Source organism: Zootoca vivipara, chromosome 8 (assembly GCF_963506605.1).
Source record: "Zootoca vivipara chromosome 8, rZooViv1.1, whole genome shotgun sequence".
NCBI lineage: Eukaryota > Metazoa > Chordata > Lepidosauria > Squamata > Lacertidae > Zootoca > Zootoca vivipara.
This window is the reverse complement of record NC_083283.1, coordinates 31,661,653-31,732,937: the sequence shown is the minus strand read 5'-3', so window position 1 is coordinate 31,732,937 and position 71,285 is coordinate 31,661,653. Positions and strand designations below refer to the sequence as shown.

The window sequence follows — 71,285 nt, the reverse complement described above, 5'->3', positions numbered from 1 at the left end:
GTGGAGTTTTGAACATGGAAGGTGCCCCAACTAATTTTTGCAGTGCCCCCTTCAGAACCCTTACATTATAGCTTATCCTATTCCTCAACCAACACATCAATCGCGATCTACTGGTCGATCCCTGCAAGGTTTTTGTAGATTGCGGTCGATCGCTGGCCCCCTTCCGCCCCCACCCCCTCTCCCTGTGCCGGCCTCTATTGTTGCAGAAGGGAAGCCAGAGCTTAGAAACTGTCATATGGCCAGCGATCATAAGGTTAGTGGCTGCTTCTGTTCCTCCCCCAAATAGGGGGCTTTCCCCCTCATAAGAGCTGCAAAAAAGTCACTGAACCCCCCCCCCAAAAAAAACAGGGCATCTTCCCTCCCTAAAACAAGGTCAACAACTGTAGCTTGAAACCCTAAAAAACGGGGGTAGATCACTGCCAGATTTTAATTTTGAAAGTAGATCACAGTCTCTTGGGAGTTGGCCACTCCTGTTCTACATGAATGTTCAATATTTTCTATCCTGTGAACTGAATCACCTAGGTGCATATTACAAGACTGGCCTACAGCTCAAGCCTGTGTGTCTCTATACTCAGAGTAAGTACTGTGGAGTTCAACGGGGCTTGCAAGTATGGAATTGCAGCCTTAATTACCTAGAATTCTCTGTTTCTGAAGACCACCTTGGATTTGCAGCTCTCTTTTTTCTCTCTTTGCTATATTCAGAAGTAGTTATAAAAGCAGGAACTAGGAAGAGAAAGGTTTATCATTACAAAAACAAGCTTCTTCAAGAAGGATGAAAGACACTGACATTACTGTTTAACTGAAGTGATGCAGAAAACACAGTTCTCTATCATAAGATAGTCATCAAATAATTAAACTGGCAAACAAGGCCATTCTAGTAGGATAGGGTATTTTCATGAGGGACTACTGTGTTATTGGTTATAGGCCTATAAATTGTGAAGGCTCAATACTTCCAAAGTCCTGCAAATACCCCTGTCATTTTGAAATATGATTCTCAACACAGGGTTGAATGAGCAAACATTCGCAGTTGAGTAGATTATAGGTTTCCCCCACATTCCAATGAATATTTTCATGTAAATTACCTTTTCTCCCTGCTGGCTGCTTTTTATTTGCTACTATGCAGTCCCTTCTACCCCAAGTTAAATATGTTTGCAGTATGTTAACAGTTACAGCCATGTCTCAAAATAAACAAACTTGACTGCTTTCCAGGAGAAATACAAGAAATTTAATAAAAGAAAAAAAAGCTACACAAGCACTTATAGAAAAAACAACAACTCAGTTCACTGGGACTTGAACATAAGAATTGCATTTCTGCAGAATTATCACTGGTGCTGCTGCTATGTAACAAACATCTCCAGGTGCAGTGAGGAAGCAGAATGCAAAGCCATTTACATACCACAAAATGCATAGCTGTCAAGTTCTCCCTTTTTTAAGGGAAATTCCCATATGCTGAATAGGCTTCCTCGCAAGAAAAGGGAAAACTTGACAGCTATGAAAATGTGGCAGGTACAGAACCAGACCACTCACATGTGTCCTGTAAAGTCTTGGGCCCGCTACAAAACCAACTGCTGGCACAACTCTGACCTAGTGGAGATATGACACTTGCTCCCTATAAATCATAGTTTGCAAGGTGGGAGTCAGCCTACTGAACATGTTCCATTCCTGTTCCAGGCTCTGAAGCAATTCCACCCTTTTTGCACCACTGGCTGTTGTTGTGTATTATACATGCACCGACACAAACTATGGTTTACACAGACTTCACAGAGACTCTAACTGTAGTGCCTTTGAAAACTCTGATTATAAAAACATTTGTTTTGGCTTCAAGCACATATTATAGTAGTTGAAACCATGGCTAATGTTAGGAAGGAGGAAGAGGAGGGGGAAGCTCTGGCAAGCAGGAGGAAATATGAGTGCTCTCAGTTTGCAAAAATTAAGCACAATATATTGAAGGAAGCCATTTTAATGAAATTGCAATGGAAAGACAATACAGTAAGGCAGATTGCTTTATTTGCTTCCTGCAAGATGCTACTTATCAATTGACAGTTAACCCTATGGAAATGCATTTTTTTGAATAAATAGTACCCAGTGTTTTTACTGCAGCCAGTCATAATGAATTATTAAAAAGCAATTAAATTTTTATGGATGTGAGTCACATAATGGAAGATTTGGAGCAAAATAGTATGTTACGTTTACCGTGCTCATCTCCACAATTCTGCCCCTCATAGGTAGTATATTCCAGGCATCCAGCTCTCTCTTCTAATGGAGGGCACGGCTCCCCACCATTTTTGGGTTCCTGCTGTATGATCCGTGTACGCATACGGAAGTTAGGCTTACACTGTGCTGCGCAGCCACTCCAGTGACTCCACTCCCCAACGATGCATGGAAGAGCTACAAAGATATTTAAGATTATCATCAATAATAATACCTGAAGAAGTTATGAAGACATACATCAAATTATTAACCTTTTCTCTGTAATACTTAGTGAGAAATAGTGAGTGGACTTGGGGTGGGGGGTGGGGCTTGTTATGCCCCCACACTCTATATCATAGGCTGCCTCTAGCAGGAAAACACAGGGAGGCCACATGGGTAATTCTGACTAAACACTATGAAGTCAACACTGGGTGCCATTTTCAAAACTTTTGTGCCTTGCACAACCCTAGGTCTTTATAATGAAGTATAATTATATAAATGCATTTCCTCACATTCGCCCCTTGCTTCTTTCTCTCCCTTCAAGTATGATTCAGCCGAATGCACTTTACAGTCCCACTGATCCCTATGGAAAACTCTACTTATGACCAATCAACAGCACTAAAAAATAAGCTCACTTTCATGAATTGTTCCCATTTGTTACTTTTTACCTCTTCATCTTTTCTATTGTCAAAATGTGATACAGCAGCTAGTCTTGTTTTTGTAAGCCACCACACAGGGTTCTCAGCTGAACCCCACACACAATGGAAGAATGCACGAGGGGCATGCACTGTATAACCCTGCCCTAGATGGGAGCACCAGCCATGTCGCCTGCCAGCCACACATTCAGCAGCCAAGTGAAAGGAGCCTTTCAATGCTATTTATTTTCAATCCCCTCACATGAACCTCCCCTCCTGAATGTAATCTGATGGAAGTTTTAACACTTTTCTCTCCCTTTTTTCAACTTCCAAAGAGAGAAGCATTCTTTATGAACTAAGATTCCTAGTCTAGCTTGGGTATTGGCACTCTTATTTCTCTTATTTGCTACCCTGGCCTCTGTTGGGAGGAAGGGCAGGATATATATTTAAATATATGCTGCTAAGGGATTAGTTCAATTTAGCAGCTACAAAATTACAGTGCCTCATAGGAATATGGTACCAATGTGTGAAAAAAGTGTTACACACTTTGCTATGTTTGAAATCTGGGATAAACAGAAATGGAAGTTGCTTTCCAAGCCATCTTTTATTTTCTTTGAACCCAGCTTGCATGTCCCTCAAGGCCCCACTTCCTACTTGGAAGGCTACCCCTTCCTTCTCTCATTCCAAACATAACATCCTCCCCCCAAAAAAATAACTAAATCCTCAGGAAATTTTTATTTTAAAGCACTTTAACAATGACTGATATCACATTTTCCTATCTAAATTTCAGTTTAGAAGGTCAAGTGCTTGAGTATAGCATACCAGTAGCCTTTCGGACCACCCAAATGGATCTTTTCATTCCTTTGGCCTCCCAGCTTGATGGGAGTGGAAGTCACTAAGAAACAGATTTGTACTGGCAATCTTTACCCTCTAAGAATCAAGATGGAAGAACTAAAAGTCATGCTCAAGTGAGATTTCACTATTTTTGCTCATTTCAAAGACAATAATTATTTTTTGTTTATTTAATAAAATTTATATAACACTTGATTGTAAGGGGGGAAATGCCACTGGCCATTGCATTCCTTTCTTACATGGATGTGCCAGAGGATTTGAATGAAAATCATAGAATCACAGAGAATCCACTGGAGAGTCCACAGAGTTCCTCGGGAGTCCATTCCACTGTCGAATAGCTCTTACTGTCAGAAAGTTCTTCCAGATGTTAAGTTGGAATCTCCTAACTAGAAGCCATTGGTTCCTGTCTCCAGAGTAGGAGAAAAGAAGCTTGCTCCATCTTCCATGTTACAACCCTTTAGATATCTTCTCTCAATCTCTTTTCTAGGTTAAACATACCCTTCAACCATTCCTCATAAAGCAGGGGTGTCCAAACTTTTTTCAAAGAGGGCCAGATTTGATGGAGTGAACATGAGCGAGGGCCGACCAAAGTTGTTGAGCTTTTTGGAGGATTGAAGTGGTTCAGCTTTTTTTTTTTTAATACCAATTTTACCCCAATATATAAATCTACCACAGGGGCAGGATTAAATCTTCCGGTGGGCCAGATTAGGCCCCTGGGCAAGACTTTCGACATACCTGTCATAAAGCTTGGTTTGCAGGCCCTTGGTCAGCTTGGTTGCCCTCCTCTGCACACGTACAGGGCGAGGCAGGGCAGTGGCCTGAGGTAGGGACACTCCTCCAACCTTGCACACTCCCCCAACCTTGCTTCCATGCTGCTCCACCTATGTCAGTGGCTTTGTGGCACCCACCCACCACCTGCCCCTGACTTTCATGCAGTTCAAGCAATGACTAGGCAGGAGGGGGGGGGGAGAGAAGCAACAATCAGTGCTCAGTAGGTCAGATAGTAGATTGGACCACCACTTGCCAACCACTGCTATGATGATGAAACAAACACAAGATAGCCTAAAATGTTCAACGGCAGGTAATTATAATGCATGGCATATGGGGGCATTTGCAGAAGAGGAGTGATGGGCTGGACGGGATATTTAAAACTTCCTGTCTGCTGTTCCTCCGCCACAACTGCTCCCTGGCCAGGGCTTTCTCCACCATCAAAGATTATTTCCATCCTGAGAACTGGAAGGCAGGAAAGCATTTAAAAGGGTCTGGAGGAGCACTGCAAGGTAGAATTGATGAAAGCTAAGCATCCTCTCCCACTAATTTCCCTCTGCAACTGCCCCATTGTTAGCATCATGAGGCAAAATTGAGGTTCAGAAACGCCAGTTTCCCTTATAAACTATAGTACCACGATCAGCCTGAGGTACAAGTCTGAGCAAATGGACTGAAAGAGGACAGGTGATCATCCAATTCAACTCCCCACTCTGAGGCAGGATCCTTTTCACTGCAACCTCCCTCCCTGCTTCACACATTAATCCGTATAATCCATTCCACAATGCACCAAACAGAGCAGAAACAAACCTAGCACACCAGTCCAAGATGCCTGCAGACCAGACAGCTCCAAAAGCTATCAAGCAAATAAGCAACGCTTGCACACTGCAAGAGGGAAGTTGTGAATATTGTCTGGAATAAAAAAGTTATTTTTTGGGTTGCAGGCCTTTCAGGTTCACATTTGACAGACGTCTCCCTGCACCTGCTCCTGAGTCAGCTGTGTAAAAAGAATTCAAAAGAAGAATAAATCCTTATGCAACCTTTTTAAAAAAAACAAAATTTCCAAAGGGAGGGTCTTCTCACCAGGAGGGCTTGGTCCTTTCGCTTTCAGGTCCTGACTCCAGCTGCTACACTGAAAGCTTTGTATATGTCTGGCAGGATTCTTGCATTCACTGAATCTATACCAGCATTGCTTGAATTACAGGGTGACTTGCTCCCTCAGCCCTTACCTTTTGTGTACAGTTCTGGTGCTCCTAGTTAATGGTTTAGAAAGATTTCAAAAAACCATTTTAAGCCATGATTCGTAGCTATGACACTTTGATTTCATTGAAGCCTCCTGTCTTGTCTGCGACTGGACTTAACTGTCAATGATCCTTTACCTTTACCCCAACAAAGCACTGTATATCAAACACTACTACTTTACTCCATGGCAATGACACATATAAAGGAAGAGAAAAGAAGCCTCCACACATGATATTTTGTATAACTATTCCAACATTGCTTGTTGCACCACTCATGCTCTCAATACATTAGATTTGCAAAGGAATTTAATATCTCCATCTCAAGCAGGAATCTACTTCACAAACAAATACCCAGTGAAGTCTCCCTGAGTCACTTCCTTGCATTTTTTGGTTCCTCAATTGGATTTCCCGTGTAAAATAAAAACAATGAAATCCGTGCTCCCTCCCCTCCTTGTTTAAAGCCTTTGCTTATGAAGCCTGCATTTCCTTGGGATCAAGAGCAAAAAGTGGCCGATGCCAGGGCTGGAAAGGGAAGTAAAGTCCTGGGTGGAGATCTGGCAACTGAGCAGGTGGCTGTTTAGCGTCTCATTATTTGGGGTTTTAGCTGAAACAATTATTAACATTATTTTTATTTATATCCCGCTTTCCCCCCCAACTCTGGGACGCAAGACGACTTGCGCAAATTAAAACAACACACATAAAATACTAACAGCTACAGCCATATATAAAAGATAATCGTTTTTATAGAATTTCTCCAGCCCACGGCAAGGCTTAGCCCTGGTTTGTAAGAGGGTCCGAGTAAAGACAGCGGCAACTCTCTGAGCATGTGCAGAGTGGGCTCGACTCTCATCTCCGCCGGGAAAAGCCGCTCACGGTTAACCCTTCGGACACCTGTTCGCAGTAGGCAAAAAAAAGAAACCCACCCCCCTCCAGTCTCTCCCTCCGCTGTGTTGAGAGCCGTCTCCTTCCGCGGTAAGTACCTGGGCACGCCTGGGCGTAGTCATAGCAGCAGTCGCCCGTCAGCTTGCACGCCTCGTCGCAGAAGCACGTCCCGTAGGCTCTGTCGACGCGCCAGCCGCTGCTGGCACAGCTCGGGTCCCGGCCCGGGCAGCAGCGCGCCTCTTCCGCGCAGCCCGCCTCGGCGCGGCGCCAAAACGCCAAGAGAGCCGTGGCCAGGGCTAGGATGCCCGGCGCGGCCCGGCCGGCGCCCATCTCGCAGGCGAAGAGGTTTCCCCGACTGAGGCGAGGGAAGGCAGCTCCACACGGCGGGGCGCGCGGAGAGAGGGGGGCCGGGCGCGCTGCTGCCTTGCCACGCCTCGGCCCCTCCCAGCCCCTCGCGAGGCGCCCGCGGCTCTCGCTCTTCCAGAGCTAAGGTAAAAAGGGTCGCCGCCACGCGCTCCCAGGAAAAGGCGGCAAGGGCGCGAGGGGGGTTCCGCGCGCTTCCCTGCCCGACCCTGTTGCTGCTGCTGCGTACTTGGGCGGGCAGGGGGGCAAGGGATGCTCTGGCCCGCTTATCCTCTCCGGGCAGGGTCACGGGAATGCCCGGGATTGGCAGCGGACCAGCGAAAGGGAAAGGCAGCCGAAGGCCCCGGGCAGCTGCCCTCGCTCCGCCTCTCTCCGGCCACAGCCTGCGCCGCTAGACGGGGCGGAGGGAGCGGGGCAGCTCTCGGCTGTGGCACCTGCTGGCTGATTTGACTTTTATTGTACGGGTTCGTGTATAATTGTTGTAGGCCGTTCTTGGTTTGTTTGTTTGTTTGTTTTTATGAATAGCGGTATAGAAGTATGTTAATAAATCAGCTTTAAACTCACGAACTGAGAGCCAGTGTGGTGCAGTGGTTGGGCTGAGACTTGGGAGGTGCGGGTTCAAATCCCCACACAGCGACGAAGCTCCCTGGGCGGCCTTAGGCCTGCTGCCACTGCCTCTCAACCTAACCTACCTCACAGGCTTGTTGTGAGGATTAAGAGCTCCTTGGAGAAAAAGGCGGGATATAAACGCAGCAACAACAACAACAAATTATGAAATAATATTTGAGGAAGCTGTGACTGAACAGCAATAGGTATGGGTAACAGAACTTCTCCAGGTCAGCATAAGCAAAAATATATATCTGACAGTCTTAGATTGGTACCTTCTGTGTTTGAAAGAGCTGTTAGCCTGTTGATATGGGGGAAGTGACGCTTAATGAAAGCTTACCCTTTCCTCCCACATTTGCCGGAAGAAAACTGATACTCCTTTAAACAGCTTGGATGCTCAGTGTGTGGGATCCAGTAGTGAGGACATAGCAGAATGCATAGGCCACTTTAGGGCAGGAACCAGTGGGAGACTAGATCCAGGCCTCATCTCCCCCCTCCTAAGTCGTTGTCAGGCACAGTGTTCAAAACTCCCATTGTTCTAGGCACATTTTGCAACTGGGAATTTCATTAGCGTGAACAATTTCTGAGCTCTGGTTGCAGTACTGCACCTAAGATTTCAGATTAAAACTGCCATTGCTGGCGTTGAGGGCTTGGAAGGAGAAATTCCTGCCTGCTGGACTTCCAAGAAATCACTGCAGCGTCAGGCAAGCTGATAGGTTCTGCCTCTCAGCTGGCCTTAAAGAAAGGCAGCGTTTTGAGGGACCCTCATAAGACTATTAAGGGGGCAGGCAGGGGAAGCATGGCTTCTTCTTTTTTTGCAGTCTTTTGATGAGGACTAGACAATGTGAAAAACGAACATAAGATTTTAGCTGCAGTTCATTCATTTTCAGCTTTGTATTCTTATTTTAAAAAGTGTGCCTAGACATTCTGTTGTGGTGCCCATAACCTAGGTTTAAGTTGCCATTTAGCTCCTAGCTTTCATACCTCAGTTTTTAACACTGGTCAGGCATTGTTGCTGGCATAGAGTTGTTAGGTGTGCAGCCCTGGATTGGGTCAGGAACTATGCTCCCTGTACTCATTTGCATGTTCAGCTGCTGCTCATCCAGCAAGGGTAGGCACTGGGTGAAGTTGGGCCAGTCACTGGCCTTTCAGCATAACCTACCTCACAGGGTTGTGAGGAGGATGGGAAGAACTGTGTACAGTGGTACCTGGTTACAGACACTTCAGGTAACAGACGCTTCAGCTTACAGACTCCGCTAACCCAGAAATAGTAACTCAGGTTAAGAACTTTGCTTCAGGATGAGAACAGAAATCGTGGCGCGGTGGCAGCGGGAGGTTAAGAACAGTTTCAGGTTAAGAATGGACCTCCAGAACAAATTAAGTTCTTAATCCGAGGTACCACTGTACATCGCCTTGAGCTCTTTGGATAAAAGGTAGGATATAAATGCAATACATAAACAAAAATATGCCTTCTCCCACATGTACAGTATATGCCTCTGGCTGTGTCTAGGCAACTTGGCGGTGGAATCCATTTAGATCTGTATAGTTCCTGTGTCCATCTGCTCATCACTGTTCCCTAGACACTTTTTGGAAAACAGCTGTGGTTGGCCTCCACATCTGCAGCATTTCACATGTGACATGGTGATTTCAAAGATCACCAGGCTCTAGGAACACTGGTCATTTAAGTGGCAAATGTAAATGATATGAATTAAATGAATCCATTTAAGGATAATAGTCCATTGGGAGGTTACTTTTATTTAAACATCTTAGAGCTTGCTTTGCCTCTTCTTTCCACTTCCAGTCATTGGTGCTTGTTTGTTTTTAATGCCTCAAAGGCTGGAATATCCAGGACTTCCCACACAGCCTGCCTTATGTGGATGTGAAGTGGGGCTCTTTTTCCTTCTGAGATGAGTAAACTTCTGTAGTTCATCTAATTTAGCTGAATGCAGTAAAGGTAAAGGTAAAGGGACCCCTGACCATTAGGTCCAGTCGTGACCGACTCTGGGGTTGCGCGCTCATCTCGCATTATTGGCCGAGGGAGCCAGCGTACAGCTTCCAGGTCATGTGGCCAGCATGATAAAGCCGCTTCTGGCAAACCAGAGCAGCACATGGAAACGCCGTTTACCTTCCCGCTGTAGCGGTTCCTATTTATCTACTTGCATTTTGACATGCTTTCGAACTGCTAGGTTGGCAGGAGCTGGGACCAAGCAACGGGAGCTCACCCCGTCACAGGGATTCGAACCGCCGACCTTCTGATCAGCAAGCCCTAGGCTCAGTGGTTTAACCACAGCGCCACTTGTTAAGCCACTTTGATTTGGCATTTCAGATTTAAAATGCTCAACCAGATCCATCCTGTATCATTTCCGTCTTCTACCTCCACCAAATTTCAAAATTACTTTTCTGGGTTTGCTATGAAGCTTGGTACTGTATACACAAAACATTTGCTGCACTGCTGCTTCATGCATGACGTGTCCGTGTTCTCCAGGATCCCATGACCAAATTTGGTCAAGGACAAAACAATGCACTGCATGACTGAGGTTTGGATATTGAGATTGCCCATGGTGCACTTGCATCACTGAAATTCTGGAGCATTAGTTCCCCCTTTCTCTTCATTTAAGACGCAAACTCCACAGTGGATCTCTGAAATGTTTTAAGAACTAAAATGCTGCTGTGGAGGGCTATAAATTTATTCACAGCAGCAGCAAGTGGGAGAGTGTTGTTTAACCTTTCTCCTACCTAGAGTGTTCATAGCAATCAGGTCTTCTTCTTCTTCGGCGATCACTAGTATCCGAGTAAGATTGTCTTCCATAAACACGGTTTTAATGGGTCCGTAAGTGACTGTGGAGGGACCCAGGTGGCGCTGTGGTTAAACCACTGAGCCTAGGGCTTGCTGATCAGAAGGTCAGCGGTTCGAATCCCTGTGACGGGGTGAGCTCCCGTTGCTTGGTCCCAGCTCCTGCCAACCTAGCAGTTCGAAAGCACGTCAAAATGCAAGTAGATAAATAGGAACCGCTACAGCGGGAAGGTAAACGGCGTTTCCATGTGCTGCTCTGGTTTGCCAGAAGCGGCTTTGTCATGCTGGCCACATGACCTGGAAGCTATACGCCGGCTCCTTCGGCCAATAATGCGAGATGAGCGCGCAACCCCAGAGTCGGTCACGACTGGACCTAATGGTCAGGGGTCCCTTTACCTTTACCTTTAAGTGACTGTGGAGTCCAATTCTGGATCCGCACGTCCTTCCACAGTGGGGACATTGGTTTCCGGGTGGGAATGGATCACGGTGTGGATTTGCCAAGCGTGCCTTCCTCTTAGCACTTTTCTCCCTTGCGTCCTGAGATCGAGTGTCTTCAAAGCCCATGACACCTTTGATAAAGGCTGTTCTCCAACTGAAGCGCTTGCAGGCCAGGGTTTCCCAGTTGTCAGTGTTTATACTACATTTTTTTAGATTTGCCTTGATGCAGTCTTTAAGCCTCTTTTCTTGACCACCTGCATTATGCTTTTCATTTTTAAGTTCAGAATAGAGTACTGTAGTTGCTTTGGAAGACGATCATCAGGCATCCACACAACATAACCAGTCCAACGAAGTTGATGTTGAAGAATCATTGCTTCAACACTGGTGATCTTTGCTTCTTCCAGTACACTGATATTAGTTCACCTGTCTTCCCAAGTGATGTGTAAAATTTTTTGGAGACACCGTTGATGGAATCTTTCGAGGAGTTGGAGATGGCGTTTATAAGTGGTCCATGTTTCACAAGCATATATAATGTTGGTAGTACAATAGCTTTGTAAACAAGCATTTTGGTTTCCCTGCGTATGTCCCAGTCCTCAAACACTCTGCACTTCAATCGGGAGAAAGCCGCACTCGTAGAGCTCAGGCGATGCTGGAAAGGTACCTTGTGGAAAGGTAACTGCCTAGGTAGGAGAAGTGATCAACATTTTCCAACGTTACACCACTGAGTTGGATTTCATAGCAATCAGGTCATCTTTTAAGGTGTTGTTATTAGTATATAAAGCCCTTATCATTTTGGGACCAGGTTATACACATATGCGCCCACTCAACCATTTTTATCTGCAGAATGGCACTTTTACAAGTGCCATATAATGTTCATTCTGCACTTCAGGACCTGATCTTTTAGCTCCCACACTCTGGGACTCCTTTCCCATTGATATCAGGCAGCCATCTTTCCTGTAATCTTTTTGGCACCTTCTAAAAACTTTTCTGTTTAGGCGGGCCTACCCAGACATGTAAAATTTGCATGTATTTTAACCTGTAATTTTAGCTTATAATGTATACTTCTAACCGTTGACGTTGTTCATTTTGCTTTTAACATTGATTTTTATTGGCAGCTTTAATGTACATTTTATATTCTTTGTAAACGTCGGTTTTATTTACAGTTCTCTGCAGTATTAAAAAAAACATGCAGATATACTTTTTTTGTAAATATATTTAACTGATTTTGTTAAAGAAACCAAACGAATGGCAACAAACATAATAGTCACACGTCTTGTGTCTGAGGATTTGCAAAAATAACAGCTTAGTCTCTTAGCTACTAAAAAGGTAAAAAAAAGTTAAAGGACCCCTGGACGGTTAAGTCCAATCAAAGGTGACTATGGGGTTGCAGTGCTGATTTCGCTTCAGGCTGAGAGAACTGGCATTTGTCCACAGACAGGTTTCCGGGTCATGTGGCCAGCATGCCTAAACTCCTTCTGGCGCAACGGAACACTGTGACGGAAGCCAGAGCGCATGGAAACACTGTTTACCTTCCTGTTGCAGTAGTACCTATTTATCTACTTGTACTTGTGTGTTTTCGAACTGCTAGGTTGGCAGGACCTGGGACAGAGCAACGGGAGCTCACCCTGTCGTGCAGATTCGAACTGCCGACCTTCCGATCAGCAAGCCCAAGAGGCTCAGTGGTTTAGACCACTGCACCACCCGCTCCCCCTAACTTGGCCACTATGCCGCATCAGCTATTCATAATAAGCTGGCCCTAAGTAAACCTTGGTCTTGGTCTCAGTCCCCCATCCCTGCATTCCCAATTACAATCTCTACTTCACACAATTGAGGAGGAGGGAATAATAAATGTGTAATAGTAATGCTATTTGAGAAGGGTTACAGCAGTGGAGAGAATTCCTCGCTAGGAATGACCATTCAATCATAGAGCAGGAAATGGAAATTGCATGTTTGGGTACCATTCCCTCATGGGCAAACCTTCCAAGCATTGTATGCCAGGGGCTAGGAAAGAGCCAGGTAGAGGCAAGGTGGGCAGGATAATGGCTTTGACACTTAACTTTGTACAGAAGGCTGGATTCCACCAGCCACACAAAAGCCAGAAGTTTCTAAACATACCTACTTCTCTGTTCAGTGCAAGCAAGAGGCACTATCATGTACCTGTCAAGCAAAAGTATTCACAGGAAAGAGGAGTATGCCCCTAGGGTTGGGTCATGGCCTAGGTTGGGTCCTAAGGCTGGAACGTGGCCTGGAAGGCTGCATTCAGCTTTCGAACCTGAAGCTCCTCACCCCAATCAATCAGAAAGGTAGCGTGATAAGTCATAAATACTCAAGGAAATCAAGTAGTAATTCCATGAATTTAGAAAGTACTGAAAGTGCTCTGAAAGAAAACACGCTGAACGGAGAAAACATGAGAAAGCATGTTTGTTCACCATGACATGCAGATGCTGTTGGAAAGTGAGTAAACCAAGCATACCCATTGCACAGTCAAATACCCAGTGTAGAATCTTTATGTTAATGATAACAGCTGAGCAGCTGTCGAAGGTACTGAGAAGGTTTAGGCCTTTTTTTAAAAAAATAATGAAAATGTTATACTAAGTCAGGGGTAGGCAACCTAAGGCTCATGGGAATCAGCATGTTTTTACATAAGTAGAATGTGTCCTTTTATTTAAATGCATCTCTGGGTTATTTGTGGGGCCCGCCTGGTGTATTTACATGAGTAGAATGTGTGCTTTTATTTAAAATGCATCTCTGGGTTATTTGTAGGGCATAGGAATTCGTTCATTTATTTTTTTCCAAAATATAGTCCGGCCCCCCACATGGTCTGAGGGACGGTGGACCGGCCCACGGCTGAAAAAGGTTGCTGACCCCTGTTACTAGGTAATAGAATTGGTGAACATAAGTTAGCTAGTAATAGGGCACTAAACTACTACTTCGTTTTAAAATATTATGCACAGGATTAATTTCCCCTTTACATAGTTTCCTCCTTTAAATCCCTGTGATATAGCCTGCCTTAGGTGAAAACACTAACAAAGTTTATAAATACACAATAGAATTAATTGAATCTCTAGAAGTTTTAAAGCCACCTGGAAGAGCTTCATATCTTGTGCCTAAGGTAATATTTAAGTAAATTTTGAATGACATGATATAATGCAAAAGACCCCTGAAAGAAAGGGGGGGGATGCTAAGGAATTTTTTAAAATCTATATGAGTCTATTAGAAACAAAAGAACCAGCCTAAAATGTGAATTAACTTACTTAAAAGCTTTATCTTTCTTTAACTTGTAGAGCAAGCTATTGAGGGAGAAACATCTAGGGCAAAAGTTCAGTTAAACATATAAGAGCAGGTGGTGTCTTGAAAAAATCAAATAATATGGCAATTTTTTCAGTGGAAATATAACAGCATTAACAGCCATTTACTGGCTGCCATTTTGTTACCAAGCCAGGTTTAAGGTTTTTGGGACCAGTTTACAGTGTCTTGTTCCACACAGCCTTGTCTGCTCACTGAGATCAGCAGGTGAAGCCTTCTACAGATAACGGTGTTCCAAATTCTGTCCACCCAAAAGAGCTCCTTCACATTAAAACTACCTGCCTTTTGAAATAGCCAAATCTTGATTAAATGTCGGCCAGTAAATGGATGTCCATGCTGTTCTATTTCCACTGAAAAAAATGCCAGTTCAGATGCCACACTTTAGCCAAGCATTGACTAAGCACAGCAGTAGTGAGCATAGCTGCCAAGTACCCCGCGGACAAATCCAGGATCAGCAGCCGCGCGACACTGGAAGTTGCATAGACGCAACTTCCGGTGTCGCTTTGCCCATCTATGGGCACCGAAAAGTTGCGTCTACGCATGTCCAGAAGTGCGTAGACGCAACTTCCTGTGTCTGCGCCGCCCATTTTTGGTGCCCATAGATGGGCAAAGTGACACCGGAAGTTGCGTCTACGCACTTCCGGACATGCGTAGACGTGACTTCCGGCGCCGGCCATTTTCTGGTGCCCATAGATGGGCAAAGCGTCACAAGAAAAATGGCCACCGACAGGAACAAAAATAAGGGAAATTAACGGGAGAGGAGCTGGAACGTGAGACCTCCGGGAAACGGTAAGGAAAAACGGGGGTTTCCCGGGAAATATGGGGTACTTGGCAGCTATGGTAGTGAGGTGAGGTGAGAATATTCTCTGCTAGAAAATTCTCTGGAGAATATTCTCAACCAACTGTAAATTCTAATGTAAGAAAAAGTTTTACAACTCACATTTTAAAAATATAGTAAATGATAAGTCAAGCTGTGATATTGCCTGTGTAAGTAATGAATAGAGCAGGAAATGGTTATTGCATGTTTGAGTACCATTCCCTCATGGGCAAACCTTCCAAGCATTGTATGCCAGGAGCTAGGAAAGAGCAAGGTAGAAGCAAGGTGGGCAGGATAATGGCTTTGACACTTAACTTTGTACAGAAGGCTGGATTCCACCAGCCGCACAAAAGCCAGTGGTCAGGGATAATGGGAACTGTAGCCCGAAAACAGCTGGAGACCCAAGGTAGGGAAACACTGGTCTAAACACTCCAAAATGCTTGGGGATTGTTTAAAAACTCAACATTACAAGCTCAACTAGAGAGTATACCACAGATCAGGAAAGGTACCATGAGTGCCATGGAGAAAGCAAATGGAGAAAAGTTATTTTCTCTCTCTAACACTAAAACTCATAGACATCCAATGAAGCTGAATGTTGTATGATACAGAACAAATAAAAGAAAGTACTTATTCATGCAGTACATAGCTGAACTATGGAACTTGCTCCCACCGGAAGCAGTGATGCCCACCAACCTGGAAGCCTTTAAAAGAAGATTAGGAAAATTCATGGAAGACTAGGCTATCAGCAGCTACTAGCTAGGACTGCTGAACGCGGGTGGCGCTGTGGTCTAAACCATCGAGCCTCTTGCGTTTGCTCTGTCCCAGCTCCTGCCAACCTAGCAATTCGAAAGCATACCAGTGCAAGTATAAATAGGTACCGCTGCGGCAGGAAGGTAAACAGCATTGCCTTGCGCTCTGGCACTCATCACAGTGTCCTGTTGCGCCAGAAGCGGTTTAGTCAAGCTGGCCACATTACCCGGAAAGCTATCTGTGGACAAACGCCGGCTCCCTTGGCCTGAAAAGCGAGATGAGAGCTGCACCTCATAGTCGCCTTGGACTGGCCTTAACCATCCAGGGGTCCTTTACCTTTTTACCTTTACAGTGGTACCTCGGGTTACAAACGCTTCAGGTTACAGACGCTTCAGGTTACAAACTCCGCTAACCCAGAAATAGTACCTCAGGTTAAGAACTTTGCTTCAGGATGAGAACAGAAATCATGCTCTGGCGGCGGCGCAGCAGCAGGAGGCCCCATTAGCTAAAGTGGTGCTTCAGGTTAAGAACAGTTTCAGGTTAAGAACGGACCTCCGGAACAAATTAAGTTCTTAACCAGAGGTACCACTGTACTGCTGGAGGAAGTGTGCTTATGAATACCAGTTTCTGGCGTGCTCTTGCATATCCTGCTTGCTGGCTTCCCACAGGTATCTGTCCACAATGAGAACAGAACCATTGGGTTGATCCAGCAGACTCTTGTGTTTTAATGGAAAACATAATTTGAACACAGACGTATTGAATAACTGAAGTGCAAGATAGCCATGTGATCTAGCATACTGAAGAAATGGTCTTCATGCAATAACTGACTTCCATTCAGATTTACAAGGAACTACATATGCTCATCAGTTTAAAAGCTACGGTAGTTAGGCCTCCAGCCTGATCTATAAATACATTTTAATTGTAATAGTTAACGAGACACACAGGAAAACCAAGTTAGCTGTGACTTGTTGTTCATATTGGCCTTAGCTGAATGATTAATAGTCAAATCAACTTTGGTCTTGTCAAGTCTAAAACGTAGCCGCAGTAATATTGAATACTGAATATAAGGATCAGTAAGGTCAACTTCAAAGTATATTTCCCATATATTAGCTGTCAGTCCATAGCATTCCATGAGTGTGCACTCCCTCCACATGAGCAAACTTCCTGGAAGGCCTTCCCTTACACAAATACAGATAGTTCGTTCCTGTTTGCTTTTAAAGGATTTAACTGATGGCATCTAGATGAGAAGGTTTCAGAGATTCTACATTTCACTTTTCTCTCTGTTTCAGGCTTGTTTGCACATGCCCACCTATTTACTTTCCCAAAGTCTCTTTCCAATAAAAGAAACATGGGCCTTCTCGGGTTTTGAAGTGAGACAACATCATGAACTGTGTTGATACAAATGTTCACTTTGCAGAAGGTTCCCCTCACTTTCAGGATATGCAAATAAACGGTGTGTGTCCACAGGAGATCACCACCATAAATGCCATTCATCTTTCTTTCTTTCTTTCTTTCTTTCTTTCTTTCTTTCTTTCTTTCTTTCTTTCTTTCTTTCTTTCTTTCTTTCTTTCTTTCCTGGTTTTTACCAACCCTAAACCTGGCAAATGTTAATCCAAATATATCAAACTGAAGGCTTTTAAACATATCTTCCAAATGAACAAATGCATTCTGTATTCTAAAAAACATACAAATCACTCTGTCAATAAGCATACCGGTAACTTTAAAGAGGTGTGGGGGAGCGGGTTGAGGACCAAAACACGGAGCAATTCTTAATTGTGGTTTAAACTAGGAGCTCCCAAAAATGTCTGGCCCAACTGTTATGCAACAACATCTCATCTGATTCAACATTTTTCCTTTTGTCCCAAAGGCAGTCATATACATACTGGACTATGCCTAAAAGATTTCCTAAGGTGTATCTATTCCAACATGGTGTAATGGCAGCATATTGGACTATAATCTGAAATATCTGGGTTCAAATCCCCACTCTGGCCGGGTGGCCATGTGTCCTACTTTACAGTGAACATTCATCTATTTGAAGGTGTCCTCTACTTGAGGGCTGTCCAGTCCAAGCCTGCTTTAAAGAAAAGGAACTATTAAAAGAGAGAGCATATGCGTTGAAGTTGCCCATCAGTAGTTAGCAGCATCTGGTCAATGGAATTAGCAGCATATGGTCCACTACGGCAAGACGTCTTGCTTTACTATTTAAACCAAGATTGTTTATAAATTTGCACCTATACATATAACTACCATGTGTAAATTTTATGCACATGGACATAATCTTTTTTCTTTTCTTTTTGGTGATGCAAATCTTATTTTTGGCAATGCATAACTTGCAACTCTAATTCAGCCGTGAAGCTCATTGGTGACCTTGCACTAATTATTCTCTTCTTTACATTTTAAATGGTCTTTAATGTTATATTTTGAATTGTTGTAACCTGGCCTGGGACAGTAGGGTGAAGGGTGAGTAACTAATTAAATTATTTTTGTTATTAATAACAACATTGACACCTGCCGCTTGAGTAGCTGCCACATTTGTATCTCCATAGATGGATCACGGCCATTTTGAAAACAGAGTATTCTATAATCTAAATATGGAATTATACAATCCAGCATAACTACTTCCATATAATGGGTTGTATTCAATGTAGCATTAAGCCAAATGTCCCGTCATTGTAAGGATTTCTCCTTGCACAACAGAATGCTTTCTCCCTCTCGTCCACCCTGCACACTTCCTAAATTCTGGGGGTTCCCCCATATTTTGGGAGCAGATTTGGGGGGGGTGTTTTGGAAAGGAGGGGGAGGAAATCCCCTTGAGAGCCAGTGTGGTGTAGTGGTTAAGAGCGGTAGACTCGTAATCCGGGGAACCGGGTTCGCGTCTCCGCTCCTCTACAATGATGCAGCTGCTGGGTGACCTTGGGCTAGTCACACTTTTCTGAAGTCTCTCAGCCTCACTCACCTCACAGAGTGTTTGTTGTGGGAGAGGAAGGGAAAGGAGAATGTTAGCCGCTTTGAGACTCCTTAGGGTAGTGATAAAGCGGGATGTCAAATCCAAACTCCTCCTCCTCCTCCTCCTCCTCCTCTTCTTCTTCTTCCTCTTCTTCTTCTTCCTCTTCTTCTTCTTCTTCTTCTTCTTCTTCTTCTTCCCTTGTGCTAGCACAACTACTTAGTTGAATGCTGCCCAATGGGATGGATTCAACAAATCCACTGTGCTAGCAGAAGCCAGCGCAAGGATTCCTGCTAGTGCAATAGGACTTCCCACACTGCACCCCATGTACTCCCTGCACTTTCCCCAAATCCATTCTGGAGGGCCAGAGAAAACCCCAAAAGAGCACAAGGGTGTGGGGAGAAGAGGAGATATTATTACATGTGGCAAGCAGAAATTACTTGCGCCAATGAAATGATTGTATTAGCATGATGCTGAATTCTATTCAATGTATTTAGGGTCAGTAAGGGAGAACTGTAGTGTTATTTGCCCTGTTCAGGGAAGTTTTTAATGTGTGACATGTTAATGTATTTTAAATCTTTGTTGGAAGCTGCCCAGAGTGGCTGGGCAAACCCAGCCAGATGGGTGGGGTACAAACAAATTATTTATTTATTTATTATTATTATTATTAATTATGCAATTGCTTTCTTTTGTAGTTTTCTGTTGCACCTTTCAGACATGATAGCTGGAGAAGTATGAGACAAGCTTGATCTCCATCCAGCTCACGGTTCCAAATTATAAGCCCTGCTGGTGAAAGTTGCCGGGAGAAACAGGAAAGTTATTTCCTTAATGCTTGTAATGTATCAATAGGATGGTGCCACACAGATTCAATAGGGATGTACCATGATCTGATTTTTATTTTAATGGCTTGCAATATTTTAAATATTCACAGTTTTAAAATTACTGTTAATTTAATATTTTAATTGGGATTGCAAAGCAGCCAGAAAAACCTGCAGCCTAGAGTGCTCAGTTTGGTGTCAGAGTCAGGTTGCATACACAATTTACCTGCAAGGCACATTCTTTCCCTCAAAGGACTGTGTAGTTTACCCCCTCGCTAGGGCTACAATTCCCAGCAACCCGTTAATAAACTCTCTGAATTCTTTGAGGGAGAAACCGTGCTTCTACTATAGTGTATACAGCACAGAGCCTCACACTCGACCATGAAGCTCAGTTCGGTGACCTTGGGCCATTCAGTACCTCTCTGCCCAACCTCACCTCACATGGTTGTTGTGGGGATTGATGGGAAGAAAACCATGTGCACCACTTTGAGCTCCTGAGGGGGAAAAGTGGGGTGATAAATAAATAAATAAATACATACATACATACATACATACATACATACAGCAGCGGTGGGGAACCCGAGGCTCATCACATGTTGTTGGACTACACCAGGCATCCCCAAACTTCGGCCCTCCAGATGTTTTGGACTACAATTCCCATCTTCCCCGACCACTGGTCCTGTTAGCTAGGGATCATGGGAGTTGTAGGCCAAAACATCTGAAGGGCCGCAGTGTGGGGATGCCTGGACTACACCTTCCATCCGCCCCAGCCAGCATGATTTGAGTTATAGTTCAGCAACATTTGTAGGGCCACTCATTAGCTCAGAGGCCCCTGTGCCTTTAACAAATGGCAGGCAAAGAATGTGGTTGGTTCTGGTTATCTCAGCATGAAGATGCAGCGATGGAGAAAGTTTCTCCTACGAAGGTTTGACCTATCACAAGTTGTTCTTAAAACCACAGGATCGTCACCACAGAAAATGTGGCAATATTAACATTTTCATTAGGGTCATTGAGACTGAAACAAGTTGAATAAGATTACTCCAGAGAAAGTTCTTTGAGGCTTTAAAGGGCAAACAGGCCTCCGTCACATAAAGCTAGCTTATGGGTTGTTGTTTTTAACGTACACAGGCATACATATATATCATATAGTGGTGTGCCAGGAGAGATTAATGCAAACAAACTATATCTCATTAGACTTTGCGCCACAGAGATTCTCTCTGAAAAGAGGAGAGGTTTTCATAATATTTATGTGAGCATTTATTTAAACCACAGAGACTTTCAACACATACAGCTTGAAGCCTAACATTTCCCAGACATTAGTTGCAGATCATCTAAACTATTTCCCTCAGTTCACACCATATGTGGAACAATGAAGGAGCTTTTACAACATAGTTCCCATTTTGAGTTTTATGTTGGGGTTTTTTTAAAACACATGCGTGCACACTGGCAAAGTAAAATAAGATTAGCCATATAGTTGATTGTACTGGCACCAGTAGAAATTATGTTCATTTTTGGCCTTAAAAGGAAGCTTTTAAAGTTTTATGGCTGAGGCCAAAAATAGAGAGAAAAAGGAAATCCTGCCAAGTTTGTGGGCACTTATTTCCCTCCCCTCACTCTTTTCATTTAGATTAAAAAGTTATTTAAGCAGAACAGTGATATAACCCCGTTTCACTCATAAGGAGACAGGTTCTAAGGCTGGAATACTATGCATGCTTACTTAGAAGTAAGCCCTGCTGGAGCCAATAGGTATCTCCCATTAGGTTTTACTCATAGTAGTAATTAACTGCATTTTTCTAAACAAAATGCAAGTAAAGAAACTCATTTATTAGCTGCTGCAAGATGCAGCCACCAAGTCGGATCATGTCGAAGGAGGAATGGACAAATTAGTGGGGAACAAGGCTATCAATGGCTAATAGCTGTGAGGGAGATATACTGCCACCCTTCGCTGTTAGAGGGAGGCAGTATACCTCTCAACACCAGTGGCTGGATATCAGAAATGGGGAGAGTGCTATTGCACTCAGGTCATTCTTGTGGGCTTCCTGCAGGCATATGGTTGGCCACTGTGAGATGCTGGGCTAGATGGGCCATTGGCCTGATCCAGCAGACTCTTCTTATTTTCTTATTTAAGGAACTGATATCCCACTTTTCTATTTATTAAAACAATAAAATGCTCAAGAGAGCTTACAAAAATAATTAAAAAAACACCATCATCAAACATTCAAAAACCAAACAACACAACCATGGAACAAGGATGATAGTCCCCATAGTTCTGCATAGTGACCCTAAACAATGGTTCATTCCTATGACTTCACATGCCACTCAGTCTGAGCATGATGCCAGTCCAGTGCCACAAGCTGTGAGCTTCTTGTGCTGGCACAGCAAGGGCTTTATGCCAGCTGTGCAGGGGAATCTGCCATTGCAAATGTTTAAGAGTTGGGGTGTCGTCATAGTTTCTGAATAAGCCTTCGAGAGACAAGTTCCGTGATGCTGAATATTTGATGCTAGCCAGGTCTTGAAATTCATCTTCATTAAATGAGAATGTTTCATTCTGTCAACTTCATCGCACAGGGAAACCTCACACAGCTTCAGGAATGTGAGCACCACCTGTTTCCCAGAGGGCACTGAAAAAAAGGAAGACAGACCCTTTGCTCATGGTACAGAGTGGTGCTTTGAAAGCACGAGCTGAAGGATCTCCATCAGAGCCAGAGCCAGGAAGACACCTGTCTGAGGCCAGATTTGCAAAGACTGCTGTAGATGTCACTTTGCAGGCAGGTCTGCTACTGAGCCACAGTCAGATTGTCCTCTGGGGGCTGATGAAAGCCATAAACTAACTCCTCATGTGATGTGTCCATGTGTGAGATGAGCACCACACCCCATAGTTGCCTCTGACTGGACTTAACTGTCCAGGGGTCCTTTACCTTTACCTTACCTTTTGATATGCAGTGTCTGAGCAGCAATGAAACAGACACAGGAAAAGGCAACTCTAGACTTTGTCATTTGTTGGTATAAAATGTTGTGAAGCGCTTTGTGAAACATGTTGCTTAAAAAGCTGGCTATGAATTGCATCCAAATTAAGTCCTACCCAGACTACACCCACAGAAGCTAAAAGAACTAAGTTAGTCAGGACCTAAGGAAATTGAGGGTGCTATGACACCAGAGAGAGAGAGAGAGAGAGGGAGGGAGGGAGGTGCAACCAGCTTCAAATCCACATTAAACTCTAGTGTGGACAAGTATCAAGTCATAAGATCAGGTCTTAAGGCACACACTTACTTTTACTGTGTTTACAAGTTATGTTGAGAGACTCACACTAAGTCTTTTTATTTTATTTTATTTTTTCCATTCTTTTCTTTTCTTGTCATGTCTTTTCTTTTCAAGCACGCTATTCTAGTCCTGAAGTGCCAAAACACTTCTCTGAAAACAGACCTCCCAGTTTAGCGGTGGGGTTCCCCCCACCTTACATAGGTCAAAGATCAGTTTTGATCATTACTCACTAGAGTGAAAGGTTGTTTTAACACCTTTTCCTGAAATATGAAATTTACTTCATATGTCAAGGGATAGTAAATTCTTAACAGCACGGAGAAGCCAGAAACAAATATTATAGAAAGGATTTGCAAAAGAATTCAAAGTGAAGAGGCACAAGGGGGGCATGAGGTAACTGCTATCTAGTGAGCTGCTAGAAGCGTACACACACACACACACACACACACACACACACACACCTCATGGTCTCTACATATTCTACTGCCTTCCTGATAGGGGCAACCTGTGATTAGGCAGCCATGTTAGGGACCTACGCCATTCACATAATAAATGGAGTGATGGACGGTGGCCTGATTTTTTGCATCAAAAGGGAAACACAAGTGAAGGAACTTAAACTCCCTCCCACTTTCATTTCTTTACTTCACACAGGCCAGTGTAGGGGGCTGGGTGCCCTCTAGATGTTGTTGGATTACAAGTCCCATCATTCTTGGCCATGATGGTTAGAGCTGATGATGCCATGCCCCTGCTCAAGGAATCCTAATCAGAGGAAGACCTAGTACTCCCTGAAGGCAACAGTATGGAGGAAGAGGTGGGGTCAGGTAACAAGGCCAAACCAGGACCGTCAGACCTTATGGCATCCCAACTGCTGCTCCAATAGAGACCCCAGACTTGGAGGTAGAAGCTATGCCTGAGAGAGCTCTAGTGCAAGACTAGCCAGTGGCCAAGCAATGGAGCATCCTTCAGAAAGCCAAGGCCTCCTTCAGAGTAATGGGCTATGTGTGAGGAAAAAGCTCTGGTGGCCACCAGCTGTGCATATAGGGATGCTGGATAAAAGCCTTCAGTCCCTTGAGAAAGCTGTTGGAACAGGATTGGTCTTCTGGTGTGTTGAGGGCTGTGTTACCTTGATCTATGACTGGCCTTTGTGTCTCTTGTTGATCCCTTCCCCATTGACCTTGGACTGTGACTTGACATTAGTCTCTGGACATGGAGCGTGACAGGCTCCCCATGGGTCCCTTGCTCTGATACTGGAAATGAGCTGGGCTGAAAGAAAGGTTCTTGGAGTGACAGCATGGGGACAGGAAGGATTTGACTTCCATTGGGTCTGTTTCTCCTTTCATGGAAAAACCAGATATTCAAATATGTGCCCTCTTTTTTGGTGATGTGTTCTCTCCCCCCCCCCCTTCTTGCAGCTACCTAACTTCCCATCTTCCCATCCCAGTCCTTGTGGCTGCTTTTAAACCTTTTTTAAAAAAAAAAAAAGTCAGGAACCTGACCCTCAATCTCCTACTGCCTTATGTATCCATTAGCCCTCAGTCTTTCAGTACATTGCAAGATCACAGTGATTTCCTATAAAACTTTTTGTAACTTGGTGTCATGCTATAATATTGTTATAAGATGGGGTGGTCTGGATGTAATTTTTTGTAGGTAAAATGGGGTTATATAAAAAGAGAGGCTGTCAAAGTTGTCGGGCTATTTATAAAATTAGTGGTTCTAGCCCAATCTGTTAAGTATCTCTTTCCGTGATTAAAGTGTACAGGTGACTCACTGCCATAGAAACATCTGGCTGGAGATTCTTCCAGAATGAACCTAAAGGGGCAGGCATCCCCCATTCCCAGATGGAGGCAATCACATTGGTAATCCAAAACTGGGAAGGGGGATAGAAACCTAATGGAAGAGTGAGAAATGTTGGGGGTGTTAATTCTGTGAGCACTTCCATGTTAAAATAAAAATCATAGATCACATTTACACCACAATCTCTGATGACCTTCATTCCAAGAAAATTATACCCAAGATAGTGTGCACTAACAATACAGTGGAACCTCGGTTTACGACTACCTCCGTTTACGAACGCTTCAGCGAGCAAACGCCGCGGACCCGGAAGTGTTTACATCCGGGTTCCGCGTCGTCAGATGTACAGAAGCAATCTGCGCAGCTCGCGCATGTGCAGAAGCGCTCTATCGATGCTTCGTGCACGCGCAGAAGCATGCCTTCGGCGAGTGAACGCCTCCGCGGAACGGATTGCGGTCGCAAACCGAGGTACCACTGTATGGAGGACCTTCCCCATATGAACTTCCCCAGATGTTGAGATCTGTGAGGAAAGCCTTGGTCCAGATAGTTATGGAGTTGGATTTGCAGCAGAACAGAAGTTGTTGTTTAGTCGTTTAGTCATGTCCGACTCTCCGTGACCCCATGGACCATAGCATGCCAGGCACTCCTGTCTTCTGAACAGAAGTATGGTACTCCTAATGGTTCCACTCTAGCTGTGGAACATCCAACCCTGAGAAGTTCAATGTTGTCGATTTTCTGCAGACAAGTTATTTTAGGCTGACATTTTCCTGAAGCTGTCTTGATGGTAGTTCTTGGGACTTGTTGAAAGATTATTTGACATGTATACATTTTACTAGTCTTAACTGTAACTGAGATGTAAACTGTATAAAGAAATCAAATAAAAGCTGCCTTTGGGCTGCAAAGGAAAACCCACGAATAACAATTCCATTTCAGATAAAATGCTTCAAGAATGCAAAGATGATCACTTTCTCTGCCTCTGTTTTCTTTCTTCCTTTCTTGCTGGCTTGCTTCTCCACTGCTGCAAAGGCAGTACTGACAGTTCTCTACCCTGCAAGCATCCTTCAAGAACAAACAATTTCATTCAGTAGAGCTGTGAGACCTTGACTTTGACCTCAAAGTCCAGCCCTAACTGCATCACTGGTCATGGAACCTGTGGCTCTCCAGATGTTGAACTCCAACTCAGTCGTAGGCAGCATAGTACATTTCCAAGCACAAGTCAAAGTGTTGGTGCTGACCTTTAAAGCCCTAAATGGCCTCAGTCCAGTATACCTGAAGGAGCGTCTCCACCCCCATCGTTCTGCCCGGACACTGAGGTCCAGTGTTGAGGGCCTTCTGGCGGTTACCTCGTTGCAAGAAGCCAAGTTGCAGGGAACCAGGCAGAGGGCTTTCTTGGTAGTAGTGCCCGCCCTGTGGAACACCCTCCCATCAGATGTCAAAGAGAAAAACAGCTACCAGATTTTTAGAAGACATCTGAAGGCAGCCCTGTTTAGGGAAGCTTTTGATGTTTAATAGATGACTGTATTTTATTTTTCTGTTGGAAGCCACCCAGAGTGGCTGGGGAAACCCAGCCAGATGGGCAGGGTATAAACAATAAATTTTATTATTATTATTATTATTATTGGGCCTTAGAAAGCACTGCTAATAACAAGGCCAGTGGAAGTGATGATATTCCAGCTGAACTATTTAAAATTTTAAAAGATGATGCTGTTAAGGTGCTACACCCAATATGCCAGCAAGTTTGGAAAACTCAGTTATGGCCAGAGGATTGGAAAAGATCAGTCTACATCCCAATTCCAAAGAAGGGCAGTGCCAAAGAATGCTCTAACTACCGCACAATTGCGCTCATTTCACATGCTAGCAAGGTTATGCTTAAAATTCTACAAGGCAGGCTTAGGCAGTATGTGGACCGAGAACTCCCAGAAGTGCAAGCTGGATTTCGAAAGGGCAGAGGAACCAGAGACCAAATAGCAAACATGCGCTGGATTATGGAGAAAGCTAGAGAGTTCCAGAAAAACGTCTACTTCTGCTTCATTGACTATGCAAAAGCCTTTGACTGTGTCGACCACAGCAAACTATGGCAAGTTCTTAAAGAAATGGGAGTGCCTGATCACCTCATCTGTCTCCTGAGAAATCTCTATGTGGGACAAGAAGCTACAGTTAGAACTGGATATGGAACAACTGATTGGTTCAAAATTGGGAAAGGAGTACGACAAGGTTGTATATTGTCTCCCTGCTTATTTAACTTATATGCAGAATTCATCATGCGAAAGGCTGGACTAGATGAATCCCAAGCCGGAATTAAGATTGCCGGAAGAAATATCAACAACCTCAGATATGCAGATGACACAACCTTGATGGCAGAAAGCGAGGAGGAATTAAAGAACCTTTTAATGAGGGTGAAAGAGGAGAGCGCAAAATATGGTCTGAAGCTCAACATCAAAAAAACCAAGATCATGGCCACTGGTCCCATCACCTCCTGGCAAATAGAAGGGGAAGAAATGGAGGCAGTGAGAGATTTTACTTTCTTGGGCTCCTTGATCACTGCAGATGGTGACAGCAGTCACGAAATTAAAAGACGCCTGCTTCTTGGGAGAAAAGCAATGACAAACCTAGACAGCATCTTAAAAAGCAGAGACATCACTTTGCCGACAAAGGTCCGTATAGTTAAAGCTATGGTTTTCCCAGTAGTGATGTATGGAAGTGAGAGCTGGACCATAAAGAAGGCTGATCGTCGAAGAATTGATGCCTTTGAATTATGGTGCTGGAGGAGACTCTTGAGAGTCCCATGGACTGCTAGAAGATCAAACCTATCCATTCTTAAGGAAATCAGCCCTGAGTGCTCCCTGGAAGGACAGATCGTGAAGCTGAGGCTCCAATACTTTGGCCACCTCATGAGAAGAGAAGAATCCTTGGAAAAGACCCTGATGTTGGGAAAGATTGAGGGCACTAGGAGAAGGGGACGACAGAGGACAAGATGGTTGGACAGTGTTCTCGAAGCTACGAACATGAGTTTGACCAAACTGCGGGAGGCAGTGCAAGACAGGAGTGCCTGGCGTGCTATGGTCCATGGGGTCACGAAGAGTCGGACACGACTAAACGACTAAACAACAACAAAATTATTATTATTATTATTATGGTCAGAGGTTATCAGAGCTGTAGTCCCAGCAATATCTAGAGGACCTCCCTAGCATAGGTAATACTGAACTATATAGCCCAGTGCTCTGATCTGGGATAAATCTATGTTGTTGTTTCACTCAATAATCAGAAGAGTCTGCCAGAGATCTCCAAATGTCATGTGCTTGGTTATAGATCACACAAGCAAGTGGCTTGGAATGTCTCCTTTCAGCACATCAAAATTACACAGATGAAACATTAAGTAAAAAAACAAGAGTATCATGGGACAGTTATTTCCTGCTGAAGGCATTATCAGGAAATCCTAAAGGGCACGATTATCTGATGAAACTGCTATTCTTTGAAGCTTCTTGTTTTTTGAAGAGGGAGCCTTTGCCCTTTTAATGCTGCACCAAACTGATGGCATTGGCATTTTCGAGTGGTTAATCCTTTGTTTGGAATGAGCAATTTATGCAACAAGCTTTAATGTCCTTGCAAAATACACAGTGGTCTATCGGAGCCCTCTCTCTGTTCAAAACAGGGCTCTCTTAGGAAAAGGAAGGGAAAGCTGTTTTGACGGGGGGGGGGGTGCATATCCATCATCAGCCAGTGGTGTGTATTACCCACCCACCATCATTTCTGTGAGTTTCCCCGCAGAGCAGAGAGCTGCTAGCAACCCTCTTAAGACTTAAGTGAAAGCTAAGCCAGAACTTCATGGGGTCACGAAGAGTCGGACACAACTAAACGACTAAACAACAACAACAACAAAGCCAGAACACACCTCTCTGTGGGTGATAAAAGCATTTCCCACTAGGCTGCTCCTGTGCTGAATCTCCAGTAAAGCACTCCCACTCTGTGGCCTGAGAGGCATAATCAAGCTGAGAATTCCTGAAGCCTGAGGAAATCCTGGAGTGAAATGTGCGGTGCTTCAGGCCTTTTACAATTGCCCTCATTCTTCATATGATGAACTGATCTCGCTTTGGCTGAGAGCCCCTCTCTGGAACTTGACCTCTGAGGCACTAGGAGTGGGGGGGGAAGAAAAATGTCCATGGTTGAAGAGCTTGTTTGCTGTCTACCTAAGAACAAAGCTGTTGGATCCAAGCCTGGTATCTCTCCGTTTTCTAGTAACAATTCCTCCCAGCTTGAGGATGGGGGCAGGATAACACTGAGCTTTTTTGCATAGAGATTTAGTACTGCAGTCAGAGGTTAACTAGCCCATGCTGTCTGCTCAGTAGCCAATTTCTTAACAGAAAAGTGTCATACATAGCACCACAATGGAAATCTCAGAGGTAGATTAGAAACTGCCTTATACTGAGCCAGTCCTTTGGTCCGCTTTAGTATTGTCTATTTAGTATTGTCTATAATGACTGATAATGTCTGGGGATTGAAGTGAGGAAGGGATATGGCTTAGTGGTAGGGCTGAAAGGATCTCTCAGTTTTAGTTCTCTCAGTTTCTCATTTTTTCCAGTTTTAAATTCAGTTCACATTTATCAGTGAACACATTCTGGTATGCAATTTTGACTGATGTGCATGTTTTTGCAAGAAACTCCCCCCCCCAAATGCATTTTGTATGTTATTTTAATGAATATATTAATGTTATTTCATGCCTTCCCTGATTGTATGCATTATTGTAAATATTGAGTGGAGAACTGCACCACAAAATTTTGATAAGTGCAGGACCACTTCCTGTCATTTGACCACTTAAAGGGCTTGAGACCACCTCCTTTCACATGAAGCTGCACAACTCACCAAGCACCTTTCTCCATGAACCCTGCTATCAGATGTCAGGCAGGCAGTGGCCAAAGAAAGCTTTCTTAGTCATGGTGCTTTGTATCTGAAGCAACCTCATTGGAGAGGTTTCGTTGGTGTCAACACCAGCAACTTTCTGGCACCAAGCGAAAGCTTTTTATTTGCTTAGACACCCAGCATATTTATTAGCTGGATTTCATGCCTTCTTTTGAGTATTATTATCTTGTTATGTATGGCCTGTTACTTTTGCATTTTACTGTTTGTGTTGTATTTTATGGTAGCTGGTTTTAGTGTTTTTAAGCATACTCCTCCCTCAGTGCCTCGTGCTGAAGGGCAGATTATAAATTACCAATCAAATACAATGTACAAAGATAATAAACTTACCAAATGCAGGCCTACATACATTGTGGAGGGCAGAGAGAAGGGTGTTGTAACCAAGATGGGTATGGACCAGTATTTTAACCAAAAGGGATAGAAAGCAAGGCCTGTATTTTTGCAAATTGGTACAAGGTGAAGCAATATACCGTATCACTGGGAGTAAGAAGTGAAGGATTATAATGAAGCAAAATAACTGAAGTAGATAAAGTTATACATGGTTGTGCGTTTTTAACTTTTTCTTTTCAGTTACATTTAATAATGTGTTGCCTCTTCTAATGGTATTTTAGAAGACTGCCAACAATAATTTCAGTTATAATAAAACATGGCATTTCATACTCTCAGCTGTAAACATTAATATCAGCTGATTTCCTGACATTAACTACATCTTTTCTCAGCACTTTCTCATTTCACTGGGTTTTGCCCTTCTTTCTCTCTCTCTCTCTCTCTCTCTCTCTCTCTCTCTCTCTCTCTCTCTCTCTCTCTCTGTCTCTCTCTCTCTCTCTCTCTCTCTCACACACACACACACACACACACTACCTTGTGCGAGTGATCAGGATCTAACTCAGGCACACAGAGGAATTGCAAGTTGTTTAATTTTTATTTATTTTTTTGCTGTCTAGTTATTTGCTTAAGCACAAATTGAACTGGCAAGGGTGTCCCCTGCCAGCCAGGTATACCCTCTTAAACGTTTGACTTCCTGCCAGTGGAGAGGTGGGTGACAAACCACACAGGATCCCCTTCATCAAACTTCACTTCTGCTCAGGCTCAGCTTTAGTCTTGCCAAAACAATGCCAAATAGCTTGTTCTCTGTGCGGGCAAGTGGCTCAGCAATTGTCTCATTAAGTAATTTTTGTAATTGTTTCCCCTTCAGCACATCTGAAAAGGTGCCTGACACCAATTACTAACAAGTGTGTCGTTATTCTAGCACATCCCTAGAATCATTAGGAACCTTGATGCAAAGGTTTATGACATAACATTGCAAGTGCAAAACATTGCATTCAAGTGTTAAGTGAAGCACATTAGGGCAAAAAAAAAAATACTAATTTCACATATACCCTCAAGGGGTCTGAAGTGCCAGTAATGGACCAGGAACAAGACCTTTCAGTCATAGAGGGTAGATTGATGAAGATGTTGACCCAGTGTGCAGCAGCTGTGAGAAAAGCGGGTCCCATGCTAGGGATAATTAGGAAAGAGATTGAAAATAAAACTGTCACCATCACAATGTCATTGTACAAATCTATGGTGAGGCTACACTTGGAATACTATATAGAGTTCTGGTTACTTCACCTCAAAAAGGACATTGTAGAGCTGGAAAAGGTTAAGAAAAGGGCAAGCAAAATTATCAAGAGGTTGGAATAACTCCCCAGTGAAGAAAGGGTACAGCATCTGGAGTTTTTTTTATTTTACAACAGGATTTCCCAAACTTGGGACTGCAGCTGGTTTTGGACTAGAATTCCCATCATCCCTGATCACTGGTCCTGCTAGCTAGGGATGATGGGAGTTGAAGTCCAAAAACAGCTGGAGGGCCGAGTTTGGGAAACCTGGATTTAGAAAAACGGTGAGGGGGGTACTGATAGAAGTGTAATAATATGATGTGTAGTGTGAATTAAGTTTTCCCCCCTCTCTCATTATATTAGAACTTGGGGCCATTCGATAAAGTTGAGCATTGGATGATTCAGAACAGGCAAAGAAAGTACTTCTTTACACAGTGCATAGTTAAACTATGGAATTCTCTCCTGCAAGATGTAGTGATGGCCACCAGTTTGGAAGGCTTAGAGCAAGCATGGCCAAACTTGGCCCTACAGCTGTTTTGGTACTACAACTCCCATCATCCCTAGCTAATAGGACCAGTGGTCAGGGATGGTGGGAATTGTAGTCCCAAAACAGCTGGAGAGCCAAGTTTAGCCATGTCTGGCTTAGTGGATCGAACATATCCATGACTATGTTCTACCTCCACCATTGGAGGCAGAATGCCTCTGAATGCCAGTTGCTGGGAATCACAAGTAGAAAGGATGCTGTCATATACTGAGAGGGGCTTGCTGTCCCTTGCCCTTTTCCACCTTCTTGTATAGATATTTGCTTGTCTGCATGTCTCCTTGCTATTTTGTACTCCACAAAAGGGTAGGATTCTTTATCTATTAAAGTATTTATGTGTCATTTATTATGAAAACAGCTCAAGGTTTAGAATAAAATCCATTAAAAATACAACAGCAACCATAATATTAATCCAGCAGCATGAACAGACAGTACAAATAAACAGTTATGACAAATGGCTGGCATAGGTAGCTAGCAAAGGCCTTGGTAAACAGTTAAGTTTTCAGCATTTGCTGAAACAGCATTAATTGCAGCAATGGTGCTACCAACTGGAAAGAGTACCGATACATATGCAACCTATTCCAGGTGTCTCTTGTGTATTGGCATAGAAAATGTACTTACTTAGCCAACACCATTAGGCAGGGACATTTTATTTATTTTAGTTAACCATTTAAATATGCACAGTAGGCTTAGAAGCTGTTCTAATAACAGCATATGACTATCCCTATAGCAACCCAAAAGGGGTTATAGTGCACTGCAAATGCCTACAGTATTTTTGAAAAGATACAGTACATTCAAATGGGAAAAGCACATGTAAAGATTCAAGCTGCTGCACACAATCTGAGGTTGAAGGGTCTATTTAGGTTTGTTTCATTGCCCCACCTAGTGGCTAACATGTACAATTTAACAGCCATTCTATATACAAAAATGTCAAAACATGTCTTAACAGTTTCTTACTGAATGTAAAGATAAAACCTATCATAAGTGTAGTAAGAAACCAGAATGACACAAATCTGTCTGGAATTACAGAAATTTTGAGTGGTTCTTTTTCTTTCCTTTTTGATTTCAGTCTGTCATTCTGCTGATTGAGCTTTTCCATAGAAGCACATGAAAAGTAAAAAATGAAATCAGACATTACCGTGTTCATAAGTAGGGAAAGAATTCAAGCCCAGGCTTAATGTATTATTTAATCAGGCATACTCTATAAAACTTTCCAGGGATGCCGGCCAATTGTTAGCAACTTTTGACCCTTATTTTGGCTTCACTGGATCTTGGCACTCTGGCAACAAGCAAACCAATGGGACTCTGATTTCAGAGGAGCTCAGCCACTCCTGAAAGGTGATTTAAAATATCCAGAAGTCAAATAACAAACTTAACTTTAAAGTATAGTTCAAGGGGGATGCAGATAGAACCACAAAGTAAGTGGAGCATACAGCCTACAGCTGTATGTGGGTGCAGAATCCCCCTCCCCATTTACTGCATGGAGGTCAATGGTTGGAAGCTGGAGACATGGTCCCACTGCCTCTTCCATGCACTGGCTGTGAAGACTCCTTGTGATTTCTGGGTATTACTCAGCATGGGAGTGGAAATGGGAGAGACGAGAGATCAGAGCATGTCATCATACAGCATCCGTGCCCACAACTGCTGCACTCTCACTTTTTAGTCCAGTTCTCTGAAAATCTGGCAGGGGATGTGATTCAAATTCTGCTGAGAAGTGTCGCTGGGTCAAAATATGTGTATCATATCTGCTTGACCTCCAAATAAAAGTCATGCAATCAATGATACCAAAGTGGCGAGACACCAGGGAAGCATTGCTATAGGGTTGGAGAGGTAGTCTGGATAATATCTGTGGGTCCCTTCCAAACCTGTGATTCTGTATCTGTGAGGTTAGAATCTACAAAAAGAAACCTGATTGCTGAACCAATCAAACCAGTTCCTTAGCTGACCCAGGTAAGTGCCTCTGTTAGCATCCTAATGGTCCATGTTGTGATGGAGACAACTGAGGGTTGATGCATTCTCTCCAACCTGTCACCTGGCTGGAAGTGACATCATCTTGAAGTTAGGACAATAGCAGAGCTGGTCTGTGTATGATTGATGCTGGAAGCAACGGAGGCACAGGGAGTTTGACTTTCTCTCTGTGTTGAATCCAAAGCTATGAAAACTAATGGGGAGGGACAACCTGTTTTAGTCCCAAAGGCCAAACAGAAAGGCTCGGGAGCCCTGACTTCCAACCTCTAGCTTTTAAAACAAATATATACCTCTTGCTATTCTGGGAACTGCCCCCAAAGCAAGCAAGCAAACAAAATGCAGCCACACTGGTTTTTGTGGTCAGATAGCTGTTACAAAGTTGCATACTGTTACAATGGCAACTCCTCTCGCTGCTTTGTGTTGGTAACACTGGCATAGAATGTATCCTATTTTGCACCTGTTTTCAATTAGAAATATAAATCTCTACCCTAGTGTAGCAATGTTTGACTTATCTCCAGTCAATTAGACATAGCTGAGTTTAAAGTTCTATTAGCTGTTGCCTTTTTTACATACTTGGGCCTTCTAGAGGTGTTAGGTTCAGGTCCCGATGGCCTGATAAAATGCCCAAGCAATCCCCACCCCCTTTTTAACAAATAAACTGGTTTTATTGACTTTTTCTCATTTTGATATGTTCAATTTATATATAAATCCATGGGAAATGCAACATTTGCTTGCATTTTATTTCTCTTCTGTGCAGTATTAAAATGAATTAATAAGCCAGGCTGGTCTTTTTGTTGCTTTGACAACAGATTTAACTGATTTAATGAAAAACAACAGTTAAGGGAAAGAAAAAAGACTTATAATGGCTTCTATTTTTGGCAATTTTGTAATTAATGAAACCAGGAACTGAAGGTTTGCAAAGTGAGAACCCTGCAGAAGACAAATCAAACATTGCATAGATCAGCAAATTTTAAGAAACATTCAAAGGTCAAACATATAAGCAAGAAACAAGTAAGTAAAAGAAAATGTATTGGGCTCTGGATGCTAACGCACACGTGCAGACCCAGCAGGAGAGTGGAAAGAAGAGAGGACCATTTACCCAGGTAGATAGTGAAAGGTGTTCCTTAATATCTGCTGCCTTCCTGTCCTCTACCTGTGGTACGTTTGCAGGAGAGTTTGGCTCCTAGAGAGGCTAGCCAGTTTGTCAGCAGACATCTCTGCCTGGTGTCATCATCAGGTTTCTGGTGACGACGACTTAAAAGGAATCCTGTTTGGCGGGATGGACCCACCAGTGACAGGGTCACCACCAATAGCTTGTAGTCCTCCTATATTCATCCTTACAAAATAAAAATAAAATAGAAAAATTTCTTCCAGTAGCACCTTAGAGAACAACTAAGTTTGTCATTGGTATGAGCTTTCGTGTGGATGCACACTAGAAGGACTTAGTTGGTCTCTAAGGTGCTACTGGAAGGAATTTTTCTATTTTATTTTTATTTTGTTTCGATGGCAGACCAACATGGCTACTTACCTGTAACTATATTCATCCTTGTCACTGGAGGTCCAGGTAACTGACTAGATTATCCTCAGGGTCCCTTCCAACTCTACAATTATACTAATTGTGTATTGTCCCTGTACTCTGGAACATCCCTTCCCTTTGTCATACACAAAGCATCATCCATTAGTTGCTTCAGAAATGTATATACATCTTTTTTCAGGATTTCACTGACCCTTAAGATTTGAGCCTGTTATTTCTAGATTTCTGTCTTTATATCTGTTTATATAATACTGTTGTGAGTTTGGGGGTTTAGCTTGCATGATACCCAAGTTCCTTGTAATTCCTGGACTCCTGGATCCAGCAAGGGTTAAAATCTAACGGAGGCGTTCCATTGTTGAATGGGTCAGGCAAGTCCCTTTGTGAGAGAATGGCCATAGTTACCATCTAAGTATGTTCCTTATAACAAAGTGGGTTGCTCTATGCCAGAGAGCAAATGGGTGGTAGAGAGAAAGACAAAAGCAAGTGTGTGAGACAGCTGAGCTAGAAGCAGGTAGAAGCTAGAGTGTGAGAGCTATAAATTAATGGGACTAGGTAAGCAAGACAGGAAAGGTAGGTTGTTAAATATAGCTATACTTTGTAAAAAAAAAAAAAAGCAGACATACAGAATGACCAGTAATCTCAGGGTGACCTATTTCTGCAAAAATGTCTTACTTTTACAAACACTTTGCTCATCGTTTCACAAACAGTTGCAAAAATACTGTACACAGACTGCTGTTTTGTCCACAGCTTGACCACAAGATGTAAAAGCATGGTATGATTGTTGGTAATTCTGTATTTGCATTTCTGTACCTAGTATCCCTATTTTTAACATCTTTATTACCTCTCCTCTTCCATTAGCCTTAGTTGAACCTTTAAGTGCCAATGCTTTGGACAAAATCCCCATCTATGTAGACTTCTTGTGCTGTTTGTTTCTGCTTTACTGAGCCAGGATTCTAGAGTATCACCTGTTGTGTAACTGAGAATCTAGTATGCTGTGTCTCCTACCACAGAGGTGGTTGTCATCAATGAACCTGTTGTATTTCAGACAGTGTATCAAATTTGCTGTCCTATTCTCTCATCTTTTCACCTCTTGGCTGAAGGAGTTTGCTTTTGTGTTTATAGCATGGCTTTTCAAGCTCATGCCTCCAGTCACACAAACACAAATGCATAGCTTTTAGTGCACATAAATATTTTCAGTATTCATGATATGGCCAATTTTATGCACATAAGTTCCAGAATATTGACTGTGGGGCAACTAGGCTATGTGGCTAACCCTACAAAGAAAAGCAATCATGAATATGAAGACTCTTTATCTCAAGACAGCCAGGTGGTAAATTTCTAGTTGTGTCACATTTTACCTTGAATTGCAGAATTATGCAGAGGGAGGGTGTGGAATCCTGTGTTTTCTATGAAAGGACACAAACCAGTTTTTGACAAGACAGCAGTGTCATGATTTTTGTCAGTATTCATCAATCTGTCCTTGCTTAGTCTTGTGCCAAAGAAGCAGCTAGGAATTTATTTGAAGTAGAAATAAGATATTCTCTCCCCTTTATGCTGTTTTCACTGGTGGTATATCTTTCTGATGGGAAAGTGGTTCAACATACATTTCCTCCCACCTGCAACATGAAGTGGCACTGTTCAGAAAGACCTTTATCGGGTGATTGTGCTGAATGAGATTTAGATATACAGCTCTTTTGAAGGAATGATTTCCGCTTTTGAAATCCTTATATTATGACTGCGTTTCATTCAGCAGCTGTGACCTGTTGTGACCTGTTTTTTTGTCCTATTTCGCACTAGAATTGTAACATTATTTTTAAAAGGACATCATGGAACTTACTTTATTTGCTTCATGGAATCTATAGCACTGCATAACTTCAGCGTTGCAATTGCTCCATAGTGTTGTCTGAAATAACGTTATAAAATAACTTCTACGGAGAAACTTCTCCCACTCGTAGTATGACATTACCACTACGGTGTGTGGACAGGGCAGCACTGAGTAAACAATGCCTTTGCTGTTCCTACAGCTGTTCTCCTTTCCTATTAATGGTATCCTTATCATTCCAGGATTTCTTATCTTGGTGCTTGGATGAAAAATCAACCAACTCAAACACTTTGAAATAAGCTGTGAAACAACCTGGGAATCCACACCGTTGCTGAAGTATGAGCAATTATGTGTAATAATAATAATAATAAATAATAATAATAATAATAATATATTATCCACATATTTCACAATGAAATCATCTCCTGGAGTGCTATTTGCCAATCCTCTGCATGCCAGTTTACTCAGAGAGAATCCCACCAAATAAACCAAGCAGCAGCAGCAGATTACATTAGCATGCATGGCTAAACTGTCGTTTTTATTTTGCGTTTTTATTTTGAAAAGCTCCAAAGTTACTTCACGATGATTAAGCAACATGCCACAAAAATAGTGAGTGTGTATTTGAATCCACAAGGCATTGGACTAGATGTTGAGCAAGACAGGAGAGAGAGGCGTGTGAGAAAAATTAAACTGTGTGCTATTAGTCCAAAACATTACTCTTGGTTATATAGTCTTAAAAAAGGGTGTGGCTATGGGAATAGTGTGCCTTCACCACTGCTCCTAATGCCCAGCATTAAAGGTGAGAACTGCCACATTCTGGATCCATGGGCAATTCCATCTGAGTCAACGTGGACTACAGTGAAACTATTTTAAGACTTTGCGATGCCCATGAAGTTTGGGATTTTGCCATAACAGACTAAATGCAGCTCCCATTCCGGGCCTTGGCCATGGCGGATGCTGCCTCTTCCTACCAGCCTTTCTGATTGCAAGTGGCAGAAATTCAACAGGGGAGGTTTTTTTTCCAAAAACAAGAGAGGGCAGCAGCAGATGGCTTCGCCTGTTGAACGCCTGCCTTGCAAAAAAAACAGTTGTCGGAAGCCGAGGGAACCCTCGCAGCGGGGAAGAGAAGGCACCCGACGGGGCCGTCTCCGGCTGCTGCGGCTTCCCTTCAGCTTCAAGGCGCAGAGAGCCACCTCGCCCTCGCCGCCGCCCCATGAAGGCCTAGGCCTCGCCTCTTTATTGCGGCTCCCTCCGTTGCCTAGCAACCAGCGGCAGGCCTGCCCGCCCGCCGGCGCAGGGCCGGCGCTCCAGTAGCCGAGGCCGGCGGGGCAGAAATGCGGCCGTTGGGGTCTCGCGCGCAGGCTTCCGCGGAGGGCCATGAGGAGCCTCAGCCTCCTCCCGTCCCACAGAGGCGAGGGGGCCGAATCTTCGGCCGCCGTTGAGCCTCCTTCGGTTTTTCCCGTGGTGGTGGAAGGGCCGCTATGAGCAGAAGCCAGCAGCGCATCCACTTGGAACAACGGGGTGCGAGTGAGTGCTTGGGGGGGGCAGAGGGGAACTGCTGCAAGGCCCTCCCTCACCTCTTCCCCTAAAAGGAAGGGACGCTGCAGAAGGGGCTGGTGGGCCACTCGCCCTGCTTGGCGTGCGTGCAATATGGCGACCCAATTGGTCTACCTTACGAGGTTGTTGTGAGGGATTAATGTGAAGCTCCCCGGGCGCTCTCTTAACGAAGCGATGTGTCCCATTGAGCTAAATGGGGTTTATTCACAAATAAGAGAGCACAGGATTCTAGCCTAAAAGCATTTTGCAAATACTGGGTATTGAAAAGGTGAGGCCAGGCGTGTTGGGGCTCAACCCTGCCTGAAATGACTCCCCTATCAAGTGGGGACTGATAGGGAAGGGCACTCTGCACATGCTTGAAGCACTTCTCACCCTGCAGTGGGGGTGGGGGATTTGCACATCATTCCAAGGTATATGGTGTTGAAAAGCAGGTTGCAGGAATGGCACCTGACACAAACAAAGCCGTGGGGCTTCCACTCCGAAAGTAAAAGATACCTAACAATTCTGAGGACTTGAGGAAACAAAAGTGAGCAGTGGTAAAATAGAGCAGTGGGAATAAGAATTGGCCCTTTGGGAAGGGAGTGGTAATACAGTTTGTTTTAAATGAGGAGTTGTAAGGGTAATTTCCCCAAGATTATATGGTGGTCCAGTTGAACGTGTGTATGGTTTTGTGTGGTGTGTTTGTTCTGAGGTAGTGGAGAGAGTGTGGGCTTGAGAAACTTGTAGGTTTGAGAGATGATTTGGGGATAATTTATTTGATTTAAAATAAAAAAATTCCTTCCAGCAGCACCTTAAAGCCCAACTAAGTTTTATTTTGGTATGAGCTTTCGTGTGCATGCACACTTCTTCAGATACCAGCATAGCTGCCAAGTTATCCCTTTTTTAAGGGATTTTCCCTTATGCTGAATAGGCTTCCTCACGAGAAAAGGGAAAACTTGGCAGCTATGGATACCAGATATTTGATTTAGATTTGCTAGAGTAAGTCAACTGCTAGGCTGGAAAGAGTAAAGGGCTGTAAATTTCACTTATCTTAGTTCATGTAAAAAGAGACCATCAGAAATGTGATATAAATGTTTTTCTAACAAACTTTGAAATCTATGCCTTTTGATGCATTGTACATAGGGTTCATTTTTTAAAGAAATTCCCAGAAACTTCAGCGAGTACAAAATACAGTGTAACCAGTTAATTGGGGCCAGCTTTATGCATCCTTTCTCACCTGTGCTTACACAGCTGCATTAGATCTCTTTCCAAGCACAATTCAAAGTGTAGATTGTTACCTGTCTGTGGGGAATCTTTGGTCTACAGGCTTAATTAGGCATGCTAGCCCTCTCCATAGCCACCTACCTTACACCTAACATCATATATGATGACACCAGGTGCAGAGCAGGTATATGTGCACCTGAGCCAAAAAGAAGTTTGCAGGCACTGCTGATCATCCACACCTGCAAAGCCCAGTGCAGCTGATTGGTTGTTGATGCTTTGTGGGCTGTGCAAAAATGGATCACCTGACATCACTGTGGTGTCAGGTGATTGATAGGTGGGTGAACTCACCTCCTGACTAGAACCACTTCCCTAACCTTGCTATAAAGTCTTAAGTCGTGTGCGGCTGATGATAAATGGATATAGAGCTGTCCCAGTTGTGCCTCTGATGTGTAATATTCTCTCTCAAGAAGTGTAACAGGTTCCAATTTTGATGTCTTTTTGGCACCAGAAATTGCAGTAATTTTTTTAGTTTGTTTTAGTGTTTTCTGCTTGATCTTAGAGGTTTTTGCTGCAGCTTCTACGATTTATTGTATTGTTTGTATGCCAGTCTGAGAACCCTGTTATTGAAAGATGGTTTATAAACTGACAAAATCATTAAAATGGGGGAGTGTGCTGTCTAAAGCAAAATTTACCATTACAGTACTGGTAAAATATTTACTGTTAGTAATGCAAGTATATTTAATTGTAATGTTACTTTAACTTTTGGTATGAAAATAAAGTAACTGAATCTGAATGGACTTTGTATATTACAGATTCACAAGCTCCTAATGGTAAGCTGCCAGAAATCTCGTGCATCCCTGAATGGTAAGTATTTATTTAACTTTGGCCTGTGGTGTAAAATTAGTGTTCTAAAATATGAAACAGTGTTTTCAAAATATGAAAGCCCAACCCAACTTGATTTCAAAAGAGAGGTTGGTTTTTAGCTCAATGCTAGTGCTGATATACTCTAATTTAGCATCGTTCCATAACTCCTAACTCCTCATTCCCCACTACTATTAATGGAGATGAGTGGTTAAGTCTGTAATATTATATCAATGTATGTATTATTCTGGGAGTAAACCCCACTGAACTAAGTGAGACCTGCTCCAAAGTAGACATGTAGAAGATTGCATTGTTAAGCTCTTTGCAACTGAGAGGCTGCTGTTGCTTACTTACTGCATCTGCCACCTGAACAGCAGCCTTGTATGTAGTCATGATGCTGAAATTGTCTGTTGCTGGTTCACAGGAATACTTTCGTTTCTATAGTTTAGAGCCAATTATTCCCTTGTTCTATTCAACTTCTTTATTCCCAGCTCTTGAGACCTTTGGGGGTTTATTGATGTTTTTAAATGTCTACAAGTACTGTGCTTTCTTTGCCAAAAATTTGGAGTTATCAATTGCTATTTTAGGGGATAGGGTCTTGTAAGTTTAAATTGCAACAGAAGAATTTACAATAAGGAAAGCTTAGCATCATATTTTAATGATTCATAAAAGCTGTAAAGGTAAAGGGACCCCTGACCATTAGGTCCAGTCGTGACCGACTGGGGTTGTGGCACTCATCTCACGTTATTGGCTGAGGGAGCCGGCATACAGCTTCCAGGTCATGTGGCCAGCATGACAGAGCTGCTTCTGGCGAACCAGAGCAGCGCACGGAAATGCCGTTCTTCCCGCTTGCACTTTGACGTGCTTTCAAACTGCTAGGTTGGCAGGAGCATAAAAGCTGCAGCAGTTATCAAAACAAGCACTTTTTAAAAGTAAAGGGACGTATGCCTCTAGTATGCTTAGGATCCTTTTCTTTATGACGATGCATTTTGAACTCTTTCTTTGGCGATCCATCTGGTTTTCTCACTGAGAAGATCAATGCAAACTTTCCTGAAATACAGTTTGTCCATCCCTGTTGATAGCCCTGTAAAATGCATGCTGTTGATTTGGAGTGTGCCTAAAGATGCACTAGAGATCATACTGGGTAATAATGAAGTTGAGCAGTTTCTCACAAATAACTTTATAAGGAAAGAGGTAGCTAAATGTTACAATATTTGATTGAAAACAGTTTGTAGCACAATTCTGAAGAAGCATTAAGTTGGCCAGGGAGAGAGGAGTAATCTTGTAGGGCAGTCTCTCCCCCCCCCCCCAACACACATTTTGGACTAGTTTCCATCAGCTTCAAGGGAAGGCCAACAGAGTGCTTGTTTGAAACATAGCAATCCTTGGTGACCCACTTATTAACTTGAGAAATGTCTGTACCAGACAACATGTGAAAAACATTTATTATTTTTGCTTTTGTATTCCCCTCTGGTGTTCACTCTGATGTTTGAAACAGCAGACCTGTCATTTCTCAGCCACCAAAGGAACAAAAATTGCCAATCCTAAAATCTGACCAAAGATTCCTGGATAAAAAAGTCTCTGGAAAATCATTCGGGGGTCACCTTTTCGAGAATAGTTGGAAACATGCAGTGATAAAGACAAAAAGGATAAAACAAGGTAAGATGTTTAAGGTTGTCAATTGATAGTTATCCTACATTCATAAAAAGGAAACTTACCAAGATTTTTTAGTGTTGGAATTGCCATAAATCAACCTAATCTCTATTTCTGGCTGCTTCCAGATTGTCATTAGTTTGTGGACTGGAATCCACTGACTACTGGCAAATTTAGGTTGAGCAATTATAGTGGATTTTGTAGTTGTGTGTTGTTGTTGTTGTTTAGTCGTTTAGTCGTGTCCGACTCTTCGTGACCCCATGGACCATAGCACGCCAGGCACTCCTGTTTTGCACTGCCTCCCGCAGTTTGGTCAAACTCATGTTCGTAGCTTCGAGAACACTGTCCAACCATCTTGTCCTCTGTCGTCCCCTTCTCCTAGTGCCCTCCATCTTTCCCAACATCAGGGTCTTTTCCAAGGATTCCTCTCTTCTCATGAGGTGGCCAAAGTATTGGAGCCTCAGCTTCACGATCTGTCCTTCCAGGGAGCACTCAGCCAATTCCCAAAGGAATTGGACTATTTGCAATAAGAAAAGTGATGGGAAATACACTGAAAGGGGATAACAATTGCTTAATTTAAATACATACCTCCCCACAAACAAATCAAAATCAAAAGTTGTTAACAAACTGGTTGTCTGGAAGGTACCTATGTAGTTTTTCCTTGCACTTTTTGTTGCTAAGAGTTATCTTCCACTCCTTAAAATCAATAGACATTTGCCCAGAATTGTCCTTTAAACTGCTGTACTGCACATCCTCTCCAGATATTGCTGTTCTTCTCAGCCACTTTTGATACCATTAACGATAGTATTCTTCTGGATGGGCACCCTAGTTTGGAAGATGGAAGTGATGTTCTGATTGGTTCATATCTACCTATCAAGCTGTTCCCAGAATTTGATAGTTGGGAACTACTGCTTGATCCCATAGTATTTATTCTTTGCTGTTTTGTCTTGCTCCATACTTTTTCAAAACTAAATCACACTTTTGGATAAAGGCCATCAGTGTACTGATGACACCCAGCACTTTCTGTGTGTCTCTTGTTTTATCAGTTTCAGGTGAGGAAGTGGAAGGGCTGAGGAGGTGCCTGGAATCTATAATGGGCTGGATGTGGGTTAATAAGCAAACTCAATCCCAGCAAGACAGAGGTTCTGTGAGTAGGTGTTTTGTCTGTTCAGGGAGATAGTGTTCGACTTGTTCTGGATGGGGTTACATTCACCCTAAAGTAGAGGTAGCTAATGTTTTACCCTGAAGATGATGTTGAACCACAGCTCCTATCATCACTGACCTGCTGACTTGGACTGATGGAAACTGTAGCATAACAACATGTGGAGGCCACCTCATTAGCTTCTTGGACTGAGTACACATTTTGTAGATCAAGTAGATCAAACATTCTACTTGGAGGCCTTGGAAGCTCTGTGGCAAGAAGGAGGCCTTGGAAGTTATTTCTGTCCGGCTTCTCCTGGACAGAAATAACCTGGCCATAGTTATTCATTCCAGGTAACATCTAGGATTGAGTAATACAGTGGTGCCTCGACTTATGAATTAAATCTGTTCCGAAGGCACCTTCGTAAGTCGAAAAATTCGTAAGTCAAAAAACGCCATTGGAAATGCGATTTCTCATAGGAATGCATTGAAACGGAAAAATTAATAATTTGAAGCAACCCTATCTAAAACCGCCATGGTTTTTTTCCGGATGTCGAGACATTCGTAAGCGCGCGGCCATTACCCCCATTCATAAGTCAAAAAATCCAGTTGTTGAGTCGTTCGTAAGTCGAGGTACCACTGTACAATGTTTTGTGCATGGAGCTGCCTTTTAAGATGGTTCAGAAACTGCAATCGGTTCACAGTACAGTGGTTAGGCTGCTAACTGTAACTGATCATTTTAAAAGTATTACGCCGATACCTGAAGAACTTCACTAGTCTCTCTTTCCACATGCAATTCAAAGTATTTCTGAAGTCCTTATGCGACTTGGCACCTGAAGGAACACCACTATATCAATCTGCCTATGTAGTGAGAGTCTTCAGAAGCTCTCTTCTGGGGCTCTCTCCATTTAAGGTGTGTGGTGACCAGAGTGAAGGCCTCTTCTGCTTGTGGTACCGTTGCCTGATGCCAGCATTACTATCTTTTCAGTGCAAGCAAAGACTTCTTACTTTCCTAGGCTTTTTAATATATTGCTGTTTTTAATATGTTGTGTATTAGCATGTTTTTGTAAATGGCACAAAAGGATTGCTGAAGGGAGATAATATAAACATTTGTATGTAAATAAAATAAATGTTAAGGTAGTCAACAACAGAATGTTTGATTTTGTTTTAAAACAGTAGGTTTTTAGCGATGGAATTATTCCAGGTTTGACTGCCATTCAGGGGTTCTTAGGATTGCTGCAACTTGATCCTCTTACCTGGGAGTAAGCCCCATTGAATTTGGTGGAACTTGTTTCAAAGTAGGCATGCATAAAATAGTGCTGTTATCTGCAATCCTCCTGCGATTCATTGTGTTCCAGGTAGTGGTTCAGCATAAGGAACAGAATGTGCGTGTTTTAGATACTGGAGAAAATTTCAGCTGTGGATTTGACATGATGTTATGTAGTTTAGTGTGTGTGCACACACAGTATATTTAGAAGGCATTTCCGCTCTTGATGATTCCTTACTGTATAGGTGGCTGAGAACATAAGCTCACTATAAGGGAACTGCTCCTTCTGACTTGGTAACCTCACAAGGACCAGACCAGTTTCCTGTGCCCATACATGTCTCTTCAGAAGTCTCCCATTGACCTCAGTGGAGCAAACTTCTAAGCAAGTGTAAGACTGTAGCTCTAGCAAGTTTTGGCCTTATGTTCCATGTATGCTGCTTTGAATTATTTCTCTTAAGCAGAATATACGTCTGCATATGGCTTGAGAGACTCTGATGAAAATGCTGCAATGCCAAGTCTTGCTCACGCAATACGAAACCCCTCTCCCATTGCACAGAAGACACAAGGTGCTGCTAATTTATTTCCAGACAGGTATACTATTATAAATTCTATTATTGTATGGAGTGTATAGATGTTTCCCATATTCAAAGTGCACTGCACAGGTATAATTCACAGGGGCAGAATTCAAGCTGAGGAATTTCTAATAAGCACATCTCATAAAATCTCATGTACAAATTTATTTTTAAAATAGCAATAGAAGGGGAGGGAGGGGGAGGAGGAAAAAAATACCAATAGAAGGTGGAATTATAGCTCCATTTCTGCATTTAAAGCCAAATAGATGGAAGATGAACGCTTCTAAAATATGAACAGGTCATGATATAGTGACTTGTATAAATCGTCATGATATAGTGGACATTCTATTACTTCCAAATATTGTATGAGCCCCAATTCAGACATTGGCAAGTAGGCATATAGCCAGTCAGATTGTTAAAACTCGTTTGTGACATCAGTGGTCACCTGTTCAGAGGAAAGGGGGAAGACTGGCTTTGTTTTTTGTTCAGAGCAAAGGTGCCATTCAGTCACCATCTTGCCTCAAGCTTATTAGTTTCACATTGGCTTGTTTCAAACAAGCTATGTTTTGTCAGTTGCAACAAGGAAACAAGCTATGGGTAAGCAAAAATGGAAATGAAATGTTCCACATTCTACCTCACAACTGTTGGAAGAGGAGACCAGTTTGTTCTGACCACACTAAACTGTGATATAGGGTGATGTCTGAATATGAATATGGCCAGTAAAGGTAAAGGGACCCCTGATCATTAGGTCCAGTCATGACCGACTCTGGGGTTGCGGCGCTCACCTCGCTCTATTGGCCGAGGGAGCCGGCGTACAGCTTCCAGGTCATGCGGCTAGCATGACTAAGCCGCTTCTGGCGAACCAGAGCAGTGCACGGAAACTCAGTTTACCTTCCTGCTTGGAATTTATTTACTTGCACTTTTGAGATGCTTTCGAACTGCAGGAGCTGGGACCGAGCAACGGGAGCTCACCCTGTCGCAGGGATTCAAACTGCCGACCTTCTGATTGGCAAGCCCTAGGCTCTGTGGTTTAATCCACAGCGTCACCTGTGTCCAATATGGCCAGTGGAAACAGCAAAAACCTCGGTATTTTTAAGTGATCAAGTACTCATCTGTGCCATAGGATTACTGCTTTATGGTTTTGTTTTTTAAAGTCCCAACTTCATTAATGGTAGTTTACAATGTTTCATTGTTTAATGTGGTATGTAACTGAGAGGCTTCTCAGTAACTTTACAATTATATGAACTGGAGAAATGACAGTAACCACAAGTTTCCTAAGGTGGATAGAAGATAGGTTTTGCTCTTCTTCCCTATATGTTTCTTTTAGTGTAAAAAAATTACCCCAGAGCCAGTAGTAGTAGGGCCAAACAGCAAGCATGTATTTAATAAACACACATTTAATTTGGCCCCAAAAGTTCTATAAGTGTGTCTTACTACTGAGCTATACATGTATCATTAAAATACATTTTTAGTAGAAATGGGAGTGGATGAATGTCTGTACCGTTCATGTTTTTCTCATAGCATGTTGCATACTGCAGCTTGGGTTGGGGCAGGATCATTTAAGGCAATTCCCAGGAGTGCAGACAAATTAGTCTGTTGCAGCAAAAACTACAGGGCCACAAGGCACTTTAAATCAATGCTTGTATGGCATAAGATTTCATGGACTACAGTCAACTTTAGACACATGGGAGTGTTATCATGAGTTAAGAGGTCAGAGAGAAATATACGACAAAGAGCCGTTTTCTACCCAATTATGTATATCCCTGTATCTGTTGACCAATCCCATTTATTTGGGATAAAATATGTTAAAAATTCATAACACAATGTCTAACTATTTAATATTATATATATATACCTTCTTGTTTTTATAATTTTAGCTCTTATAGTAATGATGACCCCGGTTTGCCACCATTTGTGCTTCCGTGTACATCACAATACTTTATTGAAAGCTGCTACAAAAGCAGGTACGTTAATTTTACTCTTTATAGTTTGGATACAGAATTATAGTGCCTCGCTAGACGAATTTAATTCGTTCCACGGGTATTTTCTTATAACGAAAAATTCGTCTAGTGAATCCCATAGGAATGCATTGAAATTTTTTTTAAAAAAATTGCCCATAGGAACGCATTAATTGAATTTCAATGCATTCCTATGGGAAACCGCGATTCGCTAGACGAATCTTTCGTAAAACGTATTCGTCTAGCGAGGCAACCTCTGCTAGAAAAAACCTTTCGTTAAGCAGGGCATTCGTTAAGCGAGGCACCACTGTATGTTACTGAAGGCTGAGTGTTGGCATGTCCGATTGGGCTTTAGTCAGCCTCAGAGCTCCTTCCCCTAGGGTCAAAAGAGAGGCAAGGCCTCAGAAAGGCAGATGTGGTGCCCACTCCTCACTGCAGCAGACACTACTGATGTCAGAGCTCTACTGGTAGGCCTCAAAAGGAGTACTGTATTATTAGAAGTAGATGCAGTGAGGGAGACATACCCAGACCTGCAACATGAACCCTACACTAGAAACTACTGTATGGCAGCAAACCTGTAAATGGTGGAGTGCTGCTTCACCCTTACTTTCTCCCTGCCAGTGACAGCCCAACAGGACACTGGATGAGATTGTCACCTTTGATTTCCTCCCCCAGGTCTTTAGGATTGTGCCTTAATGACTTGACACTGGTAAAGAATGTGGTGTGCTGGTGATATAATGCTACTGGTATTTGTGAACCTTGGGCCAGAAGAACCACCCTCACAGCACTATGTGAAAAATAAGTGATACCATGATGTAAAACCTATTGCTGTCTGAGATACTGCTTTTTTTTCTCCTGCAGGGGAGATACAGCCATGGGGGATGCTTATAAAAGAGGGGCGTTTACTTGGAAACCAGGCCCTCTGAAGACATCTGGGATGCATGGTGGAGCTGGAGAATTAGGTGCTGTAAGGTAAGGCAGTTTGAGTAGACCAGGTCCTTCATGAAAAACAATGTTGGGAGTTACTTTATTTATTTAATTCTGCATCTTCAGACTATTTTCTAAATGTTTATTCCTGAAACAGCATAATAGTAAAAGAGGGAAACATGACTTGATCAAATTCATGAAAATAAAGTGAATATTTATTTTAACCACCTTTAACTGTCCCAAAATAGTCTCCTATTTGGCACAAGACTAGTCCACCTGCTTGCCTTCAGCAAGGTCACTGCATCATGTGTCTTCACCATGTCTTGGGACCTTAATGGGGGACACAGGAAGTGAAGAGAGGCAAGGATCAAAACTCACTTAGACCTGGAGGCAGTTCCAGACTGTTGCTATATTATGGGTGGGCATTTTAGCCTGGCCCATCCCCTTGATAGTCTCTGGACTCAGCCAAGGAGTTATCTTTTGTTGTAATGCTGGGAAACATTACCCCCTTGTACTTTTCTGCCAAAGGCTCATATGTACACCCATAAAGGGGCAGGGAATGGTAAAAAGCAGAGATTTAGAATCAGCAGAGTTGGTGTCATCTTGATTCCTGAAGCGAAGAACCACAGTGAGGAAGGAGAGCTCTCCCATGTAGTAAAGGCTTGTGTAAAGTTGCAGTATTGGCCTACTTGAGCTGGTGGAAAGCGCAACTGAGTCAATACTTTTCTCTGCTGGAGGAAAATGTTATGACTAGTGTAACAGTAGAATTCAGAACCAGTTCCTATGCAAGTCCCCCCCCCCAGCAATGCTTGCTGTCCTATAGCCACTCAATTCACCTCTATGAACCCTATTTCTTAGTATTCATTTATAGGTCTGTCCTGTTAATATTTACTTAAAGCCCCATGCATTTTAGTCCTTTCGGTACAAAGGTTTTGATAATTGTTGAGTACTACTAGGACTCTGGATGGCGATTCCTAATGAAATGCATTTCGATGTAGGAACACTTATATGGCATTCATCATGTTTTTTTCAGCACACCGCTGGGAACACCACTGCAAGTCACCTTGATTGCCATAGTCCATAAATATAACCTTCTATTAATAGTATGTTCTTGTGCAAATGTTTGTAGGTTGAAGAAGTATAATCGGTGTTCCAGCCTAATTTCATTTCCAGAAGGATCCAAATTCAAGCCTGGTAATTTATAGTACCCAATATATTTAATTTCCTACCATCTGTCTTCACCAGGATGCATTTCCTAAGCAAACTCATTTTCTCACTGCTTTACTGTGTGAACTTTCTTGCATTTTGGATATTGTTGCTGTTATGTTTATTGAAGGCTTTGTTTTCGTATGTACTTGAGGGATAGTGTCACAGTGGCCGGAGTGGACTACTTCAGAGTAACGACGCTACGCAGCTCTGCATTTTATTCTTTTATTGGTGCTGCGTATTTACAGTGCTCAAGTCATTGCTATTTACACGGAGCGATGTTGTCAGTCGGTTTCAGAACCTCCTAATGGCTTTTGGCGCGTCTTTCTCCAACACAAAAGCTTTGGCAGACCCATCCTCTTGCCCCTCCTCTTCCTGCGTAATTCTGGAGTTGGAGGGATGGGTCTTCCCCCCTTGCTTGCCCCTTCCTGTCCCACCTGGGACCCTGGCTCCTCTACCTTGCCTGAGCCTCGGACACGACTTCCTGCTTCCCCACTGGAATCGGAACTCTCCCTGCTTTCCCCTTTGCTCGGGGACGGGCTTGAACTCAGGAGGGGAGGGACTTCGCGATATCCCCTGTCCCTCACATCCACCCCCCTCCCAAGCTCTCCTTCACCCCTCCCCAGGCCCCCCCCATGTGTCGGTGACGACTGGAAGCCTAAGAACTCAGTGCTCTCCGAGCCCGTTGGTGTGAATACCTCCCCCCAGTCCTGCGAGCCCCCCCCTTCCGCCTGGGCGGACGGGAATCCCAAAAAGTCCGTGGCGTCAGAGCTGGTGGGGGTAAAAACGTTCTGCCAATCTGCTCCTTCCTCTGACTGGGTGGATCTCGGTGACACCCATACCTCATCCTCTGGTTCCTCAAACTCCGCTTCCCAGCGCCATGGTGAGCTGCTCTCCCGTGCCTCCTCCTCCTCCCCCTCCCTTTCCATGTGCCAGGGCTTGGGTCTGTGGGGAAAGAGGGCGTGAAATTCTTCCACCAAGAATTCCTCCTGTATCTGAGTGGCTGGGACCCATTCATTCTGGGACGGTGGAGCATCCTCCCATGCCATGAGGTACTCCAGTCCCCCCACCCCCCACCTTGAATCCAGGATGGCCGTGGCCTCATTGAGTTGCTCCCTGCCTTCCCTCTCCCCCCCTCCCTCGGGGGTTTGTTCGCCGTCTCGGAGCCTGCTGCTTTCCCTGTACGGCGACAGCAGCGATCTATGAAACACTGGATGCACCCTCATGTCCTCTGGCAGTGCCAGCCTGTATGCCACCGGGTTTACCTGTTGCGTGACCGTGAAGGGGCCCAGCCTTTTGGGTGCCAGCTTTTTGCACCTCCCTCTGGTGGGAAGGCCCTCCGAGGACAACCACACCTTGTCCCCCACCCTGATGACCTCCCCTTGTCGCCTGTGGCGATCTGCCCCCTTTTTGTACGCTTCCTTGGCCCTCTCCAAGTGTTCTCTGAGCTGCTGGTGCACCGTCTCCAGTTCCTCTGCCCAATCCTCAGCCTGTGGGCCCTCCTCCTCCTCCTCCTCCCTCTCCCTCTCTGGGAAAGATCTGAGGTCGCGCCCGTAATTGGCCTTAAAGGGCGACACCCCTGTGGAGACGTGCACTGCATTGTTGTAGGCAAATTCTGCTAGTGGCAAGCGATCCACCCAGTCCGTTTGCCGCTGGCTGACGTAGCATCTCAGGTACTGCTGCAGAATGGCGTTGACCCTCTCCGCTTGTCCGTTGGTCTGCGGGTGTCTAGCCGTCGACAAGCTGACCTCCACCTGCAGGAGGTTCATGAGCCGCCGCCAGAACCTGGAAACAAATTGGCGGCCACGATCCGAAATAACCCTTAAAGGTAATCCATGCAGTCTGAAAATGTGATCAACAAACAGTTTGGCTGTCTCTTCTGCCGAGACTGCCCTGGCACACGGTATAAAGTGACACATTTTGGACATAAGGTCCACCACCACCAACACTGCAGTCTTACCCCTGGACGAAGGCAGATCTGTGATGAAGTCCATGGACACCACTTCCCACGGCCTGTGTGGTGTGGCTAAGGGCTCCAGCAACCCTGGTGGCGCTGCTCTGACCACCTTCGCCCGCTGGCAGGTGGTACAGCCCCTTACATAGTCTCGAACATCTTCCCGCACCCCTGGCCACCAGAAGTGTCTCATGACTAGGTGAGCGGTTTTGTCCCTTCCAAAATGCCCCGCTGTAGGGTTGTCGTGCATCTGCTTGAGGACCGTACGTCGAAGCTGGGTGGTGGGTAGGTACAGCGCACCCTTGTAGAAAAGCAGCCCTCTGCGTTCTGCAAAGTCTTTTGCCTGCTCCCTCCCCCCTCTCAGTTCTCTGAAGATGCGGTTGGCAAATTCATCCGCTGCCGTCAGTGCTGTGAGTTCTGCCTCGCTCACCACAGCTGCTCCGCAGGACCATGCCGACGGGGGGAAAATGTGCCTTGGGGCTGGTGGCGCCTCCTCCTCCATGTACTCTGGCTTGCGGGAGAGGGCATCCGCCCTGACATTCTGCTCCCCCGGGATGTAGTGGATGGAGAAGTTGAAGTTCGAGAAGAACTCTGCCCACCGTATCTGCCGCTGGTTGAGCACCCTGGCAGTTCTCCAGAACTCCAGGTTCTTGTGGTCCGTGCACACCTGGATGGGGTGCTTCGCGCCCACCAGGAAGTGTCGCCAGTGCTGGAACGCAGCGTAGATTGCAAGAAGTTCCCTATCAAACACTGTGTAGTTGCGTTCAGGCTGTGTCAGCTTCCTGGAGAAGAAGGCACAGGGTCTCCACTCCCTGTTGGCGTCCAGTTGCAACAAAATTGCGCCCACAGCTTTTTCAGAAGCATCTGTCTCAATGCGTAGGGGCGCGTCCTGCACCACATGGAACAGGTTTTGGTCTGAGGCGAACACTCTCTTGAGGCTTTCGAACGCTGCTTGCGCCTCTGGTGTCCACTTGAACTTCTGCTTGCCTCTCAGGCAGTCCGTGATGGGAGCCGTAACGCGAGAGAAGTTCTTGATGAACTTCCTGTAGAAGTTAGCGAAGCCTAGTAGGCGTTGGGCATCTTTGCGCGTCCTGGGGCTGTGCCAGTCCAGGATGGCCTGCACCTTGTCCTTGTCCATCGCCAGCCCCTTGTCTGACAGCTTGTAGCCCAGGAAGTCCACCTCTTTGGTGTGAAACTTGCACTTCTCCAGCTTCACATACAGGTGGTTCTCCTTCAGGCGTTGCAACACCTCTCTGACATCTTTCACATGCTGCACTGGGTCCTTCGAGTAGATAAGGATGTCATCTAGGAAGACCAAGCATTTCCTGAAGAGGAGGGACCCCAGGACGTGGTGCATGAAGGCCTGGAAGCATGCTGAGCCCCCTTGCAAACCGAAGGGCATCACCAGATATTCAAAAGAGCCCAGAGGCGTGAACATCGTGGTTTTCCATTCATCTCCTTCCCGGATCCTGATCAAGTTGTACGCCCCCCTTAGGTCCAGCTTGGTGAAAATCTTGCCCCTGCGTGCCGCTGTCAGGAGATCATCCACTCTGGGCATGGGGAAAGCCACGGGCTCTGTCACCGAATTCAGCCGTCTAAAGTCCACCACCAGACGGCGCTGTTGCGTGTCTTTCTTGTCCACCCAGAAGACCGGGCTGCCCCCTGCTGCCTTGCTTTCCCTTATGAACCCCCGCTTGAGGTTCTTGTCGATGAAAGCGCGCAGATCCTCCAGCTCCTGGTCTGACATGGCGTACAGCTTGGCTGGGGGTATCGTCGCCCCTGGCACCAGGTTGATCTGGCAGTCAAAAGGCCTGTGCGGGGGTAGGTGGTCGGACTCCGCTTCGCTGAAGACCTCCTGCAGGTCCCAGTACTGCTTGGGTATTGCCTCACCCCCTTTGATATGCATGGTGGCCACCGTGGCTATCGGAGGCCCCTCCCCTGGTTGGTGCTGCATGCAATGTTCCAGACAAAAGTCTGACCCAAACGTGATGCACCTCTGGTGCCAACTGATGGAGGGGTCGTGGCGCGCCAGCCAGCTCATGCCCAAGACGATGGGGGGGTCTGAGATGGTGGTGACGTTGAACGCCAGTGTCTCTGAGTGCCTTCCCACCGTCATTCTCATGGGGGGGGTTTGATGTGTGATGGCCCCTCCCAGCAGCTCCCTGCCGTCAATGGTTGCTACGTGCAGAGGAAAATCCAACTGCAAAAGCTGGATTTGGTGCTCTTCTGCAAAGCTTCTCGAGAAGAAGTTGGCGGACGCCCCACTGTCAATTAAGGCGAGGACCGTCAGGGGATAGCCATTTGGGAGCGTTAGCGTCACTTCTAGAACCACTCCTGCTCTGGGAGGGGTGGGCTGGCTCTGCACCTCTCTGTGCGGGTGGGCGGGCTGGGGCTGTTGTCTGCTGACTGTGCCTGGCTGCTGCCCCTTGTCTCCTGCAGCCAGGCTTTCCCGTTTCCCTGCTGTGGTGCTGCGTCAGTGGGGGAGGGCACCACCGTTCCCGCCTTTCCTTGCCACTCCCTGCGATGTGGGCAGTCTCTGACGAGATGCTGGGGTGAGTTGCAGAGAAAGCAATTCCCGCCCCTTCCCTCCTTGCGTCTTGGCGCCGCTGGGGTTTGAAAAGCCCGCGCGCGCGCGCTATCAATCTGCATGGGCTCCTGGTCCTGGCTGGCTCCAGGCGTGGCCTGAAAGGGTTGTTGAGGGAGTGGCTTCTCCTGCGACCGTGGGAACCAAGCCCGCTTTGCGCGCGTCGCTTGCTTGTCGTTCCACCGGGATTCCTGCCTCACCCCCACCGCCAGAGCTGCTTTGCTCAGCTGATCCATAGTACTGGGCTTTGGACCTCTCGAGAGTTCATCCTTCACCTCCTCGCTCAAACCCAAGTAAAACGCAGCTTGCATGGGCGGCGAATCCAAAACCCACCCCAGTCTGTGCACCAGCATGGTGAATTTCGCCCAATATGCGCGAACTGTCATATTTCCTTGGCGTAAATTATGCAGTTCCTCCTTAGTCTGGTCCAAATGACTATCGGACGAATACATCGTCCTCAAACCTTCTAGAAATTGTTGGACATTTTTCATGCAAGGATTCTTGGTTGCGATTAATGGTCTTAGCCACTCCCTGGCTGCTCCGGTGAGATGTTCCACAATAAACGCTACTCTGTGCTCATCATCGGGGAACTCATTCTGGTGCAGCTCAAGAGCATACACGATCTCAGTCTCAAAGCCCTGAAACTCCTTCGGGTCTCCATTGAACTTGCTTACAAGGGTCCCTGCTCTCCTTCCTGGCAGCACTTGGACTTGGGGAGCCCCTCCCGCCTTGTTTTTCTCTGCATCCAGCTTGTTTTGGAGGTCTACCGCCACCGCCCTTAAATGCTGCTCTTTTTCCTGGAGCTCTCTCACCTGTTCCGCAAGTTGTAGCCGGTCGTCCTGGACCTTCTTAGTCTCCTCTTTAGCTGCCTTCAATTCTCCCTGCGCCTGCAGCGACAGCTGTTGCAGTTCTAGCTGGGCTTGCTCAGCGATCTGCCGCCACTTCTCCGCCTCGGACACGCTCATCCCGGCAACTCCGAAGTAGCCCAAAAATGATTAGGAGGTTGCTGTCACAGTGGCCGGAGTGGACTACTTCAGAGTAACGACGCTACGCAGCTCTGCATTTTATTCTTTTATTGGTGCTGCGTATTTACAGTGCTCAAGTCATTGCTATTTACACGGAGCGATGTTGTCAGTCGGTTTCAGAACCTCCTAATGGCTTTTGGCGCGTCTTTCTCCAACACAAAAGCTTTGGCAGACCCATCCTCTTGCCCCTCCTCTTCCTGCGTAATTCTGGAGTTGGAGGGATGGGTCTTCCCCCCTTGCTTGCCCCTTCCTGTCCCACCTGGGACCCTGGCTCCTCTACCTTGCCTGAGCCTCGGACACGACTTCCTGCTTCCCCACTGGAATCGGAACTCTCCCTGCTTTCCCCTTTGCTCGGGGACGGGCTTGAACTCAGGAGGGGAGGGACTTCGCGATATCCCCTGTCCCTCACAGATAGCATTTCTAGTTATGTTTGTAAAATGTTTCAAAGGCTTAACTCAGCTAATTAACGAAAGGCAATTACTGATACAAGCTACTAGAGTTATTTTGGAATGAAAATACATAGGGTCATATTGCATTTTTATGGTCACAAATGTAATTTTTCTACTTTAATGCATACCTTGCTCAAAAGATTGCTTAGGAAAATCATAATCTAAATGGATAACAAAATGCTAATATAGCAAGAGAAGAAGTGTGCACTACACTAGAAATGGGGATCTGTTTAGTTTTTAAAAATCCTAGGTGTCTGTACTGTCTTAAGAGAATAGCGAATTGAATTATGTTTTATGAACCTATATAAAATCATAGGCATCTCTAGATAAGCATGGTCAGACTAATGCATAACAAGCCAGGTTTATGAACACTATGGTACCCCTTATTCCCTTTGACAATCTCTCAGATAACCATTACAACTTGTTTCAAAAACTTGCTTATATTTTATGTATTTTATATAATTGTGTTTTAAGTACTTCCATGAGAGGGGCACATTATACTTTTGTTTAAAAAGTTTCGTTTTTTCTTCTAGGTTACCGTTTCACAGACCCTGTCACTGGAGCTCCTCCTCAGTTCCTCCAGCGGCTTTCTCAACTGGCTGCATTGGAATGTGAAACCATACATCAAGAGAAAACCAGAAGAATCAGGAAGGCCAAGAGACAGATGATCTAAACAACCTACCAGGAAAGGAACAGGCTCCTTTGAAATCATGTAAACTTACTATTTTCTAGTTGATGTCTATCTAATTCTTTCACAAATACTATGTTGATCAACAAACCTCACAATTAAGGTAAAAGGGAAATATGTGATTAATAAACCTTTTTTTATGTTTGTAGTTATATTGTCATTGTAGAGTTTTTGAACTGCATTTAATGCTGTAGATTCAGTAAGTCAGCCACCCCCCGCATAGTGATAGAAAAGTCAGAGTTGGAAGGGAACCCTGAGGATCATCTTGTCCAACCCTCTCTAATGCAGGAATCCCAGCTAAAGCATACAGTGGGGTACCTTGGTTTAAGTACACAATTGGTTCCGGAAGTCTGTACTTAACCTGAAGCAAACTTTCCTATTGAAAGTAATGGAAAGTAGTAAATAAAGCTCTTGTTAAATTTTAAAAAAAAGTAATGGAAAGTGGATTAATCCGTTCCAGACGGTCCGCGGAGTACTTAAACTGAAAGTACTCAAACCAATGTGTACTTAAACCAAGGTATGACTGTATATATAGGCAATGACGAACATCCAACCACTGTTTAAAAACCTCCAAGGAAGCAGATCCTTTGACTTATCCTGTTAACACGTGGGTTGCTTAACTTCTTAGCCCTTTGCTATCCCCAGGATAGGCTGTGATTTATTTCGTCAAATTTATATACTGCTCGACAGGTTTCTTTTTTTAAAAAAAATCAAACCCCCAAAGCAGTTCACAAAAACAATAAATTTATCAGTAAAATGAATTAACTAATTTAAAAGTTGAAATGTTAAAATAACTGACTAAAAACTCACATCAACAATTTTTTAAATAGCAGGTGCTGACATCACCAGCACCTCTCTTTCCCAGGGCCCACTTCATGTTCTATGTGAAGAGGACAAGGGTGATCATCATAGCTCCTTTTCTGACCAAGCAGATCTTTTGGCTAGCCAAAGCACATCTTCCTAGTCTTCTGACTGCCAAGGTCATGAACACCTTGTTGGCAGACAGACATCAGCTAACAGTATCTAAGAGCAAACTACTCAGGACCAGCTTGTGTAGGTTAACCATAGCTTAGCTTTCTTAATAACATTCATAACTTACTGTTTGTAGCTACCTAAATTAAAGAGTTGCAGAAGTACTTGACAGCCAGTCAATTTCAGAGCAAGAAACAACAGCACAATTTCACAGAAGATTTGTTTTATTAACAATGCATAGAGATGTCATCTGCAGGGCCCCTAGAAGAGAAGACAAACTAAGATTAGAAACATTTCAATTGGTGAATATTTTTTTGAGAATTTCAAGTTAGCCTAACAGCACACATTTCAGTGTTTTACTTGCCTTTATGTGCACAAAAAAAATCACTCTGAACCAAAAAGTCACTTATCTGGCTGCCTGTGGTGACTGTTTCCCATATAGCCAACTCTGTATACTACTGTAATTATTACTCTAAAACACACTCAAAGTGCAGTCTAAAGTCCATCTTAACCAACCACCCAAAAGATTTAATAGCACAAATAGAGCAATAGGGGGCATAATTTGTTCTCTGAATAAGAAGCTTGCAGCTTATGGCTTAACAGGACAATATGAGTTCCGAATACAAAGGGAAGTAAGGTACATAACAAAGCTGTAATTCTACAGCTAGACAAACTGCCATCCACACCTATATTTGTCAGATACTCCAGAAAAAATCAAGTTAAAGATTGTATAGCTTTATTGTACATTATTTTTAATCCTGCACATTGGGGCAGTTTGGTCTAAATAGTTAAGTTTGTTGTAGAATTTTGCCATATTGCTTTATCCTGTGGGCGGCATGATCATTGTATACTCACTCACATGCACACAGGAAGACAAACACAAGTTCCTCCCCCATCTTCTGCTGGTCTTTGAAATGTTGTGCTGAGATGCCATTGCATTTCCTAGCTAGGAGAGGGGCAATGAAAGCCTCTTACTTCATTTACAAAGGCACTTCTTCTGCCTCTGGCAGGGTGTCACCCCTAGAAAGTCTTAGTGTGCACAAAACAGGAAGGAACCTGTGGCTGAGAGAGAAGTGCCTTTGCAAGCTAAGACTGTGGATTCACCACCTCTATTCCATAAAGGTATAAGGAGCTCCTTTAGGAAGCAATACAATTAACATGTGATGCTCAGTTTCCCACCTGGGAACTGACCATGACAAGATCTGCTTAACTTTGTCAATGAATTCCCAAGACTCCACATGAAAATAATATTCTACAACCAGAAGCCTACATCCCTTGTGCAAGGTGGATATGTGTACAAAAACAAACAAAGCAATGGATCTTTTCTGTACACACCCTTGAAAAACTTAAGATGTGTGAAGGAAACCCTCGCTACAAGTTTATATTTAAATACTGTAATATCACTTGAAATAAGTTCTCCAGCTGAGCATACCATTAATTCATCCTCCTGATGAGCCGGTTAATCTGGTCTTCCCTGTTTCCTGCATCACCACCTTCTACAAAGTGAATAGTTTTCTTCTTCATTCCACCCCGTGGAGAAGACAGCTTGAATGGCCAGAGAAAGTTGTTTGCTGCTTTGAAGTTTTTGCCAACAGTATAGATTTCATGGATCAGATCCTCCATGCAAATGATGCCATGTTTTCCTAAAAGTAGAGTTAGAAAAGGTTCAGAGTACAAAGTGCCTTCCCATTCATTGATTGTTGCAATCACCCTGTGGGGAGCTGAGAGAATGCAATTTACCAAGTCACCCAAATGAGAGCATCGCAACCAAGAAGGAACTGGGACATGGGAAATGTATATCGCTATACACTGCATGTCCAACAGAATGGGCACATTTTGTCACTAAAGCCAAAATGTCCGTCACAACTTGATAGTGGCACTCTGAAAAACTAACTGAAGAGTTTACTCGTATTTGTTTGACATTAAGTTAAACTGAAGTTACTTTTTTCTATTTTGATGTTGACTTCTAATGCTAAACCACAATCTTAGGCAAGAGTTGGTTGTGGCTAGACGTGAAAACCAGAATGTGTTAGGTTCAAATCTCAGCTCGCAAAGCTTACAGATATAGAGATACACTAAAATAATCCAGTACAAGTTGCCATAAGTTTACTTACCCAGGCATCTTTTGATGAGAGAGTTATCTGTCAAAGCAATGCGCTGCTTGTTGATCTTCCCAAAACCACGCTTGTAGATCAACTCATGCACAGATTTCAAGTTGGGGTAACTGGAACAAAAGATAAGGAATGACAACAGCACTGCTAACTTAGTAACATAATGAAAATAAGCTGCTTGAATTTCTAAGTTAAAAATGTGTATGCCAAATGCATGAGTTCACTGGCAATATTGTGTCCTCAACATGTTACTGTTTGTCCATTCAGTACACATCTGTATTTAACACAGCCAACTAATTTCTAAAATTAAGTAGCTGAACACAGACATAAGCTTTTGGGTTTGAATGCTGGGAACAAAACTACTCTCACAAGGAATGAAAATTAGCATGGACAACTTCTGGCACACAGTGGAAGATTGCATTGGGCAGGACAGAAAGGAGGGTGTTGGGGGGGGGGAAATCATTTTTAGCCAAAGCAGGAAGGAAATCCGCTTGGAACATATTTATGACAGAGAGATGGTGGGGGAGAAATGACGACACATATTTTGTATTTGTTTATTAATTAAATTTCTACCCTCCTCTTCCAATCACAATACAAAGGACAATGTACAATATTCAAGTTAGAGTCATAATTGGAAAGCGTACATTAAAGATCTGACACAAACTTAGGTCAGTAAAATACAAGCATGAAGTAGAGAAAAAGCATCCAACACAAGTCTACTATAACCACATTAAGATAACTTAACCCAGCAGGCCAAAAGCTTGCCAGATCAAAAATATTTTCAATAAGTGACATAAGGTGGGTTTGGGGGGGGGCAAACTTATTGAGGCAGGGATTTCTGCATTCTTGACAGAAGGGATAGAAGATGTCCCAACCAACTATGCTTCCACTACCATTAGAATGCAGAGAAGAGCCTGTGCAAATCTTAAAAAGACAGGCTTATATGGGAGGAGAGCTACTACAGGTACCCTGGAGGCAAATATTTGGGCCCAGTATTTGTTGCTGGGAACTACTACCACTTCCAGGACCATAGGAATTAATTCACTATTTTAATACAGTCAAACCTCTGTTTGCGACCGCTTCGGTTTCCGACCACCGTGAACCCGGAAGTGTTTATATCCGGGTTCCACGGCGCTCGGATGCGCAGAAGCGATCTGCGCAGCGCGTGTGTGCACAGAAGCGCGTGTGTGTGCAGAAGCGTGCCTTTGGCGAGTGACCGATTTGGAGAGCGACCGACTCCGCGGAACGGATTGCGGTCGCAAACCGAGGTACCACTGTACAACACTTTCCCAAATAGGAGTGATACTTTTAACTGTACAATCACACTGAATTTTGTTGTTCAGCAGGAACTAGAACAGGCATCCCCAAACTGCGGCCCTCCAGATGTTTTGGCCTACAACTCCCATGATCCCTAGCTAACAGGACCAGTGGTTGGGGAAGATGGGAATTGTAGTCCAAAACATCTGGAGGGCCGAAGTTTGGGGATGCCTGAACTAGAATATGGTTTCCTATATAGAAATGCCACATTGGAAGTTTTCATCAGCAAGAAAAAGTATCATTTACCAACCTATACTCTAGTGCAGTGCTCCCCAACTTTTTTATCGCCGCGGACCAGTCAACGTTTGATAATTTTACCGCGGCCCGCTGAGGGGTGGACGTTGATTGTTTATATTTTATTTAGATTGTTTTGATTTAATAATTTTAATTTAATTGTATTTAAATGTTCCTTGGGCGGCCCGGTACCGGTCCGTGGCCCGGGGGTTGAGGACAACTGCTCTAGTCCATAGCCCTTTGGGTAACATAGGCCAGAAAGAGCCAACACCTGTATTATCATGAATTACTGTACTTCTCCAAACATTAAAGGTAAAGGTACCCCCGACCGTAAGGTCCAGTCACAAACAACTCTGGGGTTGCAGCGCTCATCTCGCTTTACTGGCTGAGGGAGCTGGCGTACAACTTCCGGGTCATGTGACCAGCATGACTAAGCCACTTCTGGCGAAACCAGAGCAGCGCATGGAAACTCTGTTTACCTTCCCACCGGAGCAGTACCTATTGATCTACTTGTACTTTGACATGCAGGAGCTGGGATCGAGCAACAGACGCTCTCCCCGTCGCGGGGATCCGAATTGCCAACCTTCTGATCGGCAAGCCCTAGGCTCTGTGGTTTAGACCACAGCGCCACCCGCATCCAGAGCTAAAACTATCTAGCCCCTATGTATTATAAAGATGAAGTTATTATGGAAGTAGACTTGTCTGATGGTATGAAGTAATCAACTTGGAGAAGATAACCAAGGCAGTTCCTCAAACAAAAATCCTTTCACAGGACTACTGGCAGGAAACTTTGCAATTCCAGACATTACACAGTAGCTAAAGTTCCAGCCCAAAAAGGTTTACAGTCTAAAATGTGACAAGAGGGGAAAGAGGCATGAAAGAGAACTTTGGTAAACAGAAGAAGGTACAGTGGACCCTCTGGATACAAATTTAATTCGTTCTGGGGATCCATGCACTCCCCGAAAAATCTATATCCAGAGGCGCCACTTCTGTGCATGGCATGATGGAGCTCTTCTGCGCATGTGCGAGCTGTGAAACCCAGAAAAATACTTCCAGGTTTGCCGCTTTCGCAACCCGAAGTTTACGTTACTCAAGAGTAATGTAACCCAAGGGTCTACTGTATATTTATTTGTGCTACACATTCTGTACAGTACACAAAAGAGTAACATGAAATGCACATGGAAACTTGTTGCATCATTCCACACAAGTGAAACTGCAAACAAATACCTCTTGTGGGACATTAGCTGGTCATATATGGGCTACACTATAGATCAGTGTATTTTTAAAAATGCTGCCAACCTCATTATGCTTCAACCTTCTAAATATGTATGATGCAATGTTCAGTCTGCTATTGCAGCACAGAGTAGAACTTTCTGCTCTGGAGCAGGAGGTAGAGACCACTTTGTCCAACGCAGACAAGCAGAAAGCAACATATATAGGGAACAATATATACCACTAAATTTAAGATTCAACTTACCCCCATGCAATGTAAGGTTCAACAATCCTCAGCATGTTAATGGATGCTTTGTTGAGTTTCACAAATGTGCCATTGAAAATTTGACGCAGGCGAAGAAGCTGCAGTACCTTGCGAACCTTGGGACTAACGCCATTAATTCTGAAAGTGTAGTAAAACATGTTTCTTTTCAGCACGTTCTCCACAGATTTAACTACCAGCTACTTCCAATGAAAATTTTCATCATATTAGTAAAACATGTAACACTCCAGATAGCTGAACTTACATTATAATTAACATGCCAATGACATTTATTTTTGCTGGATAGCATTAAAGATACTTTTGCCCCCCATACAAACAGTCCACTAAAGGATTAAAAAAATCCTACCAAAACAAAGTCCTTGCACAATTCAAAATAAGGAGCATTTAGAAAAAGTGGCAACCGTTATGCAATCCAAGACAAGCAAGAGGCCTTCATTGTGGTAGTAACCTATACAAGTGCTTCCCCCCACCCCAGCATTTCCATGGAGCAAACTGTACCACCTTTCATTTTTCAGGCGAAGACATGTTTATTCTTCTTACACTTCATTTTTTAGGTCAAGACATGTTTATTCTTCACACTCTTCCATCTGTTTTATCGCTACCCCTCTGCCATTGTGGCTCAGCTGTGCTCATATTCACAGAAAGCTACCACTGTTGGTAGCAAACTAAACCCAAATGAAGTATTGCCGGGCTGGGGGCACTGACAGCTTTTGAGCACCGGGATCTAAATATGCTAAATACCATTATTTTAAATGCTACACTGGATGCTATTATTTAACTATTTCATTATGTTACTTTATTAGTAATCACTGATTCTTAGGCAGTCTGAAGGCTTTCAGTGACTAAATTACCGTATATTCCGGCGTATAAGGCAATTTTCTAACCCATGAAAATCGTCTCAAAAGTTGGGGGTCGTCGTAAACACCGGGTACTAGAATCTGCGGTCGCTGCATATGGTGGGGGGAGCTAAAAAACGGCTGCAGCCATATCCCTGCCATATGCGGCAACCATATGAACGCCGAAGGAACGAGGGGAGCCGGGCGCGGAGCTGGGACCGCCGTGGCGCATGGCAAAGTTTCCCAGCTCACTTCTGAAGAAGTCCCCGAAGAAGCGCACTCGGGAGAGGGCTGATCCCCGCCGTGGCGAACGGCTCCCTCATGGCTTCGCGACCCGGATCAGTGCCTCTTCATCGAGGAGGCACACGGAGCCACCTCTGCGTCGGCCTCGCCCACTTCACCCCTTGCCTGAAGTGAGGCGGCAGCATCAGCAGCAGAGTCCTAGAGAGGATAGTCCGCTCAGCCCAACTGCCCGACGCCGCACGTGCACGAACAAAAGGGAAGGCTCCTGCTTTAGAGAGGGAGAAGGGGCTGAGCTGGGTGCGCTTGGCTTGCCAGCAGTTAAAAGGAACTGAGCAGGAGACCTAGAGAGGATAGCCCGCTCAGCCCAGCCGCCCAAAGCCACATGTGCATGAACAAAAGGGAAGGCTTTCCTGCAAGGAGAAGGCAGGAGGCTGTTGTCTCTCTGCTCTGCAAGTGCTGCCTTCTGGGTGGGTGGAAGGAGCAACTCAGTCCTCTGCGGTGAATGGAAATGCTCCCAAAACAAGGGGGCTGGCAAAAGGGCAGCTCTCCCAGGAAAGGATGTGGAGAAAAGGCCATTGAGTTTCAATGAAACCCAGTTCTCCCCACAGGAGCATAGGGAGTTGCCTTATAGACCAAGCAAGGCCATTAGTCCATGTCACTTAGTGGTGTCTGCACTGACTGGCAGCAGCGCTCCAGGGATTCAGATTCACATTCCCAGTCCCATCTAGATGCGTCTGAGATTGATATGGGGAACTGGGCTTAACCTCAGATATTGAATCTTGTGCCCAATTTCAGGTTAAAGGGACCTCTCAGATCTCACTCCTGAGGACTGCAGTCAAAACCCCATCATGGCTCTTATACAGCGAATATATACCAAACTCTATATTTTAACTGGAAAAGTTGGGGGGTCGTCTTATACGCCCAGTCATCTTATACATCGGAATATACGGTACACCTAGACCATAAGCAGAACAGAGCACTCATGCATTTTAAACTCAAAATTAAGTCCAAGTGTGCTCAGTGGAGCTTTCCTCAATATACTGAAACTTGTGGGATATTACTTAAAAATGCAAAGCAAAAAGTTATGCTCTTTCACTTTGAAATCAATTAGGCCTTAACACTGATATAAGGCTGAAAGTCTTGCTCTGCATTAGGCCCAACATGTATAATTTGAATGTTAAGTAAAATTATATTTATTTATATTTAATGATTCATGCATTACACTTATATACCGCCTTTCATCCAAAGATTTCAGGGTGGTTCACAAGATAAAAATACAGGATAAAAGCACAAATATTTGGAACAAAATCAAAACCACTATCACCCCTCCCATAAACACACTTAAAATATTTTTATTTTATTTATTCTAAAACCTGGACTTCATGAAACTTCCTACTAGCTGGTCAATTCTTTAGGCACACATCCTTAGAACCATTTTTAACTAAGGATAACCTGAATAGAGGCTTCTACACAAGGTATTGGACTGCCCCTCAAACAGCTGCAACCTCCAGCACCCTTAACAAACTACAGTTCTCAGGATTCTTTGGGGGAAGTCATATTCCTTACATATACAGTGTGGGTGTGAAACCAACTACTGTTAATTTATGGATTAGCACAACGCATTTGTTCATCTTACCCTCTGATCCTGATCACAAATGCCAGTTTGGGTTCAGCAGGTACATAGTAATTGCCAGCTTTGCGAGCCATACGGGCCATGCGAATTTCACGCCGGTACATCTGCCTGTACTCTTTGTGGTATAACTCAGCCCTTTTATAGATTAATTTTCGTTCAGCAATTCGCAACTGAAAACAGAAGAGAATTTTATTACATTTCATAAGTAAATATATGCACATTTATTACATCTTTATTTCTGTCTTCCTTCAGGGGATCAAGACAGCATACATCAGGCATCCCCAAAATTCGGCCCTCCAGATTTTTTGGACTACAATTCCCATCTTCCCCAACCACTGGTCCTGTTAGCTAGGGATCATGGGAGTTGTAGGCCAAAACACCTGGAGGGCTGAAGTTTGGGGATGCCTGGCATACATCATGGGTAGGCAAACTAAGGCCCATGGATGGTCCGGGAATCAGCATGTTTTTACTTTAGTAGAATGTGTCCTTTTATTTAAAATGCATCTCCGGGTTATTTGTGGGGCCTGTCTGGTGTTTTTACATGAGTAGAATGTGAGGCTTTATTTAAAATGCATCTCTGGGTTATTTGTGGAGCATAGGAATTCATTCATTATTTTCTCTTTATTTAGTACCTTTATATCATGACTTTCTTCCATCATGCAATTTTAAGTTTTTTCCAAGTGGTCTCTTATCCAGACACTGACCAGCTCCAGACCCACTTAGCTTCAGCAGTTATCTGCATCAGGCTTCCTCATCATGCAACCCAGTTTTCCTAACTTTTCATGTAGGTGACACACTTTTTAGACATGCATCATTTCGCGACACAGCAATTCAGTTTTACTAACAAACCAGGGGTTAAACTAACCCCTTTCCAGCACAGAGAGCCATTGTGCAACACGCCTACACACTGCAATCAACACACTAATATGTCGCGACACACAGTTTGGAAAGCTCTGATGTAACCTCACTGAAAGTAAGTGGCCTAGTGAGCTTCATTACTGAGTAGGAATTTGAACCTGGGTCTTTCAAAGTCCTATTCTAACACTTTAACTTCATTTCCACACTGGCCCTTACCTTTATTAACCTGTAATAGCACAAAGGTGGGCAGAGTACTATAATTATCAAATAGTTTCTGTTTTTTTGTGTGATCAGTCTATGCTGGAAATGCAGGGTGCTTGCTTGGAATTAATGTTTACTTGCTTTTATTATCTTGCTTTTTTAAAGAAGGGGAGAGCAAGCTCCCAGCCTTGGTAGAGCCAAGGCTGGGGGAGGTGAGTTTTGTAACTGAAGCAAGGAACCCCTTCAATGAGATGCAAGAAAAGAATGGATAAGGGCATTTGGTTAAGAAATTTATAATCTCTATAATGAAAAAGGTCACTGATAACTATCTCACTAATATATGTGAAAGATCATGTTGAATATGTTAGGGAAAGTTGGCTCTGGTGCCAGCTACAGCTGCTCATGGGAAAGAAGACATAAGCCAGAATGAGGAGACAATATTGTTTCTAGATACGCACTAAGCAGTGGGGAATATTAAAAAACAAGATTTTTGATCCATATATTACAAGCCTTTTGCAGGCAAATCAATCTGCCTACTAATTTTATAGAGGCACAAAAAGTTAACAAGGCAACTACCTAAGTTCTCACATACAAAAATCCAATTTTGCAGCTTAATGGTATCCCCTCTTAACATACCACATGGAACATTGTTACAGTATTAAGGCAAAACAAGCCACTTCCATCAAATTGCATCTAACACAACTCCATTAATAAAAGCTGCATGTAATCCTGCATATACTTGGAATGTGCTCCACTAAACACAATGGGACTTATTTCTGAGTGACACTTTGTGCACCTGGTGTGGCATGCTCTAGTGTAGTGGTTCTCAGAACAACAGCTGAGAGTGTGAGCTCTTCATCTGAAGGGGAAAGCTGGGGCAAAGAATGCCTGAGTTTGTTTTTCCTCCTCCTCCTTAAACCTTTTTCGTTTGTGTCATGTATTTTAGAAGGTACGCTTGAGGTATGTCCAACCCAGGCAGCTTTTTTTTTTGCTAAAGAAGGGGGGGGGTATTTTAAATAAATTAAATTAGATGAAAAAATTAAACGTCCAAAACTTACTTTTGCATCCAAATGGAGCACAATAAATGCTTTGGCCAAAATCCAAGGCAGAACCGCCAGCTTAAGGCCGTAAGTTTTGGAAAGTGCCAGAATGTTTAGCACTGTTGAATTGTGGCTCTAAGGCAGGGGTTCCCAACAAAATTTTCTCGAGGACCCCTCATCGAGCCGCTATTGTGACAAGGACCCCCATTAATTCCTAATCCTAAAATTTAAAAGTGAGAGCCAAATTAAGAGTCTTTTTATATTTTATATTTATACGTTTTTTACAGTTACAACAGAGTACTCCATCAGTATACAGTTAGTTTTAATTTTCAGTTCTTAATGAGATGAACCACTTTTTAACCAACGGTCCATTTTTAACTACGCGAACTATAGCTTCCGCAAAAAACGCTTTGTTTACAAACACTACTGTTTTGCAAAGAGGCAGCGCGCGCCAGGGAGGAGGGAGGGGAGTGGAGAAGACAGGGTACCTGCGCAGTAGCGCACAAATGAAGCCGACGCGCGCAAAGCATCTTGGGGAGGTGAGCGTTAGTAGAATGCGCGCGCTGCCTCTTTGCAAAACAGTAGTGTTTGTAAAGCGCCACCTAACGGCATACAGCAAAACTACTGCCTCTATCTAATTCTAGTTTTGCGCTAGACTCTGCTCATGCAGGAAGCGGCCAAAACAAAAAATCTGTTATCATACGAAATATATTTAATATATTTTTTATTCTAATAGCCTCTTGCGGACCCCTCTGGCATAGCTCGTGGACCCCTGGGGGTCCGCGGACCACCTGTTGGGAACCACTGCTCTAAGGTATTGTGGGTCATTTTTCATTTCACTCTGTGTGCTGTACACCTTCCCATATAGAAGGTAAGTCCAATGAAGGAATTTTTGTGCCTCTTGGTGGGTTAAAGACATGAAAGTTCCATTGTGTGAGAACAGCTAAGATCTTTGATGAAGTGCCAGCTTCATGCATATGAATAAAACTGTTAAGTTATATTCACCTTCTTTTGGACCAACAGCTTTTTCAGACGTTTGGCCTTCATATCAGCAAAAGCCTTCCTTTTCTTCAAAAGGCTCTCGGGAACCGAAGGCAACTTCTTCGCTCTACATTAGAAAGCAAGAGACATATACATCTGAATATGTATGTTTCTTCACATACATATAGCACAAAAAAAGAAACAATCTACTAATAGCCATACAATATCTTTTTAGACTTGTTAGTAAAAACTACTGTATTGCAGCTATACAACACTCTGCATATTGACCAAATTACGTACTTTATTCAAACTTTTCTCTCCAGAGGCAGGTTATTGCCTTCCTGAATTTCCAGGTATCAAGCAGTTTTGATTTCCTGAGATATACAGTGGTACCTCGGTTTATGAACACAATTGGTTCTGGAAGTCTGTTCATAAACTGAAGTGTTCATAAACTGAAACAAACTTTCCCATTGAAAGTAATGGAAAGTGGATTAATCTGTTCCAGACAGTCCACGGAGTACTTAAACTGAAGCGTTCATAAACTGAAGCGAACTTTCTCATTGAAAGTAATGGAAAGTGGATTAATCCGTTCCAGACGGGTCCGCTGGAGTACTTAAACTGAAGCGTTCATAAACTGAAGCATGGGTGTAATTGGTTCCGGAAGTCTGTTCATAAACTGAAGCGTTCATAAACTGAAGCGAACTTTCCCATTGAAAGTAATGGAAAATGAATTAATCCGTTCCAGATGGGTCCGCGGAGTTCATAAACCGAAAATTCATAAACCGAGGTGTTCATAAACCGAGGTTCCACTGTAGTTCTGTGAAACTCATTATCATCACTGTTGTAGTTATAAACATGTTTAAGAAACCAGTGGCCTGCAAAGTTGGAGTCGTTTTTTGGAGATTTATAAATTATCTTAAAATCCCAAATTATAATACTGGTATTTTAAAAGCAAAATAAAATAATAATAATAATACTCTGGGTGGCTTCCAACAGAAATATTAAAATACACTAATTTCTTAAAGATTAAAAGCTTCCCTAAACAGGGCTGCCTTCAGATGTCCTCTGTCTGGTAGTTATTTTTCTTTTTGACATCTGGTGGGAGGGCATTCCACAGGGCACCCCACTCCTGGAAAAATACCTTCTATAAAAATAATTCCGGAGTAATCTCAGGGCCATGGGTTCGAGCCCCATGTTGGGCAGTAAGATTCTTGCCTTGCAGGGGAGTTGTTCTAGATCAGGCATCCCCAAACCTCGCCCCTCCAGATGTTTTTTTGGACCAAAATTCCCATCTTCCCCGACCACTGGTCCTGTTAGCTAGGGATCATGGGAGTTGTAGGCCAAAACATCTGGAGGGCCGTAGTTTGGGGATGCCTATTCTAGATGACCCTCGAGAACCCTTCCAATACAACAATCGTATATATGGTTATCGCGACTAACGTTCGCAACAGCGGGTCAACGCATTTTTTTCGGGCAAACTATGCAAGAAAAAGCGCTCAAAGATCCCCAAGTAACCAATGCTTCCGACTTTTCTGACCTACCTAAACAAACGGAGATGGGCGCGTGTGCCGGAAGGCTACAGCTAGGCCTAACCGCGCCACGCAAACTACCAGACCAGCACGGCCTGCATGAAGCGAGGCGACCAAGTGAGTCTGGAAGCTGCCAACGGCGACCGCGGCCTTCCCGCTCGCCTCCAGCTCCGCTCATTCCGCAGAAATGAGCCCCTCGCAACGCGCCCCGCTCCAACAGGGAGGGACACTTCCTAGTTCCCAGTGGCATCCCTCTGAATGAACCCCTCCGTCTCCCGAGAAAACACTCGCTAAGAAGGCTCAGCAAAAGTCTCTTCAGAATACGGAGCGCTCAGCGGCGAAGGCCGAGAAACAAAACCCGGGAAATGCTCTCTTAATGTCGCGGATGGCAACAGATTGAACTGAGGAAGAAAAAGCTACTCACTCTTCGCCCGCCATGGTCGCCACCGGAAAAGAAAGAGTTGGCGCATGCGCGGTGAACTTGAAGAGTCTTTCCGCCACCTAGTGGAAGGGACCATTAACCGCAAAGCCCCAGCTTTAGGTGTCTCAAGCGTTGCCTGTGCCGAAAAAGGAAGAGTGCCTATGTAAGAGCCGGAGCTGTAGCACGTGCGTAAAGGTAAAGGTACAGTAAAGGTATACGGTAGGTAAAGGGACCCCTGACCGTAAAGTCCAGTCGCTGACGACTCTGGGGTTGCGGCGCTCATTTTGCTTTACTGGCCGAAGGAGCCGGCGTACACCACATGCGTAACTTTCATTAACTCCTTGATGCGGTGAATACCCAGGAGTTTTGGGAAATGAGAAAATAAGGCAACACACACACACCAAATGAAGGTTGATGGTTAGAACAACCTCTTTTTCCAAGCAGTGATGTTTGACGAGTGTTTCATTCAGGTCTGGTGTTATGAACCAGCTTTTGGATATTGTTGGTAGACATACACGTAGTGGCGTCTTGAATTCTCAGATTCTAGGCGATTAAAAATAGTACGTTTTATATATTTCTCTTGAAGTATATAAAGGGCATGTAGCCATGTACACTTTGCACAGCCATGCGCATGATTATTCTGTAGTTACTCCCAGTGAGTTCAGTGAGGTGCATAGAATTTCAGCCTTGACATTTGAACACTCTTACCCAGGGGTCCCCAGACTACGCCCCCCGGGCCGGATGCGGCCCAATTAGCCTCCCAATCCGGCCCGCGACGACCCCCGCCGCCCGCTGCCGCCGCCCGCTCTTACGACGCGCGGCGCGGCGGCGATCTTCAAAATCGGCAAAAAATCGCCGAAAATCCTTTGTGTGCATGCGTATGGGCCTCTCCTGACCCAGAAGAGGTAATTTCCGATGCACTTCCGGGTCGGGGGAGGCCCATATGCATGCGCACAAGCGATTTTCGGCGATTTTTTCCCCGACCGTGTGCGTGTGCGCATGCGCACGGGCGCACACTCCCCCGCCCTCCGGCCCGCTGCGCGCGCACTCCCCTACTCTCCGGCCCGAAGCCCGGTAAGTCTGGGGACCCCTGCTCTTACCGGTACTTCCCCTGTTGCCCTGCGACCGCAAAACCCAAGGAAAGTATGCTCGGGCCAGTGAATGAGCCCCTGCGCCAGTGTGTGCTCTCCTTCTCCTTCCCGATCCTTTCCCCCGTTTGTATCATGTGTCTTCGATTGTAGAACATTACTGTATAGGTGTTTTTAAGCGCTGATATGAATGAATAAATAACACCGCTTCTTGCGTGAAAGATGTACAGGACGTAAATTAATATGGGCACTCCTATGGACACTTATTTGGGACTAAAGCCCCATTGAACACTTCTGAGTACTGTAAACGTGCATTGGACTACAGCGTAAGCATAATGAAACGCGGAGCAAATTTAAAATTGAGCAATGACAGGTTAAAACTACATCTCCCAGCATACATTGTCAAGCGGGGCGGGGCAAAATAAAAATTATTGCTACAGTGCATCTTGGGTTCT

At 44.1% G+C, this 71,285-nt stretch overlaps 3 protein-coding genes across 5 annotated transcripts in view; 1 reads left to right on the top strand and 2 right to left on the bottom strand.

Moving 5' to 3' along the window:
- SBSPON (somatomedin B and thrombospondin type 1 domain containing) overlaps positions 1 to 6,950 on the bottom strand; it is a 9,710-nt gene extending 2,760 nt beyond the window's left edge. Inside the window, exons 1-3 of the mRNA XM_035124504.2 lie at positions 6,664 to 6,950; positions 2,194 to 2,388; positions 633 to 723 (exon numbers count right to left, since the gene is read on the bottom strand). Of these exons, the coding sequence (XP_034980395.1) occupies positions 633 to 723; positions 2,194 to 2,388; positions 6,664 to 6,895 (518 nt within the window). The 5' untranslated portion in view covers positions 6,896 to 6,950. The remainder of the gene's footprint in view (positions 1 to 632; positions 724 to 2,193; positions 2,389 to 6,663) is intronic.
- A 31,151-nt stretch (positions 6,951 to 38,101) lies between these two features.
- C8H8orf89 (chromosome 8 C8orf89 homolog) lies at positions 38,102 to 56,202 on the top strand. 3 transcript variants are annotated; one of them, XM_035124508.2, is made up of 8 exons: positions 38,102 to 38,348; positions 40,400 to 40,451; positions 41,947 to 42,107; positions 44,967 to 45,099; positions 46,958 to 47,044; positions 47,900 to 48,010; positions 49,095 to 49,159; positions 55,717 to 56,202. In XM_035124508.2, the coding sequence occupies exons 1-8, from the start codon at positions 38,309 to 38,311 to the stop codon at positions 55,854 to 55,856; spliced, it is 789 nt and encodes a 262-aa protein (XP_034980399.1). In that variant the 5' UTR covers positions 38,102 to 38,308; the 3' UTR covers positions 55,857 to 56,202. The 3 variants fall into 3 exon arrangements, with proteins under 3 accessions (XP_034980399.1, XP_034980397.1, XP_034980398.1); XM_035124506.2 differs by having other exon boundaries at positions 38,102 to 38,354; XM_035124507.2 differs by having other exon boundaries at positions 38,102 to 38,354; positions 44,970 to 45,099; positions 55,717 to 56,200.
- An 847-nt stretch (positions 56,203 to 57,049) lies between these two features.
- On the bottom strand, positions 57,050 to 69,878 carry RPL7 (ribosomal protein L7). The gene is made up of 7 exons (XM_035124512.2): positions 69,746 to 69,878; positions 67,817 to 67,919; positions 64,716 to 64,882; positions 61,983 to 62,120; positions 58,958 to 59,067; positions 58,276 to 58,486; positions 57,050 to 57,104 (listed from the first exon to the last, which is right to left on the bottom strand). The coding sequence occupies exons 1-6, from the start codon at positions 69,757 to 69,759 to the stop codon at positions 58,278 to 58,280; spliced, it is 741 nt and encodes a 246-aa protein (XP_034980403.1). The 5' UTR covers positions 69,760 to 69,878; the 3' UTR covers positions 57,050 to 57,104; positions 58,276 to 58,277.
- Between the last annotated feature and the right edge of the window lie 1,407 nt (positions 69,879 to 71,285).

Excerpts from the sequence above, each read along its gene's own strand:
- C8H8orf89 (XM_035124506.2), top strand. The coding sequence starts at position 38,309 with ATGAGCAGAAGCCAGCAGCGCATCCACTTGGAACAACGGGGTGCGA. Across the intron at positions 38,355-40,399 it reads CTTGGAACAACGGGGTGCGA|ATTCACAAGCTCCTAATGGT; the intron begins GTGAGTGCTTGG and ends TGTATATTACAG. Across the intron at positions 42,108-44,966 it reads GACAAAAAGGATAAAACAAG|CAGAATATACGTCTGCATAT; the intron begins GTAAGATGTTTA and ends ATTTCTCTTAAG.
- RPL7 (XM_035124512.2), bottom strand. Across the intron at positions 62,121-64,715 it reads TTTGTGATCAGGATCAGAGG|AATTAATGGCGTTAGTCCCA; the intron begins GTAAGATGAACA and ends CTACACTTTCAG. Across the intron at positions 58,487-58,957 it reads TCTCATCAAAAGATGCCTGG|GAAAACATGGCATCATTTGC; the intron begins GTAAGTAAACTT and ends CTCTACTTTTAG.